General features: G+C 42.3%; 2 protein-coding genes and 1 long non-coding RNA gene across 5 annotated transcripts in view; 2 read left to right on the forward strand and 1 right to left on the reverse strand.

The window, feature by feature from the left end:
* The first annotated feature begins 12,604 nt into the window (after positions 1-12,604).
* On the forward strand, positions 12,605-23,245 carry LOC121137936. 3 transcript variants are annotated; one of them, XM_040740817.1, is made up of 7 exons: positions 12,605-12,801; positions 15,902-16,067; positions 17,189-17,320; positions 18,001-18,184; positions 21,482-21,597; positions 22,531-22,628; positions 22,791-23,245. In XM_040740817.1, exons 1-7 carry the CDS (start codon positions 12,669-12,671, stop codon positions 22,835-22,837), a joined length of 876 nt encoding a protein of 291 aa, XP_040596751.1. In that variant the 5' UTR covers positions 12,605-12,668; the 3' UTR covers positions 22,838-23,245. The 3 variants fall into 3 exon arrangements, with proteins under 3 accessions (XP_040596751.1, XP_040596753.1, XP_040596752.1); XM_040740819.1 differs by lacking the exon at positions 12,605-12,801 and adding an exon at positions 14,981-15,121; XM_040740818.1 differs by lacking the exon at positions 12,605-12,801 and adding an exon at positions 14,981-15,121 and having other exon boundaries at positions 15,905-16,067.
* Positions 21,566-28,557, reverse strand: LOC121137937. The gene is made up of 4 exons (XR_005875196.1): positions 28,400-28,557; positions 23,507-23,558; positions 21,963-22,029; positions 21,566-21,700 (listed from the first exon to the last, which is right to left on the reverse strand). It is a non-coding gene; the product is annotated as an uncharacterized LOC121137937 (long non-coding RNA).
* Positions 28,558-67,678: 39,121 nt separating this feature from the next.
* LOC121137940 (disks large homolog 5-like) overlaps positions 67,679-72,089 on the forward strand; it is a 6,299-nt gene continuing 1,888 nt past the window's right edge. The window contains exons 1-4 of the mRNA XM_040740823.1: positions 67,679-67,710; positions 68,466-68,625; positions 70,252-70,401; positions 71,270-71,453. Of these exons, the coding sequence (XP_040596757.1) occupies positions 68,516-68,625; positions 70,252-70,401; positions 71,270-71,453 (444 nt within the window). The 5' untranslated portion in view covers positions 67,679-67,710; positions 68,466-68,515. The remainder of the gene's footprint in view (positions 67,711-68,465; positions 68,626-70,251; positions 70,402-71,269; positions 71,454-72,089) is intronic.

The following is a 72,089-nucleotide window of genomic DNA, read 5'->3' on the forward strand; positions in this document are numbered from 1 at the left end:
GGATGAACTGAAAGTCATCTGTGAGAAAGAAGAGCAAGTCATCCGTGACCTCCAGACCCAGGAGCATCAGGTAGAGAAAAGCAGCTGGGTCAGGGTCAGGTCCATCATTATTTATACATGGAGCATTAGGGTGTCTGTCCATAGACAAAATTGTGGTTTTACTTATAATTTTATACACATACAAACACACACACACACAATCACACTTGTCATCATCTGCTTTCATGACATCCAACTGTTCATTTCATTGTCCACGCATCAGTAGTTCTGCGAAGGCAGTCTGTTGTGAGTACCAATTGACACATAAACTCCGCTGTTCTAATGGAGACTGCAGTTCAATCAGGGTCAATGAAACTTCACAGTCCCACATCACATTGTAATGGGAGTGGTTCTCTGTACACACTTGAGGGAGTAAGCTCCCATTCCTGTGGCTTATTTGATTTGCAAGGTTCTGTGAGATCACAGTGGGTGCAGGGGAAGCAGATTGCCAGGAAAGGAGACAACTACAAATGTCAAACTATTGATTCTCTCTGTAAGCTCATTAGATGGCATGTGGCCTTTCTTCCTTGTATTCTCTGGAATCCAAGGTAGTCTCTTACCATGCACAAAACTTGTTTCACACTGACAGAACCTCCAGTGGGACTTTGTCAGCAGTGTTTACTGTGTGTTTTCTTGGCATGTTCTCCCATCATGGAGATTATAGTATGGAGATGATAGGTTTTCCAGGGATGTGGAATTCCTGGAAGACATGCTTAGAGTTTAGTGGGTTGAACTCTTCAAAAAGAGCTGCTGTTATGTTATCTGCTTGACTTCTTTTCACCTCTCTCTCTCTCTCTCTCCCCCTCTTGTCTGATTCTCTCTCTCTGTGTGTGTCTCTATCCCCTTGTCTGATTCTCTCTCCTCTGCTCTCTCCCTCCCTCCCTCCCCTGCTTCTCTCTCTGTGTCTCTCTCTTCCATTGTCTTATTCTCTCTCTCTCTCTCTCTCTCTCTCTCTCTCACTCTTCCTTTCTCTGTCTTTCTCTGTTGATTGATATATCCATGTCTGTGTTTGTGTGCACAGCTGCATGTATGCAATCACCTAGAGAGGGCAGTGGAGAAAATTGAGGGGGTTATTATCCCATGCATGTGGATAGTGTTTAGAGGAGACCACTTGGTTTGTCAGTCTCTATCCAGAAAGAGGATTCTACCTTCCCAGAAGCTTCCTCGAGGTCCTCTGTGTGTGCTTGCACATGTGTTAGAGTGAATCCATGCCTATGCTCAAGCCTCTACTAAGATCACAATCTTCTAATGAACAGGAGCAGCAGAGACAGGAGGGAAATCTGCAGAACCAGAAAAAGGAGGAGCTAATCATTGAGAAAAAGACCTTAGCAAACAAGCTGCAGGATTACTTGACTGTCTCCCAGAAGAGGTATGAGCCAGGAGTAGAAATTGGGAGCCGGATTCCAGTCAGTCTCTTCTATCTTTGAACTCTGCCTTTTGTGGGCTCTGACTATAGACAAGGCTCCAGGCAACTCCAGGGTAAGAACACTTCAGAATACTGTGCTGTTCCCGGCAAACTTTCCTTCAGGAAGTAATAGGGTTGATATTCAGTGAGTCTGCAGAATTGTGTCCTCCTTGATACCTTTTGACTTCTCCAGTATGTGCTGAGCAGGATTTCTTTGAAATCACAGAACTCTGCCTGCTTCTGATTCCCAAGTCATGGTAAATAAACTGTTGAAATGAGAGTCCCTCCATTGGCACTTTGGTATAACACTGTCTATCATAGTTGTTTGACCGTTTGACATGTAAAGTGTTCTATGGATGTAATAAGTTTAGGCACTTCCAGGATGAACCAGGGAAGATGTCTCAGCTGTAGGATGTCGATTCCCAGCATTAATTTTTAGGAATACAAGACTGTTTCTATTTACTTAAATACTCCTAATTACCCCATGTTCTCAGGCACACATCTGAGGAAATTTTCTTCCAAGAATTACAGGCTCCATCTTGTATAGTGCCTGGGTGTTAAGTTCCTTCTAGACAGGCGGCATGAGAGTTCCCCATGGTCTTCCCAGTTTTCTAAACTGAAATGTCGTATTATGTCTGCCTATAAAATGATGTGGTCTGTGTTTAACTCACCATGAATATTCTGTGTTTCTTAACTATGCTTGTTACCTGTGGATTTATTATAGTGTGCTGGAGAATGTTCTGTTCTTTCTCATAGAGCACATATATACAATACTTAGATCAGCATGTGATGCTGGTAGAAGCCTGACAAATTCAAGGACAAGCTTCTCTGTGACCCTTATTCATTAGGGGTATAAACAACGACTACTGTCATGTGATCAATGCTGAAGTTTTCAGGATAGTGGAGTATTTGTGAGGTCACATTTGACAGCTGACAATGCAGAACCCCAGTAGGACTGATCCCTGACTGGTCCTTCCTCTTCCAGATCAGAAAAACTGCAACAGGAGATAGAGCAGGCTTCAGGCCATGATGAGAGCACCCTGCAGACAGAGCTGCAGCTCCACGAGCACTAAGAGACACAGGCAAGTGAGCCACCATTGCATTGTATTTTCAGAAACAATGGCATTCCTTGGGAGGCTTTTCTTCCTCAAATCTATGTTTGTATGTGTGAATAGACCCTGGTTTTGTCTAATTGGTGTCAGAACTATGCTGAATTCGGAATTGATTGCCTTTCTTTATCTCACAGCACCCTTTCAGAGAATAAAGGAGGTCTAAGGAAGCCACAGCAAAGCAAAAATCATAACATCAGCATAGAATCAAGACCTCACCATAAGAAATGTCAATCTAGCTGTAATCTCACATGTGAGGAAAATATCATCCTATGTTCGTTGATATGTTCAATGTCTGATTCATGTGTTTCTTGTCTCAATTTCAGGAGTAACGAAACCATCATAAAGAAGTTTGAGATCCAAAATGCCTTCCAAGAAATACTCAGAGCCCAGATATCTACCAGCAAGTGGGGCTCAACAACATGGATGGAGGACATGTGTCTGCTCAAAATTCTCATCGTGTCCAGTGCTGAAGCTACTGCTTTTCATTGTTTGTTCTTGGTTTGGGGTTGTTGTTGTTCCAGTTTCACGTTTTATGATTCTTTGGTTCTGTGTTTTGTTCTTGTTTTGTATTTGATATTTTGTTAAGATTATATGCTTTATTACTCAGTGCCCTGTTGAAATCCTTTGTTCTTGTTTCATATTGATATTTGGCTCAAGCTATATATTTTATATATAAAATGCCCTGTTTATTCCCTACTGAGTGAAATGACTATATTTCTTTTATTTCTGTAGATTTAAATTAGAAACAATGTAGTTTTAATATGATTCCCAATTATCACTTTCTCCCATCCTATCATGCCCTGCCAACCCCCCCATCCACCTTCTGCACCCCAGCACTTTAGGCCTTCCATGTGGGATCATCAAAGTGTTCCACATCATTTGAGGCTGAGTCTAAGCCTTTTCCAGTGTAAATGACTACATTTTCAAGAAATAAAAAAATTTAAACTCTTCATTGTTTATGTGAATTTTATGATTCGTTTTCATTTTTCCTTGATTTAATGGGCAATTACGCAACTGGAATACAAAAGCAATTGTATTCTTTAAGTTGGGCAGGTAACCTACAAATTCAGGAGGGAAAAACTGTAACGCCTTTTGTGGCTTGAAAATCTTAAGCCAACTGAAATCTGGTACTTAAGGGTAATTTTTGATGGGGGAGGATGGGGAATCCAAGCCAATGACTTCAGTTGAATCTTTCTTAATACAGCCACCTGGATCACAAGATGGGCAGAGGGTGATGGTCGAGCCTATAGCCATACAGGGAAGGGTCTCTCTCTGCCTGAAAGACACCAAACTGTCTGCACCAGATAGCATAGTGGAGACACCTAGCGACATCCAAAGGAGTACATCATTGTGCCTAAAGACCCAAATGTTGCTGGCATCCCTAAGACATGCAGGAGCTCTACCTCTGCCTAAACTACCTAGAATCCTTGCTCAATCCGTGGCATTAGCGATTCATCATCCTCATCCTCTGGGACAAGGACAGTTGTGTGATATCCAACTGGAGTCCAAGTTAGTCATGGGGTCCACAGACAGGGTAGCTGCTGGCTTCGATGCATCTTACATCCACAGACAACAGTGAGGCACACAGATACACTGAGGGTATTGGAATTTGGGCTCACAGATGGTAGAAAAGAATGAAGTATGCTTGGGAATGTCATGGGGGCCTTGATATGTAGTGGAGGAGCCTGGTCCCCATCCTGCTCTCCTACTGCCCCACCCTCAGGTTTTGACCTGTGCTGTTATGCAGGGCCTCTGAGGGAATAGTAGATGCAGTGACCTGGGATCTGGTCTCGGGGAGGCAAGCTGTGTTACTGGCTTAAGTATGTCATATACAAAGTTGGGAACACCAACCAGTTGATGTACTCAATGACCACGCTGGTGTTACATACCACCTGGGGACATATATTGGCACAAATCTGGAGCAGGGAATGCAGGTTTCTCAGCACATAGCATTAGGGTTCTCTGTAGGGAATTCTTCTACACGTGGGATGGCACCCTGGGCAATAAGCTACACGTAGTAAGGAGGTGCCAGACACTGCACGATCTCATCCTCCATCCAAGACAAGAGGGCAAAGATGCTGTACTCCTGAGTGTGGTTGGCATCGAGTTTGGGTGCAGCCCTGAGCGATGGCCAGGAACAGTCCACACACTAGGCTGCCAATGACTGTTGCTGTGATGATCTTTCGGGCAGTGTGTAGCAGGAGTCAAACTCATCAGGCTTATCAGTACAGTCTGACTGTCCATCACAGACCCATGTCTCATACAGAAGCTTCTAATCCCAGCGTTGGAAGTTGCAGTCTGGTTGATGTAATGGTCGGCACGCATGTAGAAGGCTAAGGCACCTGGGTAGACAGAAGCTCCACATGGTAAATGCCAGGGTGGGCAGTCATGGCAACCCTCCTCATGTGTGCCACAAACATTCATGGTTCTGAACCTCACTATAGTAGCTCTCACGTAGATTTTCGCTATCCCCCAGTCCTGAGCTGAAGTCACAGGGTCTTTCCCAAGGTAAACATTATCCCCAAACACGGTAGGTAGCATGAAAGCCTATGCCATTGGCCCAAGCTAACATGGGGTAGGACACACATAATCAGGTGTGTGGTCAGAGTTCAATAAGTCAAAATACAACAGACAGAATGGAGCTCTGCAACTTCTACATGCCTTAGCTACATTGTAAGTTCCCAGCCAGAGACAGATGATGACTTGAGAGTGAATGGCATGGCCTACTCCATGGATACCACTCCACGATGCAAAGGTTTATACTTGACACCCCATATCACATGTTAACTCCTCCAAATAGATGCAGTCTACATACATACATGGTTATGACATAATCATGCATATACTATCATTGAGAAATACACCTGTGTCTTCTTTTTCTGTTTTTATTGTTTTGTTAATGTGTAGTTTATTAAAGGGTGAGAGAGAAAGAATTGGTAGAGAAGTGCAGAGAAGAAAGAACGAAAGTGAAGAGAGAAGAAGAGGGGGCAAAGGGAGAGAGCACACGAGTGTATTCTGTTGCATCTCAGGAAATGTAAATTTCATCATGCGATATGTGTAAAAGACATCAGGAAACCCATGGCTATCTGTTCTCTTTATCTTGGAAAATAGCACTTGCGCTAATGGAATGCTAAGAACATAACTCTCTTTGACAATTTTCCTTTGCCACATCGTACAACAATTATGGTCATATTATTAACTTCCACAACAATGGCAGGTTCATTGGATACCTATTTCCAAATTCAAGATTTATTGTATTTTTAATATTAATTTAGCAAAATAAGTGTTTCATGTTACATACTTAGCCACAAAAATTTAGAATTTCCATTTATTTTAGTCTTGAAGGTCTTTATGATCATCGGTTTGAAAGGACTTGTATGTATTTAGGATTGCTCTAGTGTACTTCACAGCTGTTCTTGTTAATAGTATGCTTTTTAAGGATGCTACTCCAAAATGTCTTATATCTTTTAAAAGTTATTTTTAGTGGAATTGTTTTCCTGATTTCTTTCTCAATATATGTGTCACTGTATACAGGAAGAATACTGAATTTTGTGTGTTGGTTTTACACCCTTCCACTTTTATGACTGTATTCTTTACAGGGCTTCTGATAAAATTTAGTTTTATTTGTTGAGAATCATATCAACTGCAGTAAGGAAATGCACGTCTCACTATTCCATTTGTATCCCCTTAGTCTCCTTCAGCTGTCTTCTTGCTCCAGCTCATTATCCAAGTACTATATTGATTAGAAATTAAAGGAGTGGACACCATTGTCGAGCTCCTGGTTTTCTTGGAATTGCTTTGAGTTTTTTCTATGTAACTGGTGTTGCTTTGGCCTTGTAAAATGGTTTTATTATGTTGAAATCTGTCCTTTATATACCTGGATTCTCCAGGATTTTTTCTAGGTTTTTAAAAATGCCTTTCTATTTTCATTTTATATCTAGTAACCTGGTCTTCTGGTTTCTGTACATTATTCCTTTTATGGGAAGGAACATATTTGTTCATATTTGTATGTTGAATTTTCCTTGCAGTTCAGATGAAGTCTTTTCAGACATGGTGGATGATAATTTGATGTGATCATGAATTTGGTTTGCAAGTACTTTATAGAGAATTTGTGGGTATATATTTATCATCAGTGTAATTGGTCTATAATTCCAAGTATCTGTGTCTCTCTGTGTCCCTCTGTCTCTCTGTCTCTCTGAGTATGTGTATTTTTGTTGTTATTATTTGTGTGTGTGTGTGTATGTGTGTTTGTCTGTCTTTGTGTCTATCTGTTTCTGTTTCTCTCATGATCATGGTATATTTGGTTTAAAAAGAATTTGGATGAGGCCTTTTCAAAATTTGAAGGAACAGTTTGCAGAGTATTCATTTTTCTTTTAATGTCTCATCAAATTCTACACTGAATTCAACTGGCTTTGGGCTATTTTGTTTGGGAGTTTTTGAATAACTGTTCCTATATCCTTGGATACTATGGGACTATTTTTATTAGTCATGTTGTCTTGACTTAATGCTGGTAGATAATCTACATCTAGAAATATATCAGTTTTAAATGAAAATCCTGAATGTCTCCATTTTCTTCCATTGTTTTACTATCTTCATCATCCCTGACTGTCTGGTGGTGGGTTTGTAGACTGTCAATCCCCTGCTCCATGTCTAAAATCCATACATGCATGACTACATATAATATTTGTCTTTGTATGACTGGGGTGCCTCACTCTGGATGGTTTATTCTAGTACCATTCATTTGCCTACAAATTTAATGATTCCATGTTTTTTTTTCTGCTTAGTGGTACTCTATTGTGTAAATGTTCCACATTTTCTCTAACCACTCTTCAGTAGAGGGACATCTAGGTAGCATTCAGGTTTTGCAGCATAATCCAAAAGGAAGAGGAGGGTGTAAATAATAAGACAACAGAGGAAAAAGGAGACAATGCTTTAAAATACAAATTCATCCAAACTGGTAAAACCTCTTTAAAAATTGATGGATTTCTTTATCTATATGAACTATCAAAATTAAATCAAGATAAGAAGAATAATTTTAACAGTCCCATACTAACCAATGATATAGAAGCAGGAAATAAAATCTCCCAACTAAAGAAGCCCAGAGCCAGATGGATTCAGTATAGAATTTGACCAGACATTTAAAGAATAATTAACATTCTCAGAGTATCCCACGATATAGAAAAAGAAGAACCTCATCCAAATTCCTTTTTAAGACAATAATACCCTGATCTTGAGAGAGAGAACCATAGACCAAATACCATGATGAACATATATACACAAATTCTCAGTAAAATACTAGGAAAAACGTAATTGAGGATATTATAAAAAAATAATCAACACCAGTTAAGCTGTTTTTGCCTCAGACATGCAAGGGTAATTCAACATACACACATCAACAAATATATTCCATCAAATAAAATGCATAAAGGATAGAAGCCACAAATCCAGCTCACTGGAAATTAAGAAAAAAGAGAAAAAGAATAAAAGGACATTGCAAAATCTTGACAAAACACTGGATAATTTAGGGATATAAAGGACATATTCTAACATAAGAAAGCCATTTTATAACAAGCCCAAAGCAATACAACATCAAACAGAGAAAAACTAAAAGCAATTACCATAAGATTAGGAGTATGATAAGGAAGTTCACTCTTTCCATTTTTATTCAGTATAGTATTTTAATTCTGAGCTGCAGCAATAGAAAATTGAAGGAGATAAAGGGGATAGAACCTGAAAAGGGAGAAGTTAAAGTTTTACTTATGGGAGATGATATGATTCTAACAAAATCAGACTAAAAATTTGTCAGAAATGTCTTTCAGCTGATACAGAGACACAAGTGTAAGAATGTAAAACTAACACACAAAAGTCAGTTTCCATACAAGACCTTTTGAAAGTGATGTTTTTAAAGACTTTTAAGACCTAAATGAATGGAAGTTTTTAATTTTTTGTGGATAAGAAGATACAGGTTTACTTGGCTAAATTAATAATATGAACGCAATAAACTTTGAATTAGAAAATAAATCATCCAATTCTGTGGAACTTAATAAGTTGAATATGTTTTATTAAGGGACAAAGGATAACTTTTAAAGTGGGAAAAGGAAAGAGCATCCAGACATAATATTAAAGAGGAAAAAGTAGGAAGACATGCCATGGGTGTGATTGATAGAGTAGATATTCCAACAGATTTCACTGTCCATAACGTGTATAATTGGTGTAAAATACACGGCTATAGTTCATCAGAGAATGTTTTAAAAATACGGTAAGTTTTCTATCTAGATTCCGTGTTGCTGTGATAAAACTGGAATAAGCCAATCTGGGAAACTGAAGAGTTTATTCACTTCAGAAGTTACAATCTGTCATCAGGACAAGCTAAGGCAAGATCTCACGTGAGGGGCTCTGCTCAGCTACCCTTCCTCTATTTCCTAGACTCACTTTCCCACACAGGGCTGAGCTGTCCTCCAACAGAAACAATAAATGAAACGCCAAAGAAGCCTGCCTGCAAGGTGGAATCAATTCCACAACTATGTGTCAGACAGCCATGGTTAGGCACCACAGGAAGCCATAAAGGGGAAAACATAAACCTCAGGTTACTGTGAAGAAAATTGTCCCCGCATGAATAAAATTCTATATCCACAATGAAATTTTATTGGAGGAAGAATAATTTTGAATGATTTATTCCATAAAAGTATATTTAAAATAAAGAGTGACAATCCAAGAAAGTTGGTAAATTTGACTATTGAAGGCCCTTCTAAAAGCTGCAGAGTGGACTCAGAGAGTGTGAGCTGCCATAACCTTTGACCATCTTGGCAGTGTTTTGGGTGAGGAGTTCCAATCAGAAGCCCTACTGCTTACTAGAGACTGTGTCCTAAATACAAATCTGAATCATGAACTGCATGCTAGAGTTTATGTTCTAAATAAATTAAGGAGTCCATTCTGCTTGATTTGGGGAAGTCTGTATCCAATTTTCAGAGCCATAGGTATTGGAATTTTCTAAAGCAATAACAAACACATTGTCTAATGTCAGTATTCTTGGTGACACACATTGCAGTGTCCCGACTCGCCATGGTATTGTCAGTGGTTATCTGTGGATTATGATTTGGCTATGGAGCATGATTTGTTTACAGGAGCTGCTACCTCCAAAACCTGATTTTGACCCTCAGAGTAACTTCGAATCCTAATAAACTGATTTTTCTTAGAAAGCAATTAGATTTCTCCAGGTCTTCTTTACAAGGAGACCCCTCAAAAGTCTTCCTTGAATACTTTTTCTATTTTCTTATTTAAATAAGAAGCAAGATGGTTTTACACATCAATCCCATCTCGCTCTCCCTCCTCTCCTCTCCTGTCCCCCAATAGCCCACTATCCTATCCCCTTTCTGTTCCTCAGGGAGGGTGAGGCCTTCCATGGAGGATCTTCGAAACCTCTCATATCCTTTGGAGCACGGCCTACGTGCTCCCCCTGGGTGTCTAGGCTGAAAGAGTATCCCCCTATGTGGAATGGGTCCCTAAAGTTGATTCATACGCAAGGGATGAATATGATCTATGACCAGAGTCCCCATAGACTGCCAAGGCCTCCTCCTGACACACACATTCAGGGGTTCTGGATCAGTCCTATGCTGTTTTCCCAGCTATTCGTCTTGAGTCCATGTGTTCCCTCTTGTTCAGGTCAGCTCTTTCACCAGCCTGGCCTTGACCCCTTTTCTCATCACTCCTGCCTCTCTGCAACGGGATTCCAGGAGTTCAGTTCAGTGTTTAGTTGTGGAGGGCTACTTCTACTTTCATAAGCTACTGGATGAAGGCACTAGACTAGCATATAAGGAAGAAATCAATCTCATCAGGGAAGAGCATTTAATGTAGCCTCTCCTCTATTGCTTAGTTTGTTAGTTGGTGTTATCCTTGTAGATCTCTGGACATTTTGCTAGTGCCTGATATCACTTTCAACCTATAATGGCTCCCTCTATCATGGTATCTCTTATCTTACTCTTCTCTATTCTTTCCCTGACTCTACCTTCCAGGTCCTCATGCCTTCCTCTCCCCTCCTCTTCTCCCCTTCTCCTTCTCACACCTCCCTCTCCCTTCCCTATGTTTTCAATTTACTCAGCATATCTTGTCCCTTTCTCAGATATCGTACCTTTCTCCTTATCTGTGGAACTTGCATGTCTCTCTTACGGTCCTGCTAGTTTCCTAGCTTCTCTAGCGGTGTGGATTGTAGGCTGGCAATCCTATCTCTATCTCTAAAATACATATATGGGTGAGTACCCACCATGTTTCTCTTCTTGTAACTGGGTGACCAAGCTCAGGATTGTTTCTTCTAGTTCCATCCATTGCCTGAGAATTTCAAGATCCATTGTTTTTTCCTGCTGATTAGTAATCCATTGTGTAAATATACCACATTTTCTCTATCCATTCTTCAGTTGAGGGGCATCTAGCTTGCTTCCAGGTTCTGGCTTACAAATAGTGCTGCTATAAAGATAGTTGACCAGATGTTCTTGTTTTATGAATGTGTATCTTTTGGGTATATACTTAAGAATGGAATTGCTGGATCTGTAGTAGAGTGATTCCCATTTTCCCGAGGAACCCTGAGTCCTCTTGTTCAAAGAGACTTTTTCCTTTCTCAGAATGCAAGAATTTAGAAAGATGTGGTCTGGAGTAGTTCAAATACAAATTCACATGACTCAGACAGCTACTCTTTCTGACATGCCCACTGTATCTGATGTTTTAGGCCTTTCCATTTTCTTTAAAGAATACCCATTGCCCCCTCTTAGACCACTTTCTACTGCAGTTACTTTCACACATAACATAATTATTTGAATTTTAAATCTTCAGTTACAGAGATAGACCAGATTCTTTTGTAACTGTGGTTCCAGATGATCCTCTCCTACCCAAGAAACCAAAGACTGGTATTTCACCTTATTTTAGTCATCCATGTCTTTTTATAAAGCACCACTAAGAGTTATCTTGATCATATGATATAGAGCTGACTCTACTGCACTTTTTGATCACCGTCACTCCTTCCTTTTACAATTTAAGGGAGCCATTTCTCATGAATACTAGTGAAGAGGGGCATAAGACTGTTGTGTGTTCTTGGTTGTCAATGTCACTACATCAGGGATGAACACTGAAAAATAGAGGGCACACCTGTGTTAGATTCCTGTTTAATTTGAGATAGGAGGAACTAATTTTGTCTGAATCTTTGAGACACAGTCACAACTCTAGTTCAGATCTGGAGTCCAGATATAATCTGGACCAATCCTTCTGCTGGATGCCTATAAAAGGACACTGAAAAAGGAAGCTTTACTCCTTCTCTGATTGCTCTCACCTTGTTAGCACATCCATTCCTTCCCTAGCATTAGAGCCTACCTTCAGATTCCAGCATATACTGCAGATGGCTGACACTATCCAGCCTTGTGGACTGGTCAACTACTGGATTCTTGTACCTTTCATTTATAGCCAGACATTTTTGGATTAGCTAGAGCAAAAGCTGCAAGTCATACTAACAAATCCCCTTTCAATATGTGGAGAGATTAATTTTACAACTTCTCTTACTCTAGACTCCTGACTAATATACCAGGCATGTAGAGAGGACATTGTAGAGCACTTTGAGTTTTATAACAGCCTGAGCACAGTTATAAATTCACAATGGCCATTTCCCTTAACCATAAATTATCACCGGTACTTTCACTTCAGATGACTCCACATTCCTCCATTCACATCATGGTGTGCTAATCCATAGCATGTTTTATTTCTCATGTTATTGGTTATGGATAGTAAGTATAAAAAGATACAATTGTTGGCAGTGTTTGGCAAGTGAGCCTTCAACTCCATGGATGAAATAGTGAAGCACAGAGACATCTCTAACTTTGGAAGAGAAAGTGCTGAATGGCTTCCTCTGTGTCACAAGAGAGACTCCAGGAAATGAAACATTAGCCTCTGGTTAGTTCAGGAAGAACTAAGCAAGGATGCAAAGGCTGTGCACCATGACATCTGCAGTATCTTCTCTGGACATTCTAGTGTGTCCTGGAGAGGTCTTGGAATCCCGTGATGTCACTAGTGTTGTAGCAACACCAACTGACTTCAGGACATTTCTTCAGTGTCTATAAGGTTGACGTAGAGACATGTTCTCAAGAGTGAGGAGACTACTTGGGAGAGCACGTGAACAGCCTGGAGAGACCAGAGTGAAGGAGAAGGAAGAACGCACTAGGTCTCATTGGAAAACATGGAGAAATAAATGGTCCTGCGGGAGAAGCAGTGAGTTCAGGGATAGGGCTGGGAATCTCTCTGGCTAAGGTGGCTTTAGCCTTCCAAGGCTAGGGCTCAGGAACTGGGAGCTTCTGGGAGGCAATAGGCCTACACTGCTTCTTTGGGTTCCTAGAGAGCAGACCCAGATCAAGGATTCATGATGGTTAGCTTAGCAGAGTCAGGAATTGACAAGGCTATAGCACCCTTGTTGGGGACACTCTGGTTTCCCTCTGAGTGGGGAAGGAGGAACAGAAGAATTATTGAGATTTCAGTACCAGCCCTGCACTCCCCCCAGCAAGGTCCTTTATGGTATGTGCCATTAATAGCTGGGAAAGGACAGTGCCCTGGACAAGCCTGAGGTTCTCATACTTCACATGACAGGCAATAGCAAGGCAGGAGCCATCACATCCTGCTGCCTACCAGTGACCCCTAAGATTTCCAAGTTCCTAGCTGTTGTTGGCACACAGATCTCCAGTTCAGCCTGAGAGCTGTTAGAGCCAGTGGGCCTGGGCAGACAGTGTTCCCATCCTGCCAGCTGTGGGCGTCCTTTCTTGACTGTCATTGAGGATGGCTTTTGTGAATCAGGTGACTATGTTCTCACCCTACAATGGTTTCCCCATTATCATTAGAGTCTGAAGCATCGATCAAGTGACTCTGGCATGTGTACACCACCTGAGTGACTGTGACAGTAGCAGTTTTTCCAGGTTTGTCAAGAACAGGGCTGAGGGTTGTGAAGCCAAGGTCCATCCTCTGCAGATGTGAATAAGCCTGACTAATCTGTCCACTGTGTCACCTCAATCATCGAGACAGGAAACCAGCTGAATTCTGATTCCTCCAACTCCTTATAGAGACATGGGAGAACTGACATCCATGGAGGGGAAGACTCAAGTCCATTCTTTCAGAACTTCCTTGGGCAAAGTCTCATCTGTTGGACACTTCCTGAGAATACTTCAGTGCATCAGGTTTAACTGAGAAGAATCAGTGTGTAGAGTAGGCTCTGTCCCTTTTCTATTACAATTGGGTAATACTAAGATACCTAACCTTGACTAGCATGGCTTGTGACTCTGATATAACATCTGAAAGCACATAGTTTGCTCCACCGCACTCCTTTGTTCTGGGATCTACCAAGGAAATTTTGAAGCCACAGCTCAGATTTCTGGAGAATTTGCTATCCAGGCTGGGCACGGTACTAGCTCTTCATTTCAGGACCATCAGTAAATTGAGAAGTGTGTATTGGGGCTCTGTGAACACTATAAGGCAAAGGACACCTAATTATTTCCCCTCTTGTGCCCTTTGCCTGACCTTGCCATAATCTGATGAATATTGTTCTTTAAGCTGGATATGTCACCTTTCCTAAGGGCATGTGCAATGTCACATGTGGCTTCAGATCAAGGAATTTGACTTTTGTGTAGCTCTAGGTGAAGCTCCACATTAGTGACACACTACATACTCTCCTCATGATTGTGACACATTTGATTTTCTGAAAATGCTTTTACACATCTCTGTCTGACCTCTCCCTAGCTATTCATCTTTCCTCAAACTCGACTGCAGGAATGAACGAGACCTCTTCTTGAGAGTACTTGCTCTTCAGTCTGAGGGTTCACCAGGAGAGCCTTAGTCTTTGACATCTCCAGTCTGAGATGCAACTAGTTGATCACACATTTGTTAAAATCACAATGGCTGGATGTGTTCTGCTGATGATTTGGGGTAATTTTCATCATTAACTATGGGACATTTTCTTCATTCTGACAGAACACCCACAATCTCCTACCACACCCACATACAGTAACAGATTTGTGGATTCTCCACAATGTGATTGTTCCCATCAGGGGACTGACATTTCCTCTACATCTTTTCTTTGTCATACTATTGATTAGAGATCTCTAGAAGTGTTGATTCATTTCCTGGGACATGTTTGGAATTCACTTTCCAACTTCCCATACATGAAGTAGTGAACATATTCTAATGAAGCAGAGCAAGTTCTCTGACTGTGTAAGGAGCCGGTGCTTAAGGACTTTCCTTATGTTTCTGGGAAGGGTCCTTGGAAGGGCAACATGGGTTTTGTGGAAATGAAGAAGAGCAAGTAGGTAAGTGAGGGTTGCTGGAGGTGACTCTAATCGTTCTTTGGCTTGACATTCTATGGTGTCATGGAGAGCACCTTTGTATTCTCTGTGATGGCATAGGTGCTATGGAAACATCAAATGCCTGTGAATTATCTATTCAGTGCCCATATATGTTTTGTCAAGACTCAGCAGGCTGCTCTGGACAGAGAATGGATAACATGGTGATAGAAGAGAGAGGCAGAAGGAATCTGGCCTTCAGTCTCAGTGTAAATGTGGACAAATAAGTAGTTCTGGGGGAGCCACACTGAGTTCTCAGCAGAGGATGGGGAATTTCCTGAGGGAGGTGAACTAGAGCTTAGCCTTCTGGTAGAGGAGCTCAGGAGCTGGGAGCTTCTGGGAAGTAAGGACTTATCCTGTATCCCTGGCTTTCTAAAGAGCAGATCAGAGTCAGAAGATTCTGATGGTTATTTTAGGAGAGCCATGACTTGTGCAGGCTGCAGCTGCTGTTCTTGGAGCTCCTTCATTTTATTCTGACCTAAAGGGGCAAGAAGAACAGATTGACTAATTAGGTGACACTCTCTTGGTATGGAATTCTCAGTGGATTCCTTCAGATTCCATGGGAATCTGAGACCAACAGGAAGGGACGGAAACTAATGTAGCCATGCACCAAGGCCTCAGGGATTCAGGTTCTTTGGTCGTGGAGACATGTGATCAGGACCTGGTGCTATTAAGCTCTAGAGACAACAGGACCTACCTGCATCGCATCAGATATGAGCTAACACTGTTCTCCAAATCTACATAGCTGGGCTGCTTATGACTTCCAGGACCAGTGGGGCTACAATCGGAAATGGTGCACATGATTATTCACAGTGCTTTAGGACAAACACACAGCTCAGGGGCCCCACTTTGAGGATACCAGCCATGCTGTTTGGAAGCTTCACCATGCCTAGCATTTTTTCTTCCTCTGGTTCCATCTTGAAACTTAGAGTGGACTGGCTTGGCGCTACGCTATTGAATAATACACATTCATTTGCTTTATCCACCAGCAGGGACTACTGGAGAGGCATCATCCCAACTCTCCACCTTCACTGAACAGGATCAGCAGATGAAGAATCTGGAGAAACTCACCACTCAGTTACATCATATGACATGTGCGAGAAATGAACTACGTGGAATCCTGGCCAATTATGGCACCAAGGATTTGAACAACAGGTACTCATCATGTCCAGTTCTCTGCTGACCATCCTGACACCATAGTATCAATTTCAGGTTTCTTGAGGAACAGGAGGTTGAAATTCTAGGCTGTCCTCATGTGTAAATTGATGTTCCTGAGTGCATTCACAATGCATAATTGGAGCTGTTTTAGGAGTGAGATGGGGACACAGGCTGTTATGCTTCTTCTAAATGAAAAGCAGAGCCTGTGGCCAAAATCACAGTTTGGGGATAGGAACAGTAGTGTCTGAGCTCTCAGCATGCATTCCAAGATGCCTTGATAGGTGTTGCATTTTGGGAGAGGCCAGGTGCTGTGTGTCTGTGGTGTCTTTGTAATTGACAAGGATATGATTTTGTGCTCAAAGCTTTTGCAGAAACTGGAGGTGCCTGGTGGCTTTCATCCTTCTCAGTGTGTCACTTGAAGGCCTGGAACTCATCACTGTTTCTCTTTCGTCTTCTTCTCTACTCTGTGACAATACCCAATGTGTGTGTGCATGTCTGGGTCTGTGTTTGTCTATGTGTGTTTCTGTTTCTATGAATTTCTAGCAATCTGGCATCTGTGACAGGTACTGAGGATTTTACATTCTCACAGTATCCAGGTGATGGCACTTCTGAGGCCAGAAAATCCCATTTGAGCAGCAAACCTCCTGGACATTATGTTCACCCTGGAGGAATATTAGAATCCCTTGTGGAGTTTATAATGCCATCCTGAAGTTGGCATTCCTCCTTGGAAACATTGATTGTGTGCCCTGGTCCTCTGTGTAAGCTATAGGCATATGAGAATTAGAAACCCTGTTCTGAAGACAGGAGCAATGCCATCATAGTTTCCTGGTTGGTCTAGATATGTGGCACAGACTGCTGGGAAATTCTCACTGAGTTAATATCCAGCTCTAGACCCCCACAGCGAGCTCATGCAGCCTGGCTCCCTCTCTTTAGATCTCCTACCTCTTTTGGTCTGGAAACAGAACAGAAAGTTTATTAAGCACCACGAATTCCAACCATATAAGTGCCAGGCTGTAGCATGTATTGGGTGGTATAATCTATGACACAGCTTTATTCAGATAACCAATGCCACCTTGGCTCATGGAGTTCTTTTGTCTTGGGGCCATGCCCTACTACAGGATGAATTATGAGCTTGAGATGCTCACTATGGAGCATAACCAGGTGATGTCTGACATTCAGAAATTGCCCATGGAGATCAGTGATGCCTTGGACAAATGCAACAGGCTGACCGAGGAGACTGAATCCTTCAGGTAAGTGCCTGATTTGGCTTGGGAGGGACTGTTTCTTCAATTCTTTGAAGTGAACCGATGTGAGGGCTCTGGTTATAACCTGACTGCCTGTTCGCTAGCAGTCAGCCTTGTGGCCGTTGAACTTGTGCCTCTTGTACTCAGTTTTCCTAAGTGTAGAAAAACACAGAGGTCCTCGCACGTTTGTCCCACCAGCTCCAGGAGCCGTTAGATAGACAAATGGTGTGCACCAGGAAGGGGATGTCTGGCAGCCCAATGATTTTGTTGCTTGACAGGGACTTCTCAGAGCTGGTTTCCATGAGACCCCTAGATATAATTTATTCCATTTGGGACTTCTGCACTCATTCTATAGTGTTTGCTTCTAGCTGTAGATGCTTTACCAATACCAAGATGAGTTAAGTACAGGTGGGGTCTGTACTCTGTTCCTAGAGGCACAGCATCCGTTTTGGTACCAGGGTTTTCAGAAGTAGTTTGAGTCTTTCTGAAATTTGTTTACTGTCTAAATTATGCAATTTGATTAGTCTCAGAATTTTCTCTGCCTCTGAGTGATACTGGTTTCGCTACTGAGAATTCCATTCCTGGGCTGTCTGAGTACCTGGGACTTTTCAGGACTGGTAGTATTTGGAGATAGGGATTTCAAATGGTTGCTCGGTGCAACTCACCATATTTTGTGTGTGGTTCAGTTACTGCCATGGCCAGGTCCTAAGAGAATGGATTCAGCTGAAGAAAAACGTACATGCGTCAAGACTGAAGAACAGATTGCTGCGGAAGGAGCTGATAGAACTGCAAGAGTCCTGTGAGGAGGTGAAGAGGCTCTTTAAGGAGATCCATGGGAAGATCTGTGACCCCTGTGCTGAGCAGCATCAGGTAGGCTGAGGCAGCAGGGGAGGGCGGCCCACCTGTCAAGTATAAACCTAGAGACACCCAAGTAACCCTCTACCCATCCATCCAGACTCCCACAAACATACCATCTCATTGATCATTTATGTGATCATTCACAAGTTTCTCTGGAGAGTTATCCTCTTTTAAGAAACTCAAAGATTGGCAGACAGCTTTCAAGGATGCGAGCCCAGTGCCAATGCTAAGAGTGTGATTCTATATGTCAATGTTCTGGATGCCATGTAGACCTTTCTTCATGAATCTCTTTGGGTTCTCTTCCTTTTTTTTTGTTTTTTCGAGACCGGGTTTTTCTGTAGCTTTGGACACTGTCATGTAACTCACTCTGTAGACTAGGCTGGCTTGGAACTCATAGAGATGCCCGTTTCTGACTACCGCGTGCTGGGAATAAAGGCCTGTGCTCCACCACCCAGCATGTTCTGTCTCTTTGCCAACCTCGTGCTTCCCACTGACAGGAGGCCGACTGACACCTTGTCAGCCCCTTTTCTGTGACCTTGGTGGACATTTCTCCCATTCTGGAGCTTCCAGTCTGGAGCTGACTGGATGACCATAGATGTGGGAGGACTGTGACAGCTGCTCACTCACCATAAAGTCTTCTTCCCTTTATTCTGCTCACTTCTGATTTCTGTGGTTTGCGTGTGACCAGTGCAGCCATGTGGAAAAGAGTACAATGGTGTGTATGTCTGCAGGCCACATAATGAAATCCGGTGTTGTCCTGTCCTCTTCCCTCCTGTATTCCCCTAAGCTCAGGTCTTTCAGAGAATCTGAAAATTTCTGTCTTGTCTTTCTGCATGCCCAACACTCTTTGGATCTCATGTCCTCCTAGGTGCATCTTGTGTTGTTTCATCTATTCTAATTTAGCTCAGAAAGAGAGGAAGGATGTAGTAGGTTCTCTGTCATTTATTTACTTTTATTGTTTGATATTAATGTGTTTCTAACTATACAGATTTTTCTTTTTCTTTTTTTGAGACTGGGTTTCTCTGTATTGTTTTAGAGGCTGTCCTGGCACTCGCTCGGTAGACCAGGCTTGGTCTCGAACTCACAGAGATCCCCCTGCCTCTGCCTCCCGAGTGCTGGGATTAAAGGCATACAGATATTTTAAAATGAAAAGTAGACTTCTTTCCTTTCACTGCATAGAGGCAACACCACAACAAATGCCTGGTTTTTCTCTTTGCTGCACAACATGGAATCCACAGTGTATCTCCTTGCTGACTTTATGTTGCTGACTGTGCCTTTGGACAGATTCCCTCTCATCATTTTGCATAGTACTGCATTCCAGAAAATCACTGCAGCTGACATCACTGAGCTCCTTCTGAATGACATTAAGGATAATTCATATTATATGCAGTGTAACCAATTGAAATCTTCCTGGGTGTTGACCGTGGGTAAGGTTCCTTACCTTGAGCTGTCAAGGACTTCTGTGTTGGTTTGGTGAAGAGAGTATGATGGGCTAACCTGGTAACCTGTGAGATCAGTGAGTGTCAAGATGGATAAAGTTCACAGAAGGAAAAGTAAGTGCAGCCAGGGTAGCAGAGCCTGCCTGAGTCTAAGAGCCTTGTAGGAAGCAGAGAGGACCCACTACTCCCCTGCAGTAGTCCTCTCCCTGGCCATTCTAGGTTCGATAGTGTGTGTGTGTGTGTGTGTGTGTGTGTGTGTGCTGTGATGTGCATATCTGTGCATCTGTGAATGTATGCATGTATGAACCGCTCTGTGTGTGTGCATGTGTGAAAGCTGGCCTTTGCTTGTAGAGTAGTGTTGCTTTGTGTATGTGTATGTGACCACATGTGGGGGAGTCTGACAGGAAAGTGTGTGTGCCCATGTTTCCTAGATATGTACGGGTAAGTGTGTGTGTGTGTGTATTTGTAAAACCTGTGTGTGTGTATTTCTGGACATTTGTATGTTTACTTACACATGGAACACCTTTAATGATGATGGAGACCAATATATTGAGAAAGTACTGTGGCCACACACTTTGAATCAAACAAACATTGTATGCTGCTGGCCATTTATAGGTATGTCAACCTAGTCCCCCAGCACAAAAGGTCAGAAAACCTGCTGTAACTCATGATTTTCAGGTGTTTGTAGACAAAAATATTAATGTCCAAGGAAATCCTTGCAGCAAACCAAAGGAATATGGTACATGAAATTTAGGAGGAGGCCAATGTGGCAAGTCAAGGATTTCATTCCTTAAGAGATTCTGACTTGCAATGTGCTTCCAGCTGCCCCATGTCAGCAGGAGACCCCCAGCCATGCTGTGGTGTGAGAATGGGGCTGTCTCAGTGCACCCCACTGAGGCTCATGGTGTCTAAAGCACTCGCCATGTGCTGTGTCTGCAGCACTCAGTAGCTGCTTTTCTTCAAAGATGTTCACTCTGAGTTAAAATCAGCCTCATGGAGGGTTGGGAGAAATGAGGACCTCAGACATGGCTGGTGGTATTAAATGGTACAATACAGTGAGAAGGCACAGGAGAGTCTCCATAAAGTTTCACTGAAAGCCCCAGGTGACCCAGTGATTCCAAAACATGAGGTAGGTGTCCACAGAGAAGCCAGGGGATATCATGGTTGTAGCAGCATTCCTCAAAGTAGTTTTGAAGGAGGATAGATGTCTATCATGGATGAGTGAAAAAGTACAGTGGGGTTGAACTCTCTATAGAATGTTGTTCAGCATTAAGTAAAACTTGCCATCATTAGGCCTGACTTAGTCAGCCATTTGTTACTCAAACAACTCCCTGATCCAATCACCTTACAGGGAGGAATTGCTTCTTTGGGATCCTGGTTGTGGAGATTTTGTAGTTTCCTGAGCTCTTTGCTTTCAGGCCAAATTGAGACAGCCTGTGGTAAAGAGAGCTCCTTCTGGAGGAAGTGGCTCGCCTTGCGGGCAACTAAGAAGCAGTGGCCTGGTGAACTACCATCCAGTGGTCCTGTTCTGGGGAACATTCCTACACTGCACATCCTGGGGAATTTCCTAAGCATGATTGGCTAGCAGGACAGGACATCACAGGTCCACCTGTCTGTGCACTGTTTACAGGATAGGCACTTCACTGACTGACTGTCTATCTCTCATGCCCATTCTATTCTCATATCATCCAACTAAAGTTAATCTTCCAGTAGTATCCCTGGTGAGTGCTCTTATATTAGCATTAACTGGAACCCTAAACATGTTATTGCATTACAACAGGCTTGTTTGTGTGCATACATGTACTTATGTGTGTTCATGAGTTTATGGGTGTGCAACCCTCCACTGAGAGCACAATCTTCTAATGAACAGGAGGAAGTCAACATGGATGAAAGACTGAAGAGCCTGCTGAAGCAGAAGGAGCTGCTCACCCAGCAGAGGGACTTGACAGAAAAGCTGCAGGATCACTTCAACATCTCTGAGATGAGGTAGGAGCCAAGCTTGGAGGAACAGTTAGAACCATGTGTGTCCCGGTACCTGGATTCAGTCCTTCTGGGGATTCTTGCCATATGGAAGTCTCTCAGTCACAGCCTGGGAAAGAACACCTCAGGGTATTGTGCTGGCCCAGTCAACAAGAAATTCACAAAGAAACTCTTAGCAGTTTCTGGGGATTGTGTGCTCTTATTCCCTTCTGAGCTGTCTGGTATCTTCTTAGCACATTGCCAGCTGTGTCTCCCCACAAATCCCCGTATGTTTCCTAAACCTTGCAGGGGGAGGGTTAATTGTGGAGGACAGTGTGTGCTTCTGCCACTTTCCTTTATTCCTGAAGATTACATTATAGAGAAGTCCCTACCTTTGTGCAGATCTGTGTGCAGTTCACTCCTGCTGATTACAGGCTCTCTGCAGTGTGCATCTGTTTCCTGTGAAAAGATTTTTCTGGTTATAAGAAGATTTAGTGGTTGAGGATTTGAACCCAGGCAGGTTTCTGTGCTGTAGGAATAATCAGAGTCTAAACTTCAGTGTTGTGTAGGCTCCCCTAGAAGATCTACATTCAGTTTTCCAGGTTGCTCCCATTCACCTGGTATCTAACCAAGGCCATGCATATCTGTCCCCAACTGTTTCAGACACGCTACAGTGTTATTGTTTTTAAAGTAGTCTATCTGGGAACCTGGAGAAATGTGCTGTTCTTCTCTTGTCCAGCTGTGTAGTTCTCAGTTCAACTTCCAGCAGATTCTAAAATCTGAGAAAACAATCCAGGCCCAGGTGCACTCTGACCCTTCTCCCTGGGGGAATTCAGGGAAAGCCCTCAGCTGAAAGGAAGGTCATTCTCTCCTGTCCAGCTGGACAGAGCTAGTTCAGGCTCAAGAGCTGACAAAGCAGGTCCCCTCCACGACAGTTCCCCAACTGCTTCCTTCCTCTAGCTCAGACAAATCTCCAATCCAAGCTGGAACATGTCACAGCCCAGGAGGACAGCCTCCTGCAGACAGAGCTGCTGCAGCAGGAGCACTAAGTGTCACAGGCAAGTGGGCCACTTTTGCCTCCTGACCCCTGCAAAGTTGGCATTCATGGCGGGTGGGGACTCTTGACTTTGGCTTCCTCTGTGGCAATAGCCCTTGGTTTTGTCTAGCCTATGCCACAAACAGGCTGCTTCTGGGACTGACTGCATTTTCTTCTCACACAGAATCTCCTGACAGAACTGAGAAGCCAAAGAACACACCAACAACTTAGACTTGTGGCATTGTCCATCAAGGCTTCCTCCTCAGAAAATACCCTGCAAATCCCCCAGAACACACGGCTATTCTAGCTTTGCAAAGGCTTTTTACAATTAGCGACTGCAATCCTACCATGTGTCCAAGGCTAGCCACAGCTATAATTCTGTGCTATAAAATAGGCAGAAAGATTAAGTTAGTTTTTTAATTAAGCAATCTGTTCAGCTTAATTTTTTGTTTGTTTTTTATTGGGTTTTGTTTACTTTAGGATTTTTCATTTTCTTTGTTATGTTTTGAGGCTTTGATTTCATTTGCTCTTTCTTTTGTTCTTGTTTTGCTATTTTGCTAAGGCTATTTACTGTTTACATTGTTCTACCTTTAATCCTCTATTCAATAAAATGTCCATTTTTATTAATAAAAAGAGACTCTCCATTCTTAACTCTTAAGACAAATTTCTTTGTTCAGTATTACTCTAGGCCCTGATTCTGTGTAGCTGTGGCCCAGCCTGGCTGCTCTGGGTCTGAGTTCCTTTCCTTCTCTGCTAGTAGGTCTTGAGGGAAACTGACGAGGACAAAGAAGAAATAGACATCTTCATCCCATAGTGTTCTCCACACTAGGATCAAGGCCTCCTCAGAAGAAGACATCCTTTGTAGCTGTGAACTCATCAGTGTGTCAAATACCAACTCACCTCCAGGTGGTCCACTCCTAATCAGATCCATGGGTCTGGTGACTCAGTTCTCCTGAAGAAAAGAAAGCATCAAAAACAAGCTTGAGATACACTAAGCCTGAGACAAGAATTACTGAGAACCCTGACATTCCACAGCAGGAGGCCCCTGTGAGGTGTACAAGATGGAGGGTAGGGCTGTTGGTGACTAAGTGTTTTTCTGTCAGTTCACTGTTGATGGCTTTGGCAAGCTGATTGAATCCCTAGCCCTCCCTATGTGATGGGAAATCTGTCATGGAAGATTCTGTTGATGTTAAGTTGTTCCAGACAAAGAGATTTCCCATTTTTCATTCTTAAGAACAATATCTTTGGTCATGTTTGGTTTTTCACTCCTACAGACCCAGAACATCCTGTAACCCAAGAACTCTTGGGGGTCCAGCCTGGGCTACACAGTTCTCAGCAATCCAGGGCTACACAGAAGAATTGTGTTTGAATGTGAATGGTGTTGCCAACTCTTGACTGTATCCACTTGTGTCCATAGTGTATCCATATTATCATACATTTAGCTATCCCTAAAGTATACTATTCTGTATACACGTTTAATGAAATGATCATTTGGAACAAATTAATGAGAAACACATACAGTATTTCTCTTATGACTCTCAGGAAAGCCAAACCTTTACTAAGGCAATATGTAAAATATTCAAGCCCTGATTGCCATCCAGGCCATGACACTGATGTACTTCCTGGGATGCTGCCAAGGGCTATGTCTTCCTCCTTGTCCCTGACACAGCTGTGGGTGTCTGTGTTGAGATCTGTAACTCCTCCAGTCTATATCAAAACCTGTGCCTGTATTAGAGTCAAAGGGATATGTTGGGAGATTTTTCTCAACCTAGTCTCAGTCCCAGTGGACCGAATTCTCACCAAACAATTGGTTCTCCAAAGCCACTATTCAAGAACTACTCTGAGACTTAATATCTATTTATACTTGTGTAGACAATGGCTTAGGCTTTTCACTGACTGCCTCCCTCTTAATTACTAACTCTTAACTATTAATCTGTGTATCTCCATGTGACCTTATCACACCAGAGAATGACCAGGCCTTGCACCTTTTTGGTAGCTACATGGTGTCTGTCCTTTGTCTTTCTTTTCCCTGCCTCTTTCTTTGGAATTCCCACCTACCTGAAATCTGCCTGTCCATTGACCAAAACAGCTTTTTTCATTAACCAAGCATAGCAATACATATTTGTAACACACAGAAGGACCTCCCACATCATAAATGTGTCCCCACAAAGGCATGTGTCTTACGAGTGCTGTGATGCAGCTGAAAGCTCTAGAACACAAAGAAGCAAACTTCCCCAGGAGGAGTAGATGCCAGGAAATAATCAAATTGATGGCTGAAATCAATAAAGTAGAAACTAGGAAAACAATACAAAGAATCAATGCAACGAAGAGTATGGTTCTTTGAGAAAATCAACAAGATAGACAAACCTTTGTCCAAACTTACCAAACAGCAGAGAGTGAACATGCAAATTAACAAAATCAGAAATGAAAAGGGGGACATAACAACAGACTCTGAGGAAATCCAGAGAATCATTAGGTCATACTTTGAAAACCTGTACTCCACAAAATTCGAAAATTTAAAGGAAATGGATGACTTCCTGGATAGCTATCACTTGCCAAAACTAAATCAAGAACAGATAAGCAATTTAAATAGACCTATAACCCCTATGGAAATAGAAGCTGTCATCAAAAGTCTCCCAACCAAAAAAAGTCCAGGTCCAGATGGCCTCAGTGCAGAATTCTACCAGAAATTCAAAGAACAGCTTATACCAATTCTTCTCAAAGTGTTCCACACAATAGAAGCAGAAGGGTCTTTGCCAAACTCTTTCTATGAGGCTTCAATAACCTTGATCCCCAAGCCACACAAAGATACAACTAAGAAAGAGAACTTCAGACCAATATCCCTCATGAACATTGATGCAAAAATACTCAATAAAATACTGGCAAATCGGATCCAAGAACACATCAAAACAATCATTCACCACGATCAAGTAGGTTTCATCCCAGGGATGCAGGGATGGTTCAACATACGAAAATCCATCAACGTAATCCACCATATAAACAAGCTGAAAAACAAAAATCACATGATCATCTCACTAGATGCTGAAAAAGCCTTTGACAAAATCCAACACCCCTTCATGATAAAGGTCTTGGAGAGATCTGGGATAACAGGGACATACTTAAACATAATAAAAGCTATATACAGTAAACCAACAGCCAACATCAAACTAAATGGACAGAAACTCAACGCAATTCCTCTAAAATCAGGAACAAAACAAGGCTGTCCACTCTCTCCATACCTTTTCAACATGCTACTTGAAGTTCTAGCTATTGCCATATGACAACAAAGGGGGATCAAGGATATACAAATTGGGAAGGAAGAGGTCAAACTTTCACTGTTTGCAGACGATATGATAGTTTACATCAATGACTGAAAGAATTCTACCAGAGAACTCTTACAGCTGATTAACACCTTCTTCAAAGTGGCAGGCTACAAGATCAACTCAAGAAAATCAGTAGCCCTACTATATACAGATGATAAAAGGGCTGAAAGAGAAATCAGAGAAACATCACCCTTTACAATTGCCACAAACAACATAAAATACCTTGGGGTAACGCTAACCAAACAAGTGAAAGACCTGTATCGCAAGAACTTTGAATCTTTAAAGAAAGAAATTAGAGAAGCCCTCAGAAAATGGAAAGATCTCCCATGCTCTTGGATAGGTAGGATCAATGTAGTAAAATGGCAATCCTGCCAAAAGCAATCTACAGATTCAATGCAATCCCCATTAAAATCCCAGCACATTTCTTCACAGGCCTTGAAAGAACAATAATCAATTTTGTATGGAAAAACAAAAGACCCAGGATAGCCAAAACAACCCTGTTCAACAAGGCAACGTCAGGAGGCATCACCATCCCTGGCCTCAAGCTCTATTATAGAGCTATAGTCCTGAAAACAGCTTGGTATTGGCACAAAAATAGACAGGTAGACCAATGGAATCGAATTGAAAACCCGGGTATTAACCAACACACGTACGAACATCTGATCTTTGACAAAGAAGTTAAAAATATACAATGGAATAAAGAAAGCATCTTCAACAAATGGTGCTGGCATAATTGGAGACTGGCATGTAGAACAATGCAGATCGATCCATGTTTATCGCCATGCACAAAACTTAAGTCCAAATGGATCAAAGACCTCAACATAAATCCAGCCACACTGAACCTCTTAGAAGAGAAAGTGGGTGGTACCCTTGAACGAATTGGTACAGGAGACAGCTTCCTGAACATAACACCAGTAGCACAGACAGTGATATCAACAATTAATAAATGGGACCTACTGAAACTGAGAAGCTTCTGTAAGGCAAAGGACACAGTCAGCAAGACAAAAAGGCAGCCCACAGAATGGGAAAAATATTCACTAATCCCACATCTGACAGAGGGTTGATCTCCAAAATTTACAAAGAACTCAAGAAGCAAGTCTCCAAAACACCAAAGGACCCTATTAAAAAGTGGGCTGCAGAACTAAATAGAGAGTTTTCAATAGAGGAGTCTAAATGGCTGAGAGGCACTTGAGAAAGTGCTCAACATCCTTAGCCATCCAGGAAATGCAAATCAAAACAACTCTGAGATACCATCTCACTCCTGTCAGAATGGCTAAAATCAAAAACACCAATGACAATTTATGCTGGAGAGGATGTGGTGAAAGGGGAACACTCCTCCATTGCTGGTGGGAGTGCCAACTGGTTCAGCCACTTTGGAAATCAGTATGGAGATTCCTCAGAAAAATGGGAATAAACCTACCACAAGACCCAGCAACTCCACTCTTAGGCATATATCCAAAAGATGCCCATTCATACAACAAAGATGTCTGTTCCACTATGTTCATAGCAGCTTTATTTGTAATAGCCAGAACTTGGAAGCAACCTAGATGTCCCTCACCCGAAGAGTGGATAGAGAAAATGTGGTACATCTACACAATGGAGTACTATTCAGCAGACAAAAATAATGGAATCATGAGATTCGCAGGCAAATGGATGACACTAGAAGAAACCATCCTGAGTGAGGTAACCCAGTCACAAAAAGAGAAACATGGCATGTACTCTCTCATATATGGATTTTAGACATAGATCTGGGGAGTGCCAGCCTACAATCCTATGGCCAGAGAGTCTGGGAAACAGAAACTTCATTTAGTGGCTGATCGAAGAAGAGGCAGACTCCCTTGGTTAAGTACTGAGCTGAACTCAAGAAAGCCAGTAACAGAGAGGGAGGACTGATGATCAAAGGGATTAAGACTGGGCTGGTTTAACCTCCAGAAACAGCTGACCAGACAAAGGTTAACTCTTGAATCCCAGGCATCAGCCTGGGAATCCAGCATGGGACTGATCAAGACTCCCTGAATCTGGGTGTCAGTGAGGAGGCCTAGGTAATCTATTGAGCCTTGGGCAGCAGATCAGTACCCATCCCAAGTATACACACGGACTTTGGACTCCCATAGAACAATGTGAGGTGCATTCTCACCCTGAACTCTTGGGGAAGGGTCTAGGCCCTGCCCTATATGAAATGACAGACTATGGACACCCCCATGGAAGGCCTCACCCTCCCTGGGGAAATGAGGGGATAACGGGGGGTTGTGGGGAGGGCATGGGAGGAATGGAGGGAATGGGAGAGGGACCTGGAACTGACTTGTGAAGCAACCTTGTTTCTTATCTAAATTTAAACTGGAAAATAAAATTAAAAAAAGAGTGCTGTGATGCCACCGAGGACCATAGTGACATCTGACTCAGGACTGTTGCCAAGAACTTCGTCTGAGTCTAAGGGCCAGCAGTGGAGCCACCACGACATTGTAGATACCTGTAATCTGGGTCACCACCTGGACCATCCTGGGGCATGCTGTTGCTTCCTTGCTGATCTCAGTGACCTACATTTCCAACCAGGGTCATGGTGGTATTCATGGTCTAGGATCATGCCTGGGTCCATGTAGCAAATGCAGTCGGTATCTGTGTATGTCCGTGACCTGTGTTGCCAAACAAGAAACACATATAGAGATTTGGGTTACCATATAGGAACATGTTAGTCTCCAAGGGATGTGCTTCTGATGAGGTCATACAGATCTGAGTGACCTATGTTGCCAACAGGGTCCATAGTGTCCTCTGGGCCTAGGCTGCAGTCAAAGGCCATGTCTGTATCCTTTGCCCTGCCAGAGTCTGTGTTGTTGACATCAGTTTCTCCTGGTACCACTGAAGACAGGATGGGGATGTACAGAGTGAAGCACAGCCTTCACTGGAGGCAGCACTAGGAGGATCTGGACCCGCCCCTCCCCAACTGTAGAACTCAGGAAACTGAGTCCTGTACCTGAAATGAGCAGCACAGTAGATCTAACACTGTTGGCAGCAGTCAGGAGAGCTGGCCATGAGGGCTATAAGAGCAGAAGAGGAGAGTATTTCCCATTTCTTCTACCTGGAGTGGTAGGAGAGTTGCTATCTGGGGTATGAGAAGAGAAGATTCAGTTCTGCCCCTCAACAACTGCAGCAATTAGGAGAGTGTTCCTGACACTTCAACTGGGCAAGACAGTAGAGCTGGCCCTATGTGGTCTGTGTGTTTGAGCCAGATGTGATGGTTTGAGGTCAGCAGAATTGGCCCCTCCTTCTAATTGCTGTATTGGGTGAGTAACTAGTACAGTGCTGGAAAGCTCACCCTGATAGTGAAGACGGGGGAAAGATGCAGACTACCTCACCTAGCTACAACTCAGGACCAGAACCAGGACTATGAGTTATCCCACCCAGACATCCTCTTCATCTCTGAACTCTGGAGCCTGTGAAGGGCTGGGATCTGCAAACCCAAAGCTTCAGGATCTCCATGACACAAGGCATCAATTGGATATACAAGAGGAGTCCCAGTGAGCATCAATTATTTTTAATGTAATAGAAGCCAGAGGTGTGGAACATTCACAAGAAAAGATGTATAGACTAAAGTGTATGGTGTGTGAGTCACTGGAATACAGTACAGAATCCTTGTGAAGACTTTTGTTTCTTTTTATTTTTGATTGGGCTTTCCTATTAAGTTTTGTTTTGTTTACTGGAGAGGTAGGAAAGGCAGACAGCAGATACAATGGAACGAGTAGGGGGAATAGTGGGATTGGGAAGCATGATGTGTAACCAACAGAGAATCAACAAATCAGGAAATTAGGAAAACCTGTCTCTGGTTTCCTTGATATCTACCATCAGTGATAACACAACAGACAGAATGAATTCCAAGATAATTTATGCAATGTTTATTTTTTGGTGTGGTTGGCCTTAAATACTCATTTGTGCTTTTTTAAAGGCTTGTTTCTTATAGTTACATGTATGGGTGTTTTGCGTGCATAAGGCCTGTACACTACATGCATGTAAAACAAAAAGTCCAGAAGAGAGCATCAGATTCCACATGACCTTGTAGTAGAAGAAGCTTTTAGCTGCTCTCTTGGTCTTTTGGGAGAAAAACAAATACTCAAAAGGAGAAGCCTTCTCTCCAGGGCCTGCACATGACTTTAGTCCAGCTAGTCATGTGTGCTGTGTTTGTTGGACTAAATCATAATCAACCAATGAGAGAAGTTTTATGAGGCCCAGGCATAAATGCATGATGTAGGTAGGCTAATTGTCTTAGGATGCCAAGTGTCCATGGAGGTTTTCATGGGTTCAACATCCTGCTCCATTATCACCGATTGTCAAGTTTACAGCAAACCTCTCAGATCTTATCCTGGATGACAATGCAGATTAGGGCCATCTGATGAAATCTAGATGGGAGAAGACCCTCCTGGTGGTGGAGGTGTGCTTAGAAGTCCTTGATGCTTCAGGTAAGCAATGTTTGGAGGAAGCTTCAGACTAGCCAGAGTGGATGGAGTCTGCATAGAAGCCACATGCCTCTGACAGAGAGCTTGTCTGTGCAGTTCTAGATGGTGAGATGGTTGATGCTGGTCTTTTACCACAGCAGATCTCAGAGTACAATGAGGAAGGATATCTTCTAGATGACTGCTTTATTCTTGTGAAGCTCCTATGGACCGGACTGACTTCTGACTTTAACACTGAGTAAGAGAGGTAATGTGTGCGGGATTGACCCCGTGGGTTCCCAACTGTTACTGTCAAAGCAGGGGAACAGAATCTACTCTATATGAATAAAGGACATATATACACAAGAACATCAATATGGAAACACAGCTTATTCAATTCCATACATGAGATGATCAGCCTGAGAGATGGCTCAGAGAGTAAAGGTATCTGCTGTCAGGCCAGCAGGCCTGAGTTCTTTCCCTGGTACTCACATGGTTGAAGGATAGGACAAATCCCTCACAAATTGTCCTGTTATTTCATGTGGGTGGGGGTGTCAAGATATGAACCACAAAACCTAAGGCTTCCCCATCCTCACTTACCCTGAAATCTCTCCCTTTGATGCACTCTTTTAATTATGTTACTGTGGGTTCCATTTGAGAGATTTGGGGCTTTTTCTATCTTACTTTCATTGCTGAGATGTTATAGGAACCAAGAAGGCCAACACCAAAGCATCACCTGAAGCACAGGTTAAGGGAAGGCAGCCACTGGCATTTCTAACATAGCTGAGAAAACTGCTCTAGAAGGCCTCCTCTACATGCCTGGTGTACCAGTCAGGCTCTCCAGAGTAACAAAAGACATGAAATGAATCTCTATATGTATACAAAGGGGATTTATTAAAATGACTTTCAGACTGTCGTTCAGCCTATAAAACAATGCCTGGCTAGGATGGAAAGTAGTTGCTCAGTCCATATTGCTGAATGTTTGAACTGGTCCTTAGTCTATGCTAGAATCCTAAAGAAGTAGGCTGTAATGCTAGTGAAAGACAGGATGTGCTAACAAGACAAGACAAGCAGGCAAAGAGGAAATGTTTCCTTCTTCCCTGTCCTTATATAGGCTTCGAAAAGAAGGCATGGTCCAGATATTTGGATTAAACATCCGTATTAAAGGTGTGATTCCTCTCTCAAAGGTTCAGACTAGAAGTAGATCATCTTCAAATTAAGCACATATCACCCATAGCCCTGTCCTCTATTTTTGGGTTTTAGTTAGATTAGATGTAGTAATGTTGACAACCAATAGCCATCACAATAGTGTTCCCTCTTTACAAATAGTCTGGAGCAAAGGGCTCCCTTAGAGAGAGAAAGGATGGAATGACAATAATCAAAAGATACTTCTGGATCAGCAGTACATCTCAGGGTCTTGATTACATTTAGTAGGCTCTTTGTGGCCACGGATGGCTCTAACAGGATGAAATGTCAGTCTCTGGTTACTTGGTAGGAGGGGTTCAGCTAAAATCCTAGACACAGACACAGACGCACACACACACACACACAGACACACAAACACACACACACACACACACACACACACACACACACACACACATACACCAAACCAGACAAACAAAAAGCCATTCTTTCTACACTATTGGGGATTTGAAATTCCAGTAAATATGATGTGTCTGGTAGTAACTGTGGTAGAAAGGGTTCCAAGAGTGGGAGACAGGTACTCTTAAAAGAACAAGGAAGAAAGGCCTAACACAGCAAACACACTGGACATGTCAGAAAGAGTAGGTTTTCTTTGGCTATTTGAATTTGGAGCTGAACTCCTCCAGACAACTTCTTCCTCTTTCCATTCATCCTCAAAAGGAAAACAAAAAGCAAAAAGACAAAAAAACCCTAAAAAGCCAAAGCTCCCACTTAAAACAGGAGTGCCCAGGGTAGACTACTGAGTGGTCTTCTTTGTAAACAAGCTAGAAGCATCCCATTGAACAGTTACTAGGATTTGATGTTTCTCTAAGCATCAGAGAAGCAAGATTTGAAGGTGGCAGCAGCTGGAAACAAATCATAATCCAGAGGCAAATCATACCCCAGAACTCAACACTGACACTACCATCAGGAGCAGAGACACTGCAGTGTGTCTTCAAGAACACTGATATTGCACAATGTGTCTGGTGCTGACTGAGAAATTTGCAAAATCTGGAGCTCTGAAAATGGCATACAGTCTTCCCCAAGTCATGGTAGAATTGACTCCTCCCTTTCTTTAGAACATAATCCCTAGAATGCAGTTGATGACTCAAGCTTGTATTTGAGTCCTAATCTCTGTAATAAGGGGTTGTGTTTCTGATACAAATTCCTCCACAAAAACATTGCTTGGACTGTCAAAGGTGATGAGACCAAACAGCCACTCCCAATGTCCATGCTACAGACTCCAAAAGGGGCTTGAAGACGTCAACTTTACCAGCTTTTCCTTTGAGCTTGTCTTGTTGTCACTCATTATTTTAAATAGTTTTATTTTACAACATAAATCATTTTAAATTATCATTTCTATAATTGGATGTTAGCTAGGGACATCAAGTTCTATTTATGAAGGGTCAATTTTATATGTGACAGTTAAAGTTTATGCTTTCCCCTGTATGACTTGCTGTGATGGCTAATCTTGGCTGTCTTCTTGACACATTGTTGATATCGGGACACCATCAGTCTGACTTCAAGGCATGGTTCTTTTGCATTGTTTTGATTGGTAGTTTATGAAGGAGGGCTCAGTCATCTGCAGTTAGTGCCATTCCTATTCAATGAGACTGGTCCATAAAGGAAGCTGAGTAGTAATGGGAGCTGTGGTTTAAAACCCCTGCCTTGGGTTCTTGACTTGGCTTCCCTTGATGAAGGACTGTAACATGTGAGGTGAATAACCCTTTCTCTTCCCCAAATAGGCTTTTTAAATTTTTATCACAATAGAAACTGACCTGAACAACTGCCATGTTCTCAGTACATGCTCTGATGGTCCATCCTTCTCCTGCATATCTGTTCATCACTGTACAAATTTCTGGACACTGCAGTCTGTTGCAATATCTACTCTGCCAAACACACCCCATTGCATACTCAGCTCTATTATAGTATTTTTAAATCTGATGTGACATGTTTCTCTCAAATACACCATGCTTCACTACTTTTCTCTCTTTAAAATTTTCTCTGAATGTTTCTGCTTTTACAACTTTAAATATTATCCTTTGCTTCAGAATAGAATATTTGTAGTCTGAGCTTTAACTTCCATGAAATGGGTGACTTATTATATTGAGGTATCTACTCGAGATTCAGAAAAGGAAATTAGAACACTGTATGTATTGGTTGAATGGCAATGTGTGTGTGTTGTGTGTGTGTGTGTGTGTATGAGTGTGTACATGAGTGTGTGTGTTTGTGATGTGGGCACATACATAATACTACTTACAACAGATTGCAGTGTCCAAAAATTTTGCACACTATTGGAAAAACTAGGTTACAGGTTGACAGGAGAAGGATCAGCCCTCAGAACATTTCCAAGGAATATGGCAAGTGTTCTAGTTCCGTTATTGTTGTTGTGCTGGCCAACTTTATGTCAACCTGACACAAGCTACACCAATCAGAGAGGATAGAGCCACATTTCAAACAAAATTCTCCATATGACCAGGCTGTAGCCAAGATGGTAGAGCATTTTCCTAATTATAGGAGTGCTCTGGTCACTGTGGGTGGGGCCATCTCTTGACTTGGCATACTAAGCTATACAAGAAAGCAGGCTGAACAAGATGTGGGGAGTAGGCCATTAAGAAGCAGCCTCCATGTGCTGTCATCAACTCCCACCTTCAGTTTCCTGCCTGTGTGAGTCCTGTCCTGACCTCCTTCAGTGATGAACAGTGATACAGATATAAGCCAAATAAACCCTTTCCTTCTTAACTTGCTCTTAGTCATGGTGTTTCAATGCAGCAATAGAACCCAATCTATGACACATGTGGATATCACAAGACATGTTTTAGGAGACGTGTCTCCCCTTCTAACATGCTGAGGCAGGTCTCTCTCGTTTCTGTGATATACTTTGTAGTCCAGTCCAAATGACCTTCCAGTTCCAGGCAATTTCTAGTCTCTGCCCCACATTTTCTGTTAGAAGTGAAAGAATCACAGATGTGTGCCACTGTTCTGGATTGATATGATTTCTGGCATTGAACTAATCGGACATGTACAGTCAAATTATTTTTCTCCTGAGGTTTATCTCCCCAGACTCTACTGTATTTTAAAAGCAAATAGCTAAAAAACCCAAAACAAATGGAGGCTGTCTCATGGTAAATGGATCTCATAAGCAACAGGTAGACTGAACAGAGAACTTCCTGGTCCCTCAGAAATCCATCAGGTACCCCTTCCAATAGCAATGACTTTCTCCACCACAGCCACAGCTACACTGAGTCTTATAGTAACCACTTATCTGTTTGTTGTTACCCAGTTATGCATGCCTAGTCACTTCCTCATTCTTGAAGGTTGTTATTGATGCCACAATCCTCAGAAACCACGATTTCCTTCTGTCTCTGTTTCCCTTGGCAGTTTTGACTGTGGTGAGGGAGATCTCTAACCATTTGGCATGTAGTACATGGTTTCAGGTTTTTGGATGCATGTTCATGATGAAGTCTAATATATTATATTCATTGTATGTCTTGAGCACTGGAGATGAATGTGGCATAGGGAGCTCCTGGTATAACTCAAGACCATGCTCCCGACAAGGGTACAGGCTAGGTGCTTTGTTGTTTTATTAGGAGTCCCAGCAATTACAGATCATGAATGTATTCAAAATTCACAAGCCTAAGAGTAAAGTCATTTAAATATTTAATCTTTAATGGACATCTGATGTTTTTACTTTAGAAATTTTAAAGTCTTACAATGCGTTACATTTGAGATATTTCTATACATAAGAAGATAAAATATGGTATGTATTCATACTGATAATTGGATTTCAAAGTCAGGCATTAAATTTGGAATTCATGGTTCTCAGTGACAAAAGTGATAAATGAATTTCAATATTAATATTTTCAGTTCTTACACATAACATATGCATATAACAACAGAGACAAGGCAAAATATGAATCATCTGTATGGCATATCAAATGAAATTATTATTGTGTTGTAAAATGATGTAAGATTATGTATGTAGCCGGCAGTGGTGGCACATGCCTTTAATCCCAGCACTCAGGAGGCAGAGGCAGGCAGATCTCTGTAAGTTCGAGGCCGAGCTGGTCCGACAGCCACCAAAACAATACAGAGAAACCTTGTCTCATAAAAAATCAAACAAAAAAACATTATGTATGTAGAAATAAATTAGTATACACACTAAAGTCTTTGATTCATCCTTGATCAAAATCATAATCAGCATCCAAAAGGAGGATACAATGTTTCATCACATACAGGGGAACCTTAGGATGTTTTTAGTCCAAGTGCTTTGTGAACTGAGCAGGTAGTCCTGCCATTCAGTATTCATCTAGGAGGGCAAGGATGATCTTGAGTAAATACTTACAGTGACATTTGCCACATAATGCAAGTTGTATCCATTACTCTCCATCTTGTCATACTCTTGCATCTAAGCCATCTGAGTCTGTTTACTTATGTGAACAGAGAGCTTCCACTAATATGTGAAATAGTTATTACTATACTCAGGACTCCTCAAGAATGATATTTACGATAGCTTTTGAAAGGAGTGCTAAGGGGAAGTGGATTTGTTCATAGAAAACTGTAAACAATGACTGCTGTGTGAGGCTGTTCTTGCCACGGATTTATTTTCCTAGGTACTGACTCACTGATCTCCCTGACCTGGCATTTTCAAATAAAGATGAAAGATAACTTTAATATGTACTCATAATGGACACTTAACTCTACTTTGTCTTCCCTATGAACTATACCATGTATCCAAATGTACATTAGCATTCAGATCGCAAATTACACTGTGTGTAAACTTTATATTAGCCATTTATGTTTGTCTATAAATCCTTAAGATGTAAAATGATACTCTGTTTTACTATGGTATAATGCTTGGCTTGTATTCTGTCTGAAATCTTTTATCCTATTTAATGCTGTCACGCATATTCAGAAAGCATGGTTTAGGCAGTGGTTTTACGTTTATGGATTCACACCCCAAGGGGTCTGGGTGGAAAGACACTTTCATAGGGGTTGTATATCAGATATCCTGCCTATCAAATACTAATAGTACAATTTGTAACAGCATCAAAATTACACTTACAAAGTAGCAATGAAATAAGTTTGTGGTTGTGGAGTCATGATGACATGAAAATGTATTGAATGGTCTTAGGGTTAGGGAGCTTGAGAACCAATGGAGAAAAGGATTCCACCTGCTGTGTATGTGCAGTGAGTTCATTCCATGGTTGCTCAAAACTATTCACTTGGAATGCACAGCACACTAGGAATGCATGTTGAGTGGGAGATCTTTATCCCATTGCTGACAAGAAGGAGAAACAGAGATAGGAAGGGGACGGACTGGACAAACTTACTGGACACCCCATGCCACATATGCTGGGATATTTTCAAAAGAAATAGAATCCTTACTTTCTCCCTAAGCCCTCTTTCTAATACATACGTGGGGTATATTAAAGTTTGAAGTGTAAACAAGAGCAAAGAACACTGATTTTAGGAAGTTTAGATGATCTAGCTTAAAAGGAAACTCCCAGGCAATTTACCCCTGTAGGTCTTTACTTCTATATCAGTAAAATGGGGTGACTGGTACATACCTACAGAGTCTCACTGACAGTATACCGAAAATTAGAAGTGTAATAACTAGACATCTGGCATGGATGGAGCACACTGCAGGTGTGTGATACATACCTAATGACGTTCAGCTTCATTAGTACTTAAGATATGACCAATCTGTTTATTCTGGGACTTCTACTGTAAAAGAGTGTTTTAACAAATCGTGATTATGACCAGACAAAGACTGCAAAACAAATCCAGTTTCTTAAAGAATTAGATTGAGTCATTTTGTCTAGAGATCCTTCGATTTTACAAACATTGAAATCCAAGAAAGTCCCTGACAGCTAAAGGAACCAAAACATAGGTTGGGTATAATTTTACTTCCAACCTATTTGAATTTGTAGGCACTGCATACAACCATAGATAGTATTCTGAAATAGTACATCCAAAAGTGTGAAAAATATAGAAGAAAACACTTTCCATATTTGCTTTCAATACTTCCTTGGTAACAGTCAGAAAATGACAGAGCATCCCACAGGACAAAAGACTATGGCAAACTTTTCTCAACTCAAATAGTACTAGAAAACAACTACAGCTAAACTGTTCCCCAAAAGGCCAACAAATAAGAAAGATTCAATGATTTCTAAAGCCGATTAGTAAAAACTAAAAATGGCATCCTGAAATTTTCAGGCAAATAAATGGAACCAGAAAAAAATAATCCTGAGTGAGGAAATCCAGACACAGAAAGATAAGCTCTGCCTGTATTCACTCATAAGTGGAAATTAGATGTAAAACAAAGTACAACCAGGCTATAATCCACAACCCAGAACAGGTAGGTAAAAAGAAAGATACACATGGAAGACTTCAGGAAGTGAAAAAACCAGTTAAGATATCCTGGGTAAACTGGTAGTGGGATAGATGGGAGGGGATAGGAGATGGGAACCTGAGGGATCAAGAAGACCAGGTTGGGGGAGGGACAGAATGGGAGAGAAATGAAAGAGATATCTTCATAGAGGGAATTCTCTGATGCTAAGCGAATTCTCAGGAATACACAAGGATGTCCCCAGATTATACTCATAGCAACAGTGGAGAGGGTGTCTGAAGGGGCCTTCCTCTTTCATCAGAATAGTGACCATTCTAATTGTCATCAGAGTACCTACATGCAGTAACTGACGGAAGCAGATGTATTGACCCACAGCCAAACTGAGCTGAGCTCCTGGAGTTCAGTTGAAGAGATGGAGGAGGGATCATACGAAAAAGGGGAGGTCAAGGGTATGATGGGTAAAACCACAGAGACAACTGACCTGAGTAAGTAGGAGCTAGAAGACTATAGACTAACAGCTGGGAAACCTGCATGGGACTGAACTAGAACTTCTGAATGTGGGCTGACAGTTATGTAACTTGAACTTTTGGGAGAGTCCTGGCAGTGGCACTAGGAGCTAACCCAGGGACGTGAACTAGTTTTTTGGAGCCCTTTCCCTATGGTGGGATACATAGATCAACCTTGATAGAGGTCAGAGGGGAATTGTACTGCCTCAACTTGGTAGGACAGACTTGGTCACTCCCTAAGGAAGGCCCTACTGCTTGTGAGGAGTGGATGAAGGTTAGGAAATGGGTGGAGGCAGGGGGCAGGAGAAGGGGAGGCAGGGGGACCTGGGGCTGGTATGTAAAACTACAAACAAATTTTAGTTTAAAAAATCCCTCAAGAAACCTACATCATAGCCTATAAAGACCTCACACATTTCCTCTTTCTTTCACTTACCATCCATATAATTCCAATGTCCCAAGATTCCACTCTGAAGTGTAAATAAAAAAGCACCCATTGCCCAACACGGAATTTAATCACAGTATTTCACTACTGGATCTGCCAGTCCAATCTCCCAGCAAAATTGAAACTATATACTTGAGGACATGAGCATGAAATAAACTTCTTCCTACTAACATCTTCCTTCTCTCTCCTCCAACGTAGTAAACTAGGCAGAAGACACGACACAATAACAACCACTTCCATATGGATGCGTGTCCTAGACAGTTATACTTATAGTTCAAGGCTATTGGAGTGTATTTAAAGTTAACTTTTAGTAGCACATCTCCAAAACACCAAAGGATCCAATTAAAAAGTGGGCTACAGAACTAAATAGAGAATTTTCAATAGAGGAGTCTAAAATGGCTGAGAGGCACTTGAGAAAGTGCTCAACATCCTTAGCCATCCAGGACATGCAAATCAAAACAATTCTGAGATACCATCTCACTCCTGTCAGAATGGCTAAAACCAAAAACACCAATGAAAATTTATGCTGGAGAGGATGTGGTGAAAGGGAAACACTGCTCCATTGCTGGTGGGAGTGCCAACTGGTTCAGCCACTTTGGAAATCAGTATGGAGATTCCTCAGAAAAATGGGAATAAACCTACCACAAGACCCAGCAACTCCACTCTTAGGCATATATCCAAAAGATGCCCATTCATACAACAAAGATGGCTGTTCCACTATGTTCATAGCAGCTTTGTTTGTAATAGCCAGAACTTGGAAGCAACCTAGATGTCCCTCAACCGAAGAGTGGATAGAGAAAATGTGGTACATCTACACAATGGAGTACTATTCAGCTGAAAAAAATAATGGAATCCTGAGATTCGCAGGCAAATGGATGACACTAGAAGAAACCATCCTGAGTGAGGTAACCCAGTCACAAAAAGAGAAACATGGCATGTACTCTCTCATATATGGATTTTAGACATAGATCTGGGGAGTGCCAGCCTACAATCCTATGGCCAGAGAGTCTGGGAAACAGAAACTTCATTTAGTGGCTGATCGAAGAAGAGGCAGACTCCCTTGGTTAAGTAATGAGCTGAACTCAAGAAAGCCAGTAACAGAGAGGGAGGACTGATGATCAAAGAGATTAAGACTGGGCTGGTTTAACCCCCAGAAACAGCTGACCAGACAAAGGTTAACTCTTGAATCCCAGGCATCAGCCTGGGAATCCAGCATGGGACTGATCAAGACCCCCTGAATCTGGGTGTCAGTGAGGAGGCCTAGGTAATCTATTGAGCCTTGGGCAGCAGATCAGTACCCATCCCAAGTATACACAGGGACTTTGGACTCCCATAGAACAATGTGAGGTGCACTCTCACCCTGAACTCTTGGGGAAGGGTCTAGGCCCTGCCCTATATGAAATGACAGACTATGGACACCCCCATGGAGGGACTCACCATCCCTGGGGGAATGAGGGGATAAAGGCGGGTTTGGGGGTAGGGCACGGCAGGAGGGGAGGGAAAGGGAGAGAGACCTGGAACTGACTTGTGAAGCAACCTTGTTTCTCATCTAAATTTAAACTGGAAAATTAAATTAAAAAAATAAACCATACAAAAAAAAGAATGTATTATTCAGGAAATCTGAGAGGTCAACCATGTAAGAATAATGTCATCACCAAAGGAGTCATGATGCATAGTTTGAGGATGACTTCTCTAAGTAGAGGAATATTTTGCAGCATGAGATTGGTGTCAGGAAGGTTCTCAAGCATAGGCGTCTTGCCCACATTGGACCTCTACACCACTTGAGTGTCCTGTCATCCCTCTGAGTGGCTTTGTCCCCTGTCTTCTGATGTGGCCCCATTACCATGGTCAGTTAAGGGCACTGAAGGACCTACTCACAGAATTAGAGAATCTTGGGTTTCTTTTTTTTGGCATATTCAGAAATAGTTTGATTCTTACTGGAATTTCTAGTTCTCTACTTTTGGCCTTCTGAGAGCAGCTGTCATGGCTGCATTGACCACTTGTCTCTGTCACCTTTGGTAACCAGAGGTCCAGTTGAATTGATGGGTTATGGATGCAGGGGTGGTTGGAAGAGAGTCAAGGTCTTACTATCCAGAGAGTGTTTCTAGCAATCTGCAGCAACAACTCCAGATGGAGAAGTCTCAGGTGCAGTACGTGGTGGAGAAGCTGAGGCAAGAGACCAAGAAGGTGCTAGGGGAATGGATCCTGCTGCAATACTACTTGGATGAACTGAAAGTCATCTGTGAGAAAGAAGAACGAGTCATCCGTGACCTCCAGACCCAGGAGCATCAGGTAGAGAAAAGCAGCTGGGTCAGGGTCAGGTCCATCATTATTTACACATGGACTATAAGGGTGTCTGTCCATCGACAAAATTGTGGATTTACTTATAATTTATACACATATAAACGCACACAAACACACACACTTTTCATCCTCTGCTTTCATGACATCCAACTGCTCATTTCATTGTCCATGCATCAGTAGTACTACGAAGGCAGTCTCTTATGAGTACCAATTGCCACATACACCCTGCTGTTGTACTAGAGGCTGCAGTTCAAGCAGGGTGATGGGTCAATAAAACTTCACAGTCCCACATCACACTGTATTGGGAGTGGTGCTCCGTACAAACTTGAGGGAATTTGTTCCAATTCCTGTGGCTCATTTGGTTTGCAAGTTTGTATGATATCACAGTGGGGGCAGGAGAAGCAGATTGCCAGGCAAGGAGACAATGTCAAACTAGTGTTTCTTTTTGTCTGCTCATTAGATGGCATGTGGCCTTTCTTCCTCATATTTTCTGGAATCCAAGGTATTCTCTTACCATGCACAAAACTTGGTTCACCCTGACAGAACCTCCAGTGGGACTTTGCCAGTAGTGTTTACTGTGTGTTTCTTTGGCAAATTCCCCCATCCTGGAGATTATAGTATGGAGATGATAGGTTTTCAGAGATGTGGAATTCCTGGAAGACAGGCTTAGAGTTTTGTAGGTTGAAATCTTCAAAATGAGTGGCTGTTATGTTATCTGCTTGCCCTCTTTTCACCTCTGTCTCTGTCTGTCTGGCTATCTGTCTGTCTGTCTGTCTTTCTCTCTCGCCCTGTCTGAGTCTCTATTTCTCTTTCTTTTTCTTTCTCCCTCTCTTCCTTTCTCTGTCTCTCTGTTTATCGATATGTCCATGTCTCTGTTTGTGTGCACAGCTGTATATATGCAATCACCTAGAGAGGGCAGTGGAGGAAATGAGGGGGTTATTATCCAATGCATGTGGAAGGTGTTTAGAGGAGACCACTTGGTTTGTCAGTCTCTATCCGGAAACAGGAATCCACCTTCACAGAAGCTTCCTCGAGATCCTCTGTGTGTGCTTGCACTGGTCTTAGAGTGAATTCATACCTATGCTCAAATCTCTACTAAGATCACAATCTTCTAATGAACAGGAGCAGCAGAGACTGGAGGGAAATCTACAGTCCCAGCAAAAGGAGGAGCTAATCATTGAGAAAAAGACCTTAGCAGGAAAGCTGCAGAATTACCTGACTGTCTCCCAGATGAGGTATGAGCCAGGAGTTGAAATTGGGAGCCAGGTTCAAGTCAGTATCTTCTACTTTTGATTTCTGCCTTTTGTGCAAGAAATAGGCAAGGCTCCAGGCAACACCAGGGAAACTACACGTCTGAATACTCTGCTGTTCCGGGCAACATGAACTTTTCACTAGGAAGTAATAGGCTTGATGTAGGCCTTTGTGTAAGGTTTTGTCTGGATATGCGGCATGAGAGTGCCCCATGGCCTTACCAGTTTTCTAAGCTGTAATGTCGTTATATGTCTGCCTATAAAATGATGTGGTCTGTGTTTAACTCACCATGAATATTCTGTGTTTCTCCACTATGCTGTTATTTGTGTATTTAATATGGTGTGTTGGAGAATGTTCTGTTCTTTCTTTATATAGCACATACATACAGTACTCAGATCAGCCAGCGACACTGGTAGAAGCCTGACAAATTCAAGGACAAGCTTTTCTGTGACCCTTATTCACTGGGGGTATAAACTACGACTACTGTCATGTGATCAATGCTACAGTTTTCAGCATAGTCGAGTATTTGTGAGGTCACATTTGACAGCTGACAATGCAGGACCCCACTAGGACTGCTCTCTGACTGGTCCTTCCTCTTCCAGATCAGAAAAACTGCAACAGGAGATAGAGAAGGCTTCAGGCCATGATGAGAGCACCCTGCAGACAGAACTGCAGTTCCACGAGCACTAAGAGACACAGGCAAGTGAGCCACCATTGCATTGTATTTTCACAAACAATGGCATTCCTGGGGAGGTGTTTCTTCCTCAAATCTATGTTTGTATGTGTGAATATACCCTGGTTTTGTCTAATTGGTAACAGAACAATGGTGATTTTGGAACTGACTGCCTTTCTTTATCTCACAGCACACTTTCAGAGAATTAAGGAGGTCTAAGGAAGCCACAGAAAAGCAAAAATCACAACATTCTCCAAAATAGAATCAAGACCTCACCATAAGAACTGTCAATCTAGCTGTAATCTCACCCGTGATGCAAATATTATGCTAAGTTATTTGGTATGTCCAATGTCTGATTCATGTGTTTCTTGTCTCAATTTCAGGAGTAACAAAATCATCACAAAGAAGTTTGAGATCCAAAATACCTTCCAAGAAATACTCAGAGCCCACACATCTACCAGCAAGTGGAGCTCAACAACATGGAGGGAGGACATGTCTCTGCTCAAAATTCTCATCCTGTCCAGTGCTGAAGCTACTGCTTTTCACTGTTTGTTCGTGGTTTGGGATTGTTGTTCCAGTTTCACGTTTTATGATTCTTTGGATCTGAGTTTTGTTCTTGTTTTGTGTTTGATATTTTATTAAGATTATATGTTTTATGTACTCCATGCCCTGTTGAAGCCCTTTGTTCTTGTTTCATATTGATATTTGGCTAAAGCTATATATTTTATATATAAAATGCCCTGTTAATTCCCTACTGAGTGCAATGACTATTTCTTTTTTCCCTGGAGATTTATTTAAATTAGACACAATGTAGTTTTAATGTGGTTCCCAATTATCTCTCCCTCCCAGCCTATCGTACCCTGTCAACCCAGTTCCCCTTCCACCTTCTGCACCCCATCGTTTTAGGCCTTGCATGTGGGATCATCAAAGTTTGTCACATCATTTAAGGCTGTGTCTAGGGATTCTCCAGGGGAAATGACTATATTTAAATAAATAAACAGGTTAAACTCTTCATTATGGGTGTGAAGTTTATGATTCAATTTCATTTTTGCTTTATTTAATGGGCAATTATGCAACTGGAATACAAGCAATTGTGTTCTTTAATTTGGGCATGTGACCTACAAATTCAGGAGGAAAAAACTGTAATACCTTTTGTGGCTTGAAATTCTTAAGCCAACTGAAATCTGGTATGTAAGGGTACTTGAGGATCGGGGAGGATGGGGAATCCAAGCCAATAATTTCAGTTGAATCTTTCTTAATACAGCCATCTGGATTACAAGTTGGGCAGAGAGTGATGGTCCAGCCTGTAAGTATACAGAGAAGAATCTCTCTATGCCTGAAGTACACCAGATAGCATAGTGGACACACCTAGTTGTCAAGAGAAGCCTTCCTGCTAGCCAGGTTCCAGAGCCGCATCAGTCTCAAATAAACACAGAGGAGGCTATATTAATTAAGAAGCTGTTGGCCTTGCTTGTTTCTTACTGGCTAGCTCTGACTAAAGAAATTACCCCATAATTGTTAATCTAAGTATTTCTCTTACCGGAGAACTTTCTGGGCTTCTTATCCCTATGGCAGTTACATCTTGACTTCCTGTGTTTTTCCTACCCAGGATCCTGCTTGACTCCTAGTCCCACCTATCTGCTGCCTTTTGCAGGGAACATCACATTGTCCATTCTTTTGGTATTCCTCACAACCCCATGGGACAGTCTATTGTGGAGCGCACCCATGCCACTCTCAAGCAGTATTTTAGGAAAATTAAAAAAGGGGCAGTATGTTACCTCCCCAATATTCAGTTATCCACCATACTTTACATTTTAAATTTTTTGACCATAGACCATAATAATTTGTCTGCTATGGAGAGACATTGGAACAAACCCTCCCAGTCCTTGGGATGGGTCAGATGGAAGGATTTGATCACAGGAAAATGGCAGCTACCCACTCCCCTACTAGCTAGGGTCCGAGGGGCTGTTTGTGTTTTCCCTCCAGGGAGTGAGAAGTCCATTTGGGTCCCCGAATGGTGAATCAGGCATGTCGACCCCAATACTACTCCGGATACTAGTAATGCTCACCATGCTAAAGATGATCCAACCATTGCTGAACACTCAGGTAAGGGAAATATGGATGTTGGTGAGGATTCCCCCATGCTAATGCCAGTTAGTCATTCCAGCTCCCTGTTCATCCATTTTATAACACCAATAATACATTGGAAGCGGCTGCTGCCAATGAGATTAAAAAGTCATAAACTAGACATTCTGAGTTTCCCCTCCTAAGACTGATACCAGGGTCAGGAAGTAGGGGAATCGAAGAGATTCCCAGCGGCATACGCCTTTAATCCCAACACACCTTTATGCAAGTTCCAGGACAGCCTCCAAACAATACAGAGAAACCCTGACTCAAAAAAAAACAAATTGGTAACAGTAAAGAGGTACTGGTAAAGAAAAAGAAAAGGACGAAGGTATATGGAATGAAAATTTTTGTTTACATTTAAGTTCTATTTTGTGAGTCATCTCTAAAAACTTTTGGCCAAAAGCCTGGCCTCTCCACCTTGTATCTACAGAGTTACAAGGAGTAGGTACGGCTGTACCCCATGACTGTAGCTCAAATGGGGGAATGATAAAGAACATACAGGACTTTTTAACCCTTTTAGTTCAAGGATTGGCTGGAGTTGTTCTTTTACATTGATTTCAATTAAGGAAGCTTCATTACAACAGACTAATCATGACCTAGGGAAAAAGGATGACTAAAAGATGCATGTATGTTCTGAATGTATGGTGTGGCCACACCAGTATGTATGAAATGTGATTGTGAATGCGTGAGTGTGAACTGCTTATATGATTAAAAGGATACTTAAATCCCTTCAAAAATAGTTAAGAAGCTACCTAGATTGCTTTATATATAGCCAAAAGGAACATCCAGCCAGTCTGTTATTGTTTTAACAGAAAAATTTAAGATACAAATGAGGCCTTGTCAGCTAGTGAGAGCTCTACAGGTTAGATTGGGAAAGACTGCTCACAGACTTCAAATAATTTTCAAAAGTTATTTGGACACAGTATAGTTTACAATCTTTGAGTGATTTTCAGAAGTTTTTGGGAAATATTTAATGGATATGTCCTTTTTAATGGGCATCTACAAATAATCTAAGTAATAATCCCAATTTACCTAGATAGTTAACCAAGGAGGGTAGACAAATCTTCTACTGTTATGGTCCAGCTTCAACAGCTCAAAAATTTTTTTAGAAAATAAAAAAGGGGAATAATGCCCCCAGCTCCCACATGACTCACCAAATAATACACCCCTCATTTAAAAATTTTATAATGTGAATGCCAGTGAGCTTCAGACAGATTCTGGCATGATGGAACTTGAGCAACCATTGCTCAGGTCAAATGGAGACATCCATACACTAGACAGTGGAGAAGACCCTAATTTGGGGTCGAGGGCATGTTTGTGTTTTCTTGCAGGAAAAGAATAAAGCTTCGGCAGCTGTCAGACCATTTAGTGAGATGCATAGAGCAGAGAAAAACTGGACCTGAGACCATGGGAGCCTACCTAAGCCAGTTTGAGTGAGATCTCCTAAATCAGTGTTCTTGACACTTGATGTCATCGAACCTACAGCCCAAGAAAGAAAGAAAACAGTCAGTTCGAGATTTCCAGTTTCTCAATATACCTGCTGCATCAACCTTCCGGACCCATGACTTTTCATCATGAAGCCAACAGAGAAAAAAGGACCCATTTAAAGCATTTGGACATTGGTATGGACTATGATGAGTGGCAAAAGCCTCTTTTCAGTATTTGAACAGGACATGGTCACTTGAAATATCAGACTTGATGGTTCCTGTTTCTAGAATCACAACTAGGCCAGTGTATTTTTCTGGAGAAATGCAACTTGTCCTAATGCGACAACTATTGTTCATATTTTTCATAATGCTACATGTGTAACATCAATGATTATGCCCAATGTATCTGTGCAAGTGCACTTTCTAACAGCTTTCCTGAGCAGATCTTGAAATGATTGTAAACTTTATCAAATTGTAAATGTAAATCACATGCGAGTTACCCTTGTAACAGAATGTAAATCACGTGCATGTTACCCTTGTAACAGATGAAGGCTGGTAGAATGTTATGGCCCAGATCTGGAGATGGGTATGGTGATGGAGAGGCACTATGCCAATGGGGGTCCTGGAAATGGTGGCAGTGGCAGTAGGCATTCTGGCTTTATGCAGAGCTCAAACGTGCCTTGTTCCAGAGGCAAGAGATCTGTAACCAAGTATTGCTTAGCTTAGCCCATGGCAATCCCGATAGCCACGAAGGTTGGTTACAGATGATTTAAGATTGGGGTGTCTCCGACGATGGGCAACCTGTGGGGAAGACCCCTCCCACCTAAGACAGGGGTTCAAGGTCCCCCAAGATCGGGAAAGGGAGGGTGACCCTACTTGACCTAAGCCAGGAGTGCCTCATTTGAAAATAAAAAGGGGTGAATTGTGGCAACACCAGACCTTGAGCAGAGACCCACTTCCCCTTCTGCCTGGGAGTAGGCAGCTGTAAGACAATGTTTAGTAAAAACATGTTTACTAAAAATGATACAATAAGTTCCTGGAAAAGGCTTTCCCACGGAAACTGCCCTGACCTCGACCTTGTCCAAAGACAAACCGCACCTTCAAAAACCCACACACATCCACCTCTGGGGTCAGAGCAGAACCAGCCAGGGTAGAGGAGAGAGCAGAAGCTTCTCTGGTGGGAGCTTTTCTTAGGAGGTTTTCTTGAACCTTTTTGGAGCCTGTTTAAAGTTTTCTTTATATCATTGATCGAGTCTCTGTGTTGTCAATCCCCGACACCCTCCGCACGTTCTCGGACACAGGCTGCGCAGCAGACGTGACACCTATCTTGGTTCCCTATTGGCCAACAGTGCTTTATTGACACCTAGTGACTTCCAAAGGAGTACATCATTGTGTCTAGAGTCCCAAATGTTGCTGGCATACCTAAGATATGTAGGACCTCTAACTCTGCTTAAACTACCTAGACTTCTTGCTCAATCCGTGGCATTAGTGATACATTATCCTCATCCTCTGGGGCCAGAACTCTTGTGTGATGTCCAACAGGAGTCCAAGTCAGTCATGGGGGCCACAGACAGTGTAGGAGCTATCCTCGGTGCATCTTACATCCCCAGACACCAGTGAGGCACACAGATGCACTGATACTATTGGAATTTGGGCTCAGAGATGTTAGCAAAGCCTGAAGTATGCTTGGGAATGTCATGGGGGCCTTGACGGGTAGTGGAGGAGCCTTGTCCCCATCCTGCTCTCCTACTGCCCCACCCTCAGGTTTTGACCTGTGCTGTTATGCAGGGCCTCTGAGGGACTAGTAGATGCAGTGACCTGGGATCTGGTCTTTGGGTCGCAAGCTGTGTTACTGGTTTAAGTAAGTCATACACAAAGTTGGGAACAGCCAACCAGATGATGTACTCAATGACAACGCGGGTGCTACATACCGCCTGGGGACACAAAGTGGCACAAGTCTGGAGCAGAGAATGCAGGTTTCTCAGCACATAGCATTAGGGTTCTCTGTAGGGAAGTTTCTATAAGTGGGATGGCACCCTGGGCAATAAGCTGTCTGTAGGAAAGAGTTGCCTGCTGCTGCATGATCTCAGCCTCCACCTGGGTGAAGGGTGCAACGATGCTGTAGTCCTGAGTGCACTTGTCATGGAGTGAGCTGCAGCTCTGAGTGATGGCTGGCAATAACCCACACACTAGGCTGCCAAAGACTACTGCTGCGATGACCTTTAGGGCAGTGCATAGCAGGAGTTCCACTCATCACTACAGACTAGCTGTCCATCACACACCCATGTCTCATACACAGGCTCCTAACCCCAGCGATGGAAGTTGCAGACTAGTATTGACTTTAGCTCCTTTCATCTGCTCCATCAGTAATGAATGTCTGGTTGGTGTCATGGTAGGCAGGCTGTGGCAACAGGGTATAATGCATCTCCACATAGGACCTTCCTGGGTGGGCAACAATGGCAACCCTCTTCTCTTGTTCCTCCACAAGTTCCCCATTTCCAATGCCCACATCATTCCTCAGGGAGGGTGAGGCCCTCCTTGGGGGGATCTCCAGAGTCTGTCATTTCATCCAGGGCAGGACATAGGCCCTTCCCCTTGTGTCCAGGCTGAGAGTGTGTCCCTCCATGTGGAATGGGCTCCCAAAATTCATTTGTATGTCATGGTGAACACTAATCTACTACCCAAGTCCCCAGAGATCCATCTCTGGCAATTATCCTTTGTCATATGACAGAACGATTGTTGTCAGATTATTAAGTACCTCAGAAATGGGTGACTGATTGAATACACATTTTCTAATTAAAGATTTCTTGCATTACTACTTTAGCAAAATAACTGTTTCATACTACCTACTTATCCACAAAATGTTAAGAATTTCCATTTATTTAGGTCTTTATGATCATCAGTTTCAAAGGTCATGTATGTGTTTAGGATTGCTCTAGTGTACTCCATAGCTGTTCTTATTAACAGCATGTTTTTAAATGTTGGTACTCCAATATATCTTTTTATATATGTTAAACGGTACTATGAATGGGACTGTTTTCCTGATTCATTTCTCAGTATGTCTGTCTTTGTATACTGGAAGTATACTGAATTTTGTTTGTTACTCTTGCATCCTTCCACTTTTATGACGATATTTAGTTTTATTTGTTAATATTCAGATCATCAACAATAAGCAACCATGGAAACCCTCCTCATGCGAGGCAATGGAACATTCCCTCAAACCATCATGGCACTGAACCTCAGTAGTGTAGCACTTGCCTAGATTTTCACTATACACCAGTCCTGAGCCCAAGTTACATGTTCTCTCCAAAGGCAAACTTTATTCTCAAACATGGTAAGTAGCATTAAAGCCCAGGCCATCGCGCCACGTTCAGTATTTCTATCATTGTATACAGGAAGAATACTGAATTTTGTGTGTCAGTTTTGCATCCTTCCACTTTTATGACTGTATTTATCAGTTTTAAAGGATTACTGAAGCCAGGCATAGGTGGTACACGACTTTATTGCCAGCACTGTTTGTGCCAGGGATTTGTTTGAGTAACAAGAAGTTGTCTTAGATATTTCCAAGTGAATGCCTATATTATTTCATGCTGAACAATATTCCATGGAAAAGTTTAACCACATTGTGCTTTCTTACTCTTAGAAAGATGGACATCTGAATTATTTCTCCCCAGCGCTAATCAGAGGAAAGGCGCTATGACACTCATGTTCCAAGGTTCTTTGTGGACACTTACTGCATGTCCTGGAATCACTGGGTCTCTTGGGGACTGCAGTTTAACTTTCTGAGTGTGGCTTCTCATTGCCCTGTCATGTCACCACCATGCATGATTGAGGGCTTTGTTTTCTCCCAACCCTCAAGGAGGTTGATTGAAACTCACAGTTTCCATTGAGTCTGGAGCTGAGTAGCTTCATCAAACCATTGGCCATCTCCTTTCACAGCTTTGCATCTGGCAAGGACTCCACCTGATACCACAGCCTTCACAGTGCCTGATGGGCCCCCTGTTCCTCCCTATGGAACCCCCACTAGGCTCCTGCATATTGTTTATCCCCATATGTCTTCCAGCTGCTGTCCTGTCTGTCCAAGTCATATGAGTTCCATGCTATCCCCAGCTCCAGGACACTGTGTTTGATTGGAGTAGCTACCTGAGCTGCTCCTGAGCTCAGCCAGCCACAGTAGTGCTGGCCTGACCAGGTTAAGCTGCTCTCCATCTCCCTGGACTGAGCCAAGGAGGCACCCGTGAGGCATCCAGAAAGTTCCTGGCAGGCGGCACCAGGCAGGGTGACACTGCCACATGAATACTCAGATGTCCTACAGAGCACATGGACCTACACTCTAACAGGAGAGATTCCTTCCATTTTTGATATTTTCAGTTCTTTTTATTAGTATTTTTATTATTAATTTTTAATGAATATTATTATTGCAAATTCTTATCCGTATATAATTTAAAGCCAAGAAAATGTTTTGCATGGATTAACAAAATATTCACAACAGAGCAGTGACTATGTAGGTAGAACAAAAGATACCAGATACTTGTTTAGGTGACAGATGAGTTTAAACTGGGGCCTTGGGCAATAGACCAGTGTTTACCATGGCTTATGAATGAACTGTGAGAGCCCATTCCACATGAAGGGATGCTCTCTCAGACTGGACACATGGAGAAGGGTCTAGGTCCTGCCCTGTGTGAAATGACAGGCTCTAGAGATTCCCCCAAGGAAGGCCTGACCCTCCCTGGGGAATGATGTGGGAATTTAGTGTGGAGCAAGGGAGGCTGGTGGAAGGATAAGGGAAGGGGGGGTGGGAGAGGGAGCTGGGATTGATGTGTGAAGCATGCATGTTTCTAATTTAAATCAAAACTTATTTTGAAGATGAAAGTCTGGTTAAAACCAAAACCAAAACCAAAACCAAAAAGAAACACATCAACCCAGCCCCAGTAGCTAAGAACACCATTACATCTCATCTTTCACTTGTAAGCCTTAGTAATAGTTCAGATGTGAGAACTCTCATCTTTAAAACGTTTCCTAATGATTTTTCAGACTGGTATGAGCCTGCCAGCTGCCTTCTTCCTGAATTATAATCTTTCAGACTTCAATATAATGCCAAGAATATCCCTTGGTAAGAGTAGCTGCCCTTCTGCCTTGCTTGCTGAGGTTGTTTTCCTTTCGCAACAATGTTACAACTTTCCGGGGCGGAGGAAGGAAGAATCCTTGTTTTGCAAAGGTTGGTACTGGCTTCCTTGCCATCATGCAGTCGGTGTTTACCTTAGAGCCTTCTGCTCTGTGGAAGCTTAGAGCAGTGCTTGGTTCATAATAGATGGGAAAAAATGGCTTCATTCCTAGCTGTTTTCAGTTGATCCCCAAAACTGCATTAGAATTTAGTATAAAATAATTACTGAATATTTTTATTATCTTCTGACTTTATCATGGAATATCTTGTTTTCTTCCATCCATAGTGATTGGGAGTTTTGCTGGGAGATGTAGTCTGGGCTAGATGCTGTGGTCTCTTAGTGTTTGTAGAACATCTTCCCAGGACCTTCTGGCTTACATTGTTTCCATGGAGCATTTGGGTGTAATTCTGATAGGTTTGCCTTTATATGTTACTTGGGCTTTTTCCTTTGCTGCTTTTAATACTTCCTTTATTCTGTATTTTGGTATTTTGATTATTATGTGGCGAAGGCACTTTTATTTTAATATTTTGGTCCATTGTATTTAGTGTTCGGGAAGCTTATTGTACTTCATAGGCATATCCTTTTTCAGGTTGGGAAAGTTGTCTTCAGTGATTTTGCAGATATGTTTTCTGCAACATCGAGCTGGGCTTCTTTGCCTTCTTCAGTTTTACCCATTATTCTTCGGTTTGGTCTTTTCACATTGTCCCATATTCGGGGATATTTTGTCTTAAGGATTTGTTGGAGTTTGTTGTTTTTTTGTTTGTTTGTTTAACATTTTACAGATGCCACTCTTAGTTCCCTCTTTCTCCATTCCCCTCTCAACTCCCAGTTCTCCCAACCGCTCACCCACTTTTCCTCCTCCCTTTGCTCCCCTGGGAGGGCAATGGCTTCCATGATGGATTTTCAGAGTGTGTCACATCAGCCCGGCAGGGCCTATGTACTCCCCCAGGTGTCCATGCTGAGAGAGCATCCCTCCAAGTGGGATGGGTTCCCAGAGTGGATCTGTATGCCAGGAAGAAATACTGCTCTACCGTCTGAGGTCCCACAGGTTTCCATGTCCACTTCTCTGACACCCAGGATCTGTGGGCGTGTGTGTCTGGATCAGTCCCATGCTGGCCCCTCAGTCATCAGTCTGGGGTCCTTGTGTACCCCCTTGTTTAGTTACCTGCATTTCTTAGTTTCGCCATCATGATGTTGATTCCTTAGGTCATCGCTCCTCTTTGCAACTGGGTTCCAGCATTGGATGTCTGTCACTGCCTCCATCAGCCATGAGTTGAGACTTCTAGGAAGATATATAAGGTAGTCCTCATTTTCATTCGCATTTAAGGTTGGCTTAGTGCTAGTTGGTGTCATTCTTTTAGATCTGTGAAGAACTCAATAGTGGCAGACCTCTCCTCCAACTTATTATGGCTCCCTATTTTATGGTATTTCCCCTCCTTGCCTCCTCTATTCCTATCGTGGCTCAACCTTCATGCTCTCCCATGTCATCCTTGGCCCTCATCTTTTCCCCTTCTCTTTTTCCCATCTCCTTCTTCCTTCCCCTTCTCCCCCAATCCAATTAGGAGATCACAGCACATGCATATCTCTCTTAGGGTCCTCCTTGCACCCCTGCTCCTTGTCTAAAATCCATATATGAGTGAGCAAATACCATTTTTACCTTTTGTGACTGGGCTACCTCACTCAGGATGGTTTCTTCTACTGCCATCCATTTGCCTGCACATTTCAAGATTCCATTTTGTTTCTGCTGACTTTCATTTTCCTGAGCAATCGCCATACTGATATCCAAAGTGGCTGTATGAGTAGGCACTCCCACCAGCAGTGGAGGGGTGTTCTCCTTTCTCTACATCCACTCCAGCATAAACTGTCAATAGTGTTTTTGATTTTAGTCATTCTGTTGGGTGAGAGATGGTGTCTCAGAGTTGTTTGGATTTGCATTTCCCTAATGGCTAAGGATGCCTCTTGGCCATTTTAGACTCCTCTATTGAGAATTGTCTATTTAGTTGTGTACCCCATTTTTTCCATTTTTTATTTTTAAATATAAATTTGAAACAGGGATTCTTCACATGTCAATCCCAGGTCTTTCTCCCTTTCCCTCCCCTCCTCCCAAGTCCTCCCATCACATCCCCCTCCAAAATCCCCACTGTAGCAAGCTGCCAGTGTGTTTGCAGCTTCAGTGTTACTATACTTCACAATGATCTGAGGCTAAGGGCTAAGGAGGAAAATAAAGACAAAGACAGCGGTTCATTCTTTTTTTTTTTTTTTTTTTTTTTTTTTTTTTTGTCTATGGCCATACCACCCTGAACGCGCCCGATCTCGACAGCGGTTCATTCTTACAAAGAGCTATAATTATAGTTTTCCTTAGTTATGATAAGAGATAAGCTACATATAGGACTTTGGACTCACAAGAATGAGATAGATGATATTTTCTTTAAATCTTGCTAAAATATTGTAACTGTGTTCTTACTTGATAACTGTTCTGTTATATAAAATTTGACTATGTTAAATTTAAGACCTTTCTTTTTGTTTAAACAGAAAAGAGGAGATAATGGGGAAGTCCTTTGTCAATAAAGCACTGTCTGGCCAATAGTGAATCTAGATAGGAGGGACTAGGAGTCCAAAAGGACTCTGGGTAGGAGAAACACAAGGAGTCAAAATGTAATGCCATGGAGGTAGGAAGCCCGGAACTATTCTCCGGTAAGAGAAATACTTAGATTAACAATTATGGGATAATTACTTAAGTCAGAGGTAGCCAGTAAGAGGCAAGCAAGGCCAACAGCTTCATAATTAATATAGCCTCCTGTGTGTTTATTTGGGACTAATGCGGCTCTGGAACCAGGTGGGCAGGAAGGCTTCTCTCTCTCACAGAAAAAGCTTCTTTTTACAATTCCCAATTTTAATTAGTATAAATTTGGGCACTTAAGGTAGAGTCATCCTCCCTGGGGTTTATCCAGCATGCGTGCATGTGGTTTTGTGCATGCTTGTGTGTATTCACATGTGCACGTGTGCAAGCATGTATGTGTGCATGCATGTATGTGTGTATATGTACATGTGCATATGTATGTGTGTACATGTGTGTATGTGCATGTTTGTTTACGTGTGTGTGGGGGCATTTGTGGGTGTGTGTATGATTTTGTGTAAAATATGGCTTTGGCAGTTATTTTGAATACCTCACTGAATCTAATACTTAGAGTTGTATGTGGGGTTTTGTTATATGTCGGATGCCTTTACCACAGAGGACTTGGCAACTAGATGTGCGTGTGGGGCATTAATTGTATGGGAGCTACCTTTTTAGGACCCGGTAGCAAGCTGTAATTTCATTGAGTATGTAAATGGATTTGTTGGAGAATGTGTGCCCAATGTGTTTCTGGATATGTGGCTATGTACCTGGCATTTATTATAGGGCAGGGTGTGTATTCTGGGAAACTAACTGTGTATGGGAACTTTGCGTACAGAGGAAGCTGTGTCAAACATAACCTGACTCCTAACCCTGAGTAGATGGCTTTAACTGTGTGGAGTAGTAACAATGGATCTGACACAGAACACCCCCTCTCTCTTTCTCTCTATCCGTATCTATCTATTCATATCTATCTATGTATCTATCTATGTATGTATTTATCTATATCATATCTCTGTGTCTTTGACTTCAGTCTCTATCTTTGCTATTGTCTCTATCTCTGACTCTCTCCTCTCTCTTTTTCTCTTTATGTATGTGTATGTACATGCTTTGTTGTAGGGAGATGGACACATAGTAGGAGAAGGACATAGATGTTTGTTTGTAAACAGGGCTTTGATTGTATCATTGATTATTATGTGCATGGTTTCATGCAAGCATGTATACCTGAGTATGTTTGAGCGTGTGGCTGTGTACCTGGCATTTGGTTATAGGGAAGAGTGTATATGAATACTAGCAAACGAGCTGCAGGTTCTATACATCTCCTGTTCTTAGCTCTCATTCTTCAGATGTGAGTATAAAAGAAAGAGGGACAGAAGGGGAGAAACTTCCTAACATGAATGGTTATCTTGATCTATATGTACAAATGGCACTTTTATTGTGGGGTATGGGTACTAACCAGGAGCTGAAACCTAAGTCTTATGTATCTGTTTGGTTTTGGATGTGTAGGAGGTAAATATGTGGTAGATCCTGACAAAGCCATGCTTTTGTATGAGGCTTTGACTACAGGAGAGTTGACATCTAGTAGGACCTGCAACTAGATTCCTGTGTGGGACATTGGTTATAGAGGAGGATGCACAGTACAAATTCAAGTCAAACAGTGGGTTGGAGGTAGGAGGTGAGGGTGAGTTTGTACCTAGCAGACCACACGAGCATCCCTGTTCTGGGGAGTTTTGCCTGCAGGAGGAATTAACATGAAGAACCTGACTTTGACTGTAGGGCCTAGACTTGTTCATGTGTATGTACTGAGCATATTGTCACTAGGGTAGGGGTATCTAGCAGTACTGATCAAGTACATATGTTTGTGTATTGAACCTTGAGATTAGGGCAGGAGGTATCTATCATGGCCTGACACCTAGTCCTGTGTACGTGATCTGTTTAACAGTTGAACAGAACTGAAACATAGGCCTGATTATGGGGCTTCATCTATAATGGATGTGATATATAATACAACCCTACACTTCTCCCTTTGTGTATGTGAATGCATGTATGTATGTATGTATGTATGTATGCATGCATGCATGCATGCCTAGTGTTCTCTTGCAGGGGAAGTAGTATCTTGCAGGATCTGACATCTTGCCATGTACATACATGGTTTTGTGTTTGTGTGTGAGTGAACATGTGTGTATTTGGGGATTGTGCTATAGTGAAGTTTGTAACTTTAGCTGGTGCATAGTAGGATCTGACAGACATACAAGCAACCACACACACATAAGCACACAAAGCACACACACATGCACACATACATACAAACACATGCACACATTCACAAATGCACACACAAACAGGGATAAGTTCTAGGTTACATTATTTTTCCCTTCCCTTATGGCTGAAGCCCCACACTCAGTCCATTTTTCATGTACAGCTAGCCATCTGCTCTCTTAAACAGATCACACAGGATACCTAAATAGAACCTGACACCAATCCATCTGTGTGTGTGAGTGTGTGTGTGTGTGTGTGTGTGTGTGTGTGTGTGTGAATAAATACTGGTCTGGAGAGCTAGTTATATGTGTGGGATATGTCTGTAGGAGATGGGGTGAATAAAAGATACCTAGATTTGTGTGTGTATGCGTGTGTTATGTGTGTGGGATATGTATTTAAGAAAGGGGGTACCTAAAAAGATACTTATATGATACCTGTGTATACTTATATAGTTGGTCCTAACAGCTAGTTTTGTATGTGGGATCTGTCTTTAGGAGAGGGGGTGGCTATCAGGATTCTTAGGAGTGTGTGTGTGTGTGTGTTGTGTGTGTGTGTGTGTTTGTATCTGTGTGTACTTACATAGCTTGTCTAGACAGCTAGATATGTGTTTGGGATCTGTCTTTAGGAGAGTAGGTGCCTAAAAGGATACCTAAATGTGTGTGAGTGTGTGTGTGTGTATTTACATAGCTTGTCTCGACCACTAGTTATGTGTGTTATTTGTCTGTAGGAGAGGGTGTACCTAAAAGGATACTTATATGTGTATATGTGTGTATACTTACGTAACTGGTCTTGACAATTAGTTATGCCTGTGGGACCTGTCTGGAATAGAGGGGGTATCTAAAATGCTATGTAGAAGGGAGTGTCTAAAAGAATAGTTAGAAAAATGTGTGTGTGTGTGTGTGTGTGTGTGTATACTAACGCAGGTGGTCTTGACACCTACTCATGTGTGGGGATTTATCTGTAAGAGAGGGTTGCCTATACAGATTTCACGGTGTGGTGTGGTGGTGTTTAGGTGTGGGTGTATACTTACACAGCTGGTCTTGACAGCTTGTTATGTGTTTGTGACTTGACTGCAGGAGAAGGGGTGCCTAAAAGAATACTTAGGTGTCTGTGTGTGAGTGTGTGTATACTTATATAGCTAAACTTAACAGCTAGTATGGATCTTTCTTTAGGAGCGGGGCTGCCTAAAATGTGTGTGTGTGTGTGTGTGAGTGTGAGTGTGAGTGTGTATATGTTTGTGTTTATATAGATTTTCTTGAAGCTGGTTATGTGTGTGTGTGATCTGTCTGTAGAATTAGATGTGTGTGTGTGTGTGTGTGTGTAATTACATAGCTGGTCTTGAGAGTTACTCATGTGTGTGTGATTTGTCTGGAGGAACTGGTGACTAAAAGCTTCCCATAGGTGAGTGTGTTGGGGGGCATGTATACTTACATTACTGGTCTTGACAGCTTGGTATGAGTGTGGGATACTTCAGTAGGAGAGGGTTACCTAAACGGATATTTAGATGTGTGTGTTTATACGTTTGTTTGTGTGTGTGTGTGTGTGTGTAGTTATATAACAGGTATTGACATCTTGTGGGCATCTGTCTGTGGGAGAGGGAGTGACTAAATGGATACTGTGTGTGTGTGTGTGTGTGTTTACTTATATCTGGTCTTGAGAGATAGTTATATATGTGGCAATTGTCTGTAGGAGAGGGGATGCCTAAAGATATGATACCACGGTGTGTTTGTGTGTGTGTGTGTTCGTGTATGTCTTTGTGTATACTTATATTTGCTTTGGACAGGCAGTTATATATGTGGCATTTGTCTGTAGATGGGGTGACTAAAAAGGAAACCTAAGTTTTGTGTGTGTGTGTGTGTGTGTTTGTCTTTGCATATTTATATTACAGGTCTTGACAGCTAGGGGATCTGTCTGTATAATGATGGTGCATAAAAGAATACCTAGATGAGTGAGTCCATATGTGGAGGTGTGTGTGTGTGTGTGTGTGTGTGTGTGTGTGTGTGTATTTATGGGTACTTTAGTTGTTAGGTAGGTATAACCTCACATTATTCATCACACTCCAGACTGTAATGTGCCATTCTGGTTCAGGAATGGGGTCAATGTGGAACATGGGCCAGTAACTAGCAATGTAACATGAGAACAAGCATATTGTGCATCATAGGAAGGGGTTCATCAGAACCTGATGCCTGGCAATGACCCATTGATTGTTTGTTGATCTCAATGACTATGCTACTGATGTTTCATTGATAAATTGTTCAACTGTAGCAATTCTTGCGAGCACACCTCCCTCTTTCCTTCTAAGATTTGTCTCTTCAAACTCATCACAGACTTGCAGAATATGATATTTAAAAGTTTAATACTAGTACTCTGTTGACATGAGACACTATTGATCGTGACAGCACCAAGCACAGATGTCACTCTGTCTGGAGTCTGATATGTCCTCAGGTAATGCCCTCATGGGCAAAGAACTGCCCCCATTTCACCAGCTGACTTTAGACATGCCGTCCTAGTATGACTGCAGGAGATAAATAAGAAGTGTGCTGAAGCTTGCCAAGTCGGGGTAAGACAGTCTTTCTACCTCCCTGCTACTGTGTTGGTCAGTCTGATACCCTAGCCCTTTTCCAAAGCTGGTTGCCCTTATGCTGCTGTGCGAATTTGGATGACTGTCCAGGTTGCCTGCTGGTTCTGTCTTTGCTGGAGGTTTGGAGGCTGCTCACCTGGGCTTGCTGTCTATCAGAGTATTGTCTTCCTTCTTAGGTCTTTGATGAGTTTGAAGATTAGCCTGTCCCAATTACTGTTCTGTCTACCGAGACAGAAATATTAGGTACAAGACTTGAACTTTCCAGCTTAGAACTGCTCTATAGTAATATGTGTTATGCCTTTCCCCTAGGAATGGACATGTTATTCTTGAAATTTACACTTATTGTTTTACTTGTTTTAGATCTATAGGGTTAATGTTCATAAGTTTCCTTCTGCTAACACACACTTGAATTGTGCCATGATTGCATATTTTTAATTCAAAAGTCAATCTTTACTTTAGACTGAAATCAGAATAGAATACTAGTAGGTACACTAGAAGGTACCGGTGGTGTTCACCACACCCACTTGGGCATGGACACAGGTACTTAGGGCCGTGTGGGATGTAGGCCTGTGGAGAGAGCAGCAAGCTCTCTGGGTTCCAGTTGGTTCTTGGCAAATAGCTGAGACTGGAAGTTCTTAGAGCTGACCCTGGCTAATCGGTTTTTCATGTCAGTGAATTCTTCCACCCAAAAATAACCTACGATATACCTATGCCATGAACTTCATCCAATAACGGAACAAGCTTTTGTGGAGTATGAGTAACTAATATATAAATATATGTATGTTATCCTTCTCACAAACATCTGTGAAAGCATTAATGCCAATGTCTCCTGGAATTTTAGATGCCATTTTACGTATGACTAATGGTGTATCATAAAAGTTCTTCCAATTGCATCCTTTGAATAGTGATCTCCTCTAGGTACCAAGTAATCAATAAAGCCAGTGAACATTCATGAAGAGCAAATGAGAAGCAACTTACCTACTGGAAAATAATTTCTGTAGACTCTTTACTAAGAAGTCATTTTAAAAGATTACTTCTCACCATCAAATCAGTAATTTCCAATAAGAGGGAGAATTTTGCCATGAATAAATTTATCAAATATGATAATCTTGTCCAAATAATTTTAGTAGGAGATATCAGTGAGTTCCTGATCTGGAAAGTACTTCATATATTCTAGTAAAAAACCTGGAATCTCTGGTTTTGGAATAAGTAGGTGGTGCAGGGTTTTTGTTGTAAGCCAAGAGAGAATGCTTGGTAGGAAAACTTGATTTCAGCTGAGTTATGTGGAAAACTAATTATCAGGGAGGCCATGTTATTTCCACATGACATCACGGGTCCCTTCCCTGAACATTCCAATGTATCCTGGAGCCTATGGAATCCTGTGATGTCATCTGTGTTGTAGCAACACCAACTGCCTTTGGAGAGCCCTTCAGTTTCCTCGAGGATGAACGTGTTGGAGAGCCTGGGGAATCTCCTTAGGAGACAGTATGGAGAGGGCAAAGAGACAAGGGAGAGGCAGAAGAGGCCTGACTTTCAACCTCACTTAAAAGGATCGAGCGAAGCGGCGGTTCTTCCAGCAGCATCAGGTAAACAGGCCGGCTTCCCGGCCTGTGATCCAGTGCCTGCAGATCGCCTGGGACCTGCACAGAGCTCCCAATCCCGGCGGGAGCCAAGCACCCCAGACTCCGGATCTTCGCTCACACCAACGAGACCAGGAAAGGAGAGGAGGCTGGGAGTCCAGGGAAGCGGCGGTTCTTCCAGCAGCATCAGGTAAACAGGCCGGCTTCCCGGCCTGTGCTCCAGTGCCTGCAGATCCCCTGGGACCTGCACAGAGCTCCCAATCCCGGCGGGAGCCAAGCACCCCAGACTCCGGATCTTCGCTCACACCAACGAGACCAGGAAAGGAGAGGAGGCTGGGAGTCCAGCGAAGCGGCGGTTCTTCCAGCAGCATCAGGTAAACAGGCCGGCTTCCCGGCCTGTGATCCAGTGACTGCAGATCGCCTGGGACCTGCACAGAGCTCCCAATCCGGCGGGAGCCAAGCACCCCAGACTCCGGATCTTCGCTCACACCAACGAGACCAGGAAAGGAGAGGAGGCTGGGAGACCAGCGAAGCGGCGGTTCTTCCAGCAGCATCAGGTAAACAGGCCAGCTTCCCGGCCTGTGCTCCAGTGCCTGCAGATCCCCTGGGAACTGCACAGAGCTCCCAATCCCGGTGGGAGCCAAGCACCCAGACCCCAGGTCTTCTCTCCCACCAACGAGACCAGGAAACCAGAGGACCCAGGGAGACCAGGGGAGTAGCTGTTCGGGATCAAGTACAACAGGACCCAGCATAGGGTCCAGGGGACCAGGTAAGAGGATAAGCGCCCCAGATTCCTGTTCTTCTTCTCCACCCACGGGACCAGCATTCGGACAAGGAATAGAAGAACCACCAGATTATTGGACTTGCTAGCACCCACCAAAGGGAACGCTGGTCCCCAGACCAGTAAGGGGCTCTTTCTGTACCCACTAGAAGAAGAGATGGGAAAGAGACAATACAAAAACACAGTCAGCAACAGAAAAACAAATATGACACCGCCAGATTCTAGAGACTCCACACCAGCAAGACCCCAACATTCCAATGCGGACGAAACAGAAGAGAACGACCTTAAAAGCACTTTCATGAAAATGATAGAGGCCCTAAAAGAGGATATTGGAAAATCCCTCAAAGAAATGGAAGAAAAAACAAACCAAAAAATGCAAGAATTGGAAGAAAAAACAAACCAAAAAAGGCAGAAAATGGAAGAAGAAATGAAGCAAAAAATGCAAGAAATGGAAGAAAAAACAAAGCAAAAAATGCAAGAATTGGAAGAAGAATCATACCAAAAAAGGCAGGAAATGGAAGAAGAAACAAAGCAAAAAATGCAAGAAATGGTAGAAAAAACAAAGCAAAAAATGAAAAAAATGGAAGAAGAAACAAACCAAAAAAGGCAGGAAATGGAAGAAGAAACAAAGCACAAAATGCGAGAAATGGAACAAAAAACAAACCAAAAAATGCAAGAAATGGAAGAAAGAACAAACCAAAAAATTCATAAAAGGCAACAAACGGACGAACAGATAAACAGAAAATTGCAAGAAGCAATGCAAACACTGCAAGGGTTGAAAACTGAAATAGAGTCATTAAAAAAACACAATCTGAAGAAAGGCAGAAAATAGAAAAGCTGGACAAACAGACAGGCACTACCAATACAAGCATTACCAACAGAATAGAAGAGATGGAAGAGAGAATCTCAAGTGTTGAAGATACGCTAGGAGAAATGGATTTATCAACCAAAGAAAACCTTAAATCCAACAAATCCTTAACACAAAACATCCAGGAAATATGGGACACCATGAAAAGACCAAACCTAAGAATAATAGGTATAGAAGAAGGAGAAGAAATCCAGCTCAAAGGGGCAGAAGGCATATTCAACAAAATCATAGAAGAAAACTTTCCCAACCTTAAGAAAGACATGCCAATGAAGGTACAAGAAGCCTACAGAACACCAAATAGAGTGGACCACAAAAAGAATCCCTCGCCACATAATAATCAAGACCCCAAACATACAGAATAAAGAAAGAATATTAAGAGCAGCTAAGGAAAAAGGTCAAGTAACATATAAAGGCAGACCTATCAGAATTACACCTGATTTCTCCATGGAAACGCTGAAAGCCAGAAGGTCCTGGATAGATATTCTACCTACACTAAGAGACCACGGATGCCAGCCCAGACTACTATACCCGGCAAAGCTCTCAATCACTATAGACGGAGAAAACAAGATATTCCATGACAAAACTAGATTCAAGCAATATGTGTCCACTAACCCAGCCCTACAGAAAATTTTGGAAGGAAAACTCCAACCCAAGGAAGCTAACTACAACCAGAAAAACATAAGCATTAGAGAATCTCTCTCTACCAACAGCCAAAAGAACAAAGGGGTGAAATTCCACACATAATTCCACCAACAACAACCATCGCAAATCGAAGAAGGATGAGCAATCATTGGTCATTAATATCCCTCAATATTAATGGCCTTAACTCACCCATAAAAAGACACAGACTAGCAGATTGGATACGAAGACAGAACCCTTCCTTCTGCTGCATACAGGAAACACACCTCACCCTTAAAGACAGACATTACCTGAGAATTAAAGGTTGGGAAAAAATTTTTCAATCGAATGGACCCAAGAAACAAGCCGGGGTAGCAATCCTAATATCTAACAAACTAGACTTTAAAATAAAATCAATCAAAAGAGATGAAGGAGGTCATTACATACTCATCACAGGTGAAACCCACCAAGAGGAAGTGTCTATTCTGAACATCTATGCCCCAAATACAAAGGCATCCACATTCGTTAAAAAACATTATTAGAACTTAAATCTCATCTAAAGCCCCACACAGTTATAGTGGGAGATTTCAACACACCACTCTCACCACTAGACAGGAATACCAAACAGAAACTCAACAAAGAAGCAAAAGGGCTAATAGAAGTAATGACCCAACTGGGATTAACAGATATCTATAGAACATTTCATCCACATAAAAAAGAATATACCTTCTTCTCACCACCACATGGAACCTTCTCAAAAATCGACCACATACTTGGCAACATATCAAACCTCAGCAGCTACAAAAAAATTGGAATAACTCCATGCATCTTATCAGACCACCATGCTTTAAAATTAGAATTCAACAACAACACAAATTGCAGAAAACCTACAAATTCATGGAAATTGAATAATGCTCAACTGCACCATCCCTGGGTCAAAGAGGAAATAAAAAAAGAAATTAAAGACTTCCTCGAATTCAATGAGAATGAAGACACAACATACCCAAACCTATGGGACACTTTGAAAGCAGTTCTACGGGGAAGTTCATAGCGCTAAATGCTCACATGAAGAAACAGGAGAACAGTTATACCAGAGAATTAACATCACAACTGAAAGCTCTAGAACACAAAGAAGCACACTCCCCCAGGAGGAGTAGACGCCAGGAAATAATCAAATTGAGGGCTGAAATCAATAAAGTAGAAACCAGGAAAACAATACAAAGAATCAACGCAACGAAGAGTTGGTTCTTTGAGAAAATCAACAAGATAGACAAGCCTTTGTCCAAACTTACCAAACAGCAGAGAGTGAACACCCAAATTAACAAAATTAGAAATGAAAAGGGGGACATAACAACAGACTCTGAGGAAATCCAGAGAATCATTAGGTCATACTTTGAAAACCTGTACTCCACAAAATTCGAAAATTTAAAGGAAATGGATGACTTCCTGGACAGCTATCAATTGCCAAAACTAAATCAAGAACAGATAAGCAATTTAAATAGACCTATAACCCCTATGGAAATAGAAGCTGTCATCAAAAGTCTCCCAACCAAAAAAAGCCCAGGTCCAGATGGCCTCAGTGCAGAATTCTACCAGAAATTCAAAGAACAGCTTATACCAATTCTTCTCAAAGTGTTCCACACAATAGAAGCAGAAGGGTCTTTGCCAAACTCTTTCTATGAGGCTTCAATAACCTTGATCCCCAAGCCACACAAAGATACAACTAAGAAAGAGAACTTCAGACCAATATCCCTCATGAACATTGATGCAAAAACACTCAATAAAATACTGGCAAATCGGATCCAAGAACACATCAAAACAATCATTCACCACGATCAAGTAGGTTTCATCCCAGGAATGCAGGGATGGTTCAACATACGAAAATCCATCAACGTAATCCACCATATAAACAAGCTGAAAAACAAAAATCACATGATCATCTCACTAGATGCTGAAAAAGCCTTTGACAAAATCCAACACCCCTTCATGATAAAGGTCTTGGAGAGATCTGGGATAACAGGGACATACTTAAACATAATAAAAGCTATATACAGTAAACCAACAGCCAACATCAAACTAAATGGACAGAAACTCAATGCAATTCCTCTAAAATCAGGAACAAAACAAGGCTGTCCACTCTCTCCATACCTTTTCAACATGGTACTTGAAGTCCTAGCTATTGCCATACGACAACAAAGGGGGATCAAGGGGATACAAATTGGGAAGGAAGAGGTCAAACTTTCACTGTTTGCAGACGATATGATAGTTTACATCAATGACCCAAAGAACTCTACCAGGGAACTCTTACAGTTGATTAACACCTTCAGCAAAGTGGCAGGCTACAAGATCAACTCAAGAAAATCAGTAGCCCTACTATATACAGATGATAAAAGGGCTGAAAGAGAAATCAGAGAAACATCACCCTTTACAATTGCCACAAACAACATAAAATACCTTGGGGTAACGCTAACCAAACAAGTGAAAGACCTGTATCGTAAGAACTTTGAATCTTTAAAGAAAGAAATTAAAGAAGCCCTCAGAAAATGGAAAGATCTCCCATGCTCTTGGATAGGTAGGATCAATGTAGTAAAAATGGCAATCCTGCCAAAAGCAATCTACAGATTCAATGCAATCCCCATTAAAATCCCAGCACAGTTCTTCACAGACCTTGAAAGAACAATAATCAATTTTGTATGGAAAAACAAAAGACCCAGGATAGCCAAAACAACCCTGTTCAACAAGGCAATCCGGAGGCATCACCATCCCTGACCTCAAGCTCTATTATAGAGCTATAGTCCTGAAAACAGCTTGGTATTGGCACAAAAATAGACAGGTAGACCAATGGAATCGAATTGAAAACCCGGGTATTAACCCACACACGTACGAACATCTGATCTTTGACAAAGAAGCTAAAAATATACAATGGAATAAAGAAAGCATCTTCAACAAATGGTGCTGGCATAATTGGAGACTGGCATGTAGAAGAATGCAGATCGATCCATGTCTATCGCCATGCACAAAACTTAAGTCCAAATGGATCAAAGACCTCAACATAAATCCAGCCACACTGAACCTCTTAGAAGAGAAAGTGGGTGGTACCCTTGAACGAATTGGTACAGGAGACAGCTTCCTGAACATAACACCAGTAGCACAGGCAGTAAGATCAACAATTAATAAATGGGACCTACTGAAACTGAGAAGCTTCTGTAAGGCAAAGGACACAGTCAGCAAGACAAAAAGGCAGCCCACAGAATGGGAAAAATATTCACTAATCCCACATCTGACAGAGGGTTGATCTCCAAAATTTACAAAGAACTCAAGAAGCAAGTCTCCAAAACACCAAAGGACCCTATTAAAAAGTGGGCTGCAGAACTAAATAGAGAGTTTTCAATAGAGGAGTCTAAAATGGCTGAGAGGCACTTGAGAAAGTGCTCAACATCCTTAGCCATCCGGGAAATGCAAATCAAAACAACTCTCAGATACCATCTCACCCCTGTCAGAATGGCTAAAATCAAAAACACTAATGACAATTTATGCTGGAGAGGATGTGGTGAAAGGGGGACACTCCTCCATTGCTGGTGGGAGTGCCAACTGGTTCAGCCACTTTGGAAATCAGTGTGGAGATTCCTCAGAAAAATGGGAATAAACCTACCACAAGACCCAGCAACTCCACTCTTAGGCATATATCCAAAAGATGCCCATTCATACAACAAAGAGGTCTGTTCCACTATGTTCATAGCAGCTTTATTTGTAATTGCCAGAACGTGGAAGCAACCTAGATGTCCCTCACCTGAAGAGTGGATAGAGAAAATGTGGTACATCTACACAATGGAGTACTATTCAGCAGAAAAAATAATGGAATCATGAGATTCGCAGGCAAATGGATGACACTAGAAGAAACCATCCTGAGTGAGGTAACCCAGTCACAAAAAGAGAAACATGGCATGTACTCTCTCATATATGGATTTTAGACATAGATCTGGGGAGTGCCAGCCTACAATCCTATGGCCAGAGAGTCTGGGAAACAGAAACTTTATTTAGTGGCTGATCGAAGAAGTGGCAGACTCCCTTGGTTAAGTACTGAGCTGAACTCAAGAAAGCCAGTAACAGAGAGGGAGGACTGATGATCAAAGGGTTTAAGACTGGGCTGGTTTAACCCCCAGAAACAGCTGACCAGACAAAGGTTAACTCTTGAATCCCAGGCATTAGCCTGGGAAGCCAGCATGGGACTGATCAAGACCCCCTGAATCTGGGTGTCAGTGAAGAGGCCTAGGGAATCTATTGAGCCTTGGGCAGCAGATCAGTACCCATCCCAAGTATACACACGGACTTTGGACTCCAATAGAACAATGTGAGGTGCACTCTCACCCAGAACTCTTGGGAAAGGGTCTAGGCCCTGCCCTATATGAAATGACACACTATGGACACCCCCATGGAGGGCCTCACCCTCCCTGGAGAAATGAGAGGATAACGGGGGGAGGGGAGGGCACGGGAGGAAGGGAGGGAAAGGGAGAGGGACCTGGAACTGACTTGTGAAGCAACCTTGATTCTTATCTAAATTTAAACTGGAAAATAAAATTAAAAAAAAAAGGATCAAGAAAGAAATGGTTCAAAAGGAAGAACAGTAAGTCCTAAGTAGAAAATGGGGAGCTCTCTGGAGAAGGTTGCTTTTAGCTGGGACATTGATAATGGGGAACAGGACCTGGGGTTTCTGGGAAGAAATTGCCCATCAGTGCCTGACATGGCTCCTGGAAGGCACGGATTCCTGGGTAGTAATTTGTCTCTCCCAGTAGCCAGGACCTAATAAGGAAAAAGCTATTTTGCTTGTACCACATATATTTCTATGTTGAAGAAGTGTGAGATGGTTAAAGAACCAGGATCAAATGAGACCAGCATGAGAAAGGGACTGGTGTTGTGTGCTCAGGTAATGGCAGGTCACGACTGTACTTCAAAGCCAGTGGATATCTTTAAGTAATGTGCCCCTGGCCTGTGTCTCCTGACTTGTCAGTGAGTTGGCTTGGTGATATTTGAATCTCAAAAAGACATGAGTTCCTGTGGACAATGCTAATTGCCTTATGGTTTCTAAACCCACAGACTTATGGATTCTACAGGCAGGTTGAATTGAGAGCCTGCAGTTGTGAATGAGCCTTAGACATTTCTGTTTAGTTAACTTGAATTATGTGCTGAGGCAGCCGAGAAAATCAGATGGTTGACAATCCCAACTGCCTTCAGAAATGGGAGAGCTGAGATGCCCTGGAGGGACATTTCAAGCCTGGGTAAAAATCCATTTGTGTGTCGCTGAGTCACAGGTATAGAGTGGTCTGTATATCCTGCACAGCTTGGCATAATACAACTTGACTCGTGTTCTTCTACCCACAGGGGTTGCTGTAGAACCATCAACTACCTCCTCCCTAGTCACTAAGAAAGAGATGAATGAGAAGATGGAGGGTATGAGTAAACAGCTGGATCAATTGGCCATGGAAACCAAGGAGCTTAGGGATTGCCTCATCTCCATCACTGAAGGATGCCCTGACGACAGGTATTCATTGTTTCCAAAGCCACCTTGACCATCGTGATTCCATGTCGCCTCTGCTGCGCGGCCTGTGTCCAAAGTTGTGCGGAGGGTTTCGGGATTGACAACACAGAGACTCGTTCAACGATGTAAAGAAAACTTTAAGCTGGCCCAGAAAAAGTTTCAAGAAAACTTCCTAAGAAAGGCTCCCTCCAGAAAAGCTTCTGCTCTCTCCTCTCCCCTGGCTGGTTCTACTCTGACACCAGAGGTGGATGTGGGTGGGTCTGAAGGTGCGGTTAGTCTTTGGACAAGGTCGAGTTCAGGATGATTTCTGTGTGCAGGCCTTTTCAAGGAACTTATTGCTCCGGGCATTGTATTGTTTTTAGTAAACATGTTTTTAGTTAACATTGTCTTACAGCTGCCTACTCCCAGGCAGAAGGGGAAGTGGGTCTCTGCTTAAGGTCTGGTGTTCCCACAATTCCACAATTTCACTTTTTGTTTATTTTCTCTAATTTCTGTGGCCCTATGTGTGTACACCTTCATGGTATCCTTTTGCCCAACACCGTGTTCCTAATTGCTTCCCATAACGAGCACCTGAAACCTGGGCAGGAGTCAGATGGAGAAACAATATTATTATGTGTCCTCTATAAGAAAACCATAGCCTATGGCCTGAGACACATAACTCAGAGATTGAGAAAGCGGTATGAGTTGCCAGCATGCATTTGGACAGATCCTGTCAAAAGGCAGCTTCTATGAGATGTTAGCTGCTGTTAGTTTGTTGTGACTCTTTACATGCCAGGGAAGATGTCATGTGATGAGCACAACATGGAGCAGCTGGAAAGCCCTGTCACCCATCTCATTGTATGGTTACAAGCCCTGAGAAAGATCCAAGCACATTTTGGTCTGCTCTGAGATACTACACCTGCAATCATTTCTTTAGTATCTCTTGGTAACAGTCTCTCTCACTCTCTTTTCCCTCTGTCTGTATCTGTGACACGCACCCACACACACACACACACCCCACACACACACAAATGAACACATATGTGGGTTGGGTGGTTGTGCATTTCTTCAAGGTTTCATCCCTAGACCTTGCCATAAGGTTACAGTTTTTGGTCATGTGGTGTTTTCTGTCTCTAAGTTCCCAGTGGATACCCATGATTTGCATTGGTATCCCCACATTTCGCATTACAGTTCTGCCAATATGCTCACTTTAGTGATATGTAGATACTCCGTTGATTAGTTTTTATATCTATGATGAGTTTCTGTAAGAAAAACATTAAGTCCTATCCACAAAAATGCTCATGGTGTGATTTTGGCCTCTACATTTGCAGACACCAAGCATAATAATTTTTATTTTATACAGAAGCAAAGCATTATACCCTGTTTTTGTGCGCTCAGACCATGAAGTACAAACTAGGGACAGTGTTAGACAGCTATTTCAGTGTTAGTGAAAGAACTCAGGCATCCCCACCTCTCTTCCTGTTAACATGATGTTGTTTCTGCTGCCCTACGGTTATAACAGCATATTTAATAAGCACCAGATATTCCAAGGAGACTGAATGTGGCATTCCATGGGCTCCAGTAGCCTTGAACACAGCCAGAATTCATGTGACCTATGAAAGGTTTGTTCATGAAAATTTTTGTTTCAAGGTCCATATCCTATCATCGGCCAAAACCTTTCTATGAAAATCTCCAGATGGAGCATAAGCAGGTCATGGATGACCTACAGAGATTGCAAAATGAGAACAAGGAAGCCTTGGAAAGATTCCATGAGATCACCGAGGAATCATGCTTCTATTGGTAATTGTCCGTGTTGCAGGGGACCATAGCATTGTGAAAAGTCCATCTCTGCCTATTTTTTGTCTGTACTGCAGAGTCCACAGATAGGTTCTAGCTATTATGGCTTTTAGAAAGAATCATTAGCATGCAGATCTTGGTCTTGTTTTCATGACACTCAGTTTTGCTAATTGTGAGAGAGACAATTAGCTCCTCCCAGCCCCAGACTATCAACCTTAAATAGACTACAGTTCACTGATTGTCATCCTTCCTTATACTATCACGAAGTTATACAATTTGTCATGTTTTGGTGATATTCAACCATTAAAAAGATTTCCTGCTACTGCCAAACTGTATTTTACTACTGTTATGAATCACGATGTAAGAATCTATTATTCAGGAAATCTGAGAGGTCAACCATGTAAGAGTAATGTCATCACCAAAGGAGTCATGACCCATAGTTTGAGGATGACTTCTCTAAGTAGAGGAATATTTTGCAGCGTGAGATTGGTGTCAGGAAGTTTCTCAAGCATAGGCGTCTTGCCCACATTGGACCTCTACACCACTTGAATGTACTGTCATCCCTCTGAGTGGCTTTGTCCCCTGTCTTCTGATGTGGCCCCATTACCATGGTCAGTTAAGGGTACTGAAGGACCTATTCACAGAATTAGAGAATCTTGGGTTTCTTTTTTTGGCATATTCAGAAATAGTTTGAATTTTACTGGAATTTCTAGTTCTCTACTTTTGGCCTTCTGAGAGCAGCTGTCATGGCTGCATTGACCACTTGTCTGTGTCACCTTTGGTAACCAGAGGACCAGTTGATTTGATGGGTTATGGATGCAGGGGTGGTTGGAAGAGAGTCAAGGTCTTACTATCCAGAGAGTGTTTCTAGCAATCTGCAGCAACAACTCCAGATGGAGAAGTCTCAGGTGCAGTACGTGGTGGAGAAGCTGAGGCAAGAGACCAAGAAGGTGCTAGGGGAATGGATCCTGCTGCAATACTACTTAGATGAACTGAAAGCCATCTGTGAGAAAGAAGAACGAGTCATCCGTGACCTCCAGACCCAGGAGCATCAGGTAGAGAAAAGCAGCTGGGTCAGGGTCAGGTCCATCATTATTTACACATGGACTATAAGGGTGTCTGTCCATCGACAAAATTGTGGATTTACTTATAATTTATACACATATAAACGCACACAAACACACACACTTTTCATCCTCTGCTTTCATGACATCCAACTGTTCATTTCATTGTCCATGCATCAGTAGTACTACGAAGGCAGTCTGTTATGAGTACCAATTGCCACATACACCCTGCTGCTGTACTAGAGGCTGCAGTTCAAGCACAGTGATGGGTCTTCAAAATGAGGGGCTGTTATGTTATCTGCTTGTCATCTTTTCACCTCTGTCTCTGTGTGTCTTGTTATCTGTCTGTCTGTCCCTCTCTCTCTCTCTCCCTGTCTCTATTTCTCTCTCTCTTTCTTTCTCCCTCTCTTCCTTTCTCTGTCTCTCTGTTTATTGATATGTCCATGTCTCTGTTTGTGTGCACAGCTGTATATATGCAATCACCTAGAGAGGGCAGTGGAGGAAATGAGGGGGTTATTATCCAATGCATGTGGAAGGTGTTTAGAGGAGACCACTTGGTTTGTCAGTCTCTATCCGGAAACAGGAATCCACCTTCACAGAAGCTTCCTCGAGATCCTCTGTGTGTGC

The sequence above is a fragment of the Mesocricetus auratus genome, unplaced genomic scaffold, assembly GCF_017639785.1.
Source record: "Mesocricetus auratus isolate SY011 unplaced genomic scaffold, BCM_Maur_2.0 Super-Scaffold_100799, whole genome shotgun sequence".
NCBI lineage: Eukaryota > Metazoa > Chordata > Mammalia > Rodentia > Cricetidae > Mesocricetus > Mesocricetus auratus.

Bases quoted from the DNA above. Each gene is read 5' to 3' on its own strand.
- LOC121137936 (XM_040740817.1), top strand. From the start codon at position 12,669: ATGTTCTCAAGAGTGAGGAGACTACTTGGGAGAGCACGTGAACAGCCT. The intron at 12,802-15,901 runs GTGAGTTCAGGG...TTTATCCACCAG, and splicing joins ATGGTCCTGCGGGAGAAGCA to CAGGGACTACTGGAGAGGCA. The intron at 21,598-22,530 runs GTAGGAGCCAAG...TCCTTCCTCTAG, and splicing joins TTCAACATCTCTGAGATGAG to CTCAGACAAATCTCCAATCC.